The sequence below is a fragment of the Sabethes cyaneus genome, chromosome 3 (genome assembly GCF_943734655.1).
Source record: "Sabethes cyaneus chromosome 3, idSabCyanKW18_F2, whole genome shotgun sequence".
Classification (NCBI taxonomy): domain Eukaryota; kingdom Metazoa; phylum Arthropoda; class Insecta; order Diptera; family Culicidae; genus Sabethes; species Sabethes cyaneus.
Window position 1 is genome coordinate 197082192 of NC_071355.1, and position 60948 is coordinate 197143139.

At 42.0% G+C, this 60948-nt stretch overlaps 5 protein-coding genes across 5 annotated transcripts; 3 read left to right on the forward strand and 2 right to left on the reverse strand.

Annotated features, from left to right (window-relative positions):
* The first annotated feature begins 32986 nt into the window (after positions 1-32986).
* LOC128743401 (gamma-secretase subunit pen-2) lies at positions 32987-33894 on the forward strand. The gene is made up of 3 exons (XM_053839965.1): positions 32987-33195; positions 33253-33357; positions 33700-33894. Exons 1-3 carry the CDS (start codon positions 33135-33137, stop codon positions 33837-33839), a joined length of 306 nt encoding a protein of 101 aa, XP_053695940.1. The 5' UTR covers positions 32987-33134; the 3' UTR covers positions 33840-33894.
* A 1232-nt stretch (positions 33895-35126) lies between these two features.
* LOC128740571 (cilia- and flagella-associated protein 57) lies at positions 35127-39641 on the forward strand. The gene is made up of 8 exons (XM_053836121.1): positions 35127-35305; positions 35360-35443; positions 35968-36878; positions 36946-37481; positions 37542-38009; positions 38073-38310; positions 38370-39448; positions 39507-39641. The coding sequence occupies exons 1-8, from the start codon at positions 35127-35129 to the stop codon at positions 39639-39641; spliced, it is 3630 nt and encodes a 1209-aa protein (XP_053692096.1).
* Positions 39642-39848: 207 nt separating this feature from the next.
* LOC128742969 (glucose-fructose oxidoreductase domain-containing protein 1) lies at positions 39849-41381 on the reverse strand. The gene is made up of 2 exons (XM_053839466.1): positions 40840-41381; positions 39849-40779 (listed from the first exon to the last, which is right to left on the reverse strand). Exons 1-2 carry the CDS (start codon positions 41299-41301, stop codon positions 40060-40062), a joined length of 1182 nt encoding a protein of 393 aa, XP_053695441.1. The 5' UTR covers positions 41302-41381; the 3' UTR covers positions 39849-40059.
* Positions 41382-44424: 3043 nt separating this feature from the next.
* On the forward strand, positions 44425-57149 carry LOC128742438 (transmembrane protein 131 homolog). The gene is made up of 4 exons (XM_053838804.1): positions 44425-44592; positions 44683-46964; positions 47683-50064; positions 54697-57149. Exons 2-4 carry the CDS (start codon positions 44913-44915, stop codon positions 55969-55971), a joined length of 5709 nt encoding a protein of 1902 aa, XP_053694779.1. The 5' UTR covers positions 44425-44592; positions 44683-44912; the 3' UTR covers positions 55972-57149.
* Positions 57150-57189: 40 nt separating this feature from the next.
* On the reverse strand, positions 57190-58286 carry LOC128743003 (ubiquitin-fold modifier-conjugating enzyme 1). Its single transcript, XM_053839504.1, has 4 exons — positions 58075-58286; positions 57884-58015; positions 57656-57823; positions 57190-57587 (listed from the first exon to the last, which is right to left on the reverse strand). The coding sequence occupies exons 1-4, from the start codon at positions 58195-58197 to the stop codon at positions 57501-57503; spliced, it is 510 nt and encodes a 169-aa protein (XP_053695479.1). The 5' UTR covers positions 58198-58286; the 3' UTR covers positions 57190-57500.
* Between the last annotated feature and the right edge of the window lie 2662 nt (positions 58287-60948).

Sequence of the window (60948 nt, forward strand, 5' to 3'; positions counted from 1 at the left end):
CTACATTTTTAATAAATAATCTGAAACAAAAGATGTACTGCAAATTAAAAATATTTTATAACTGTTCAATCCTCTGTGTTCAATCGCTGTGGTGCATTCTACCCCTGTTTTGTATTTTGAAGTTTTTTGCAATTTATGTGAAAAACACCTCCCGAGCAGGAGCAAAGAGCAAAATAATATCAAAATGTGTTATGAAAATCGAATACCTTATATCAAAATTTGGTCTTGTTTTGGCTGACATAGGGTATGTTGCTACATCGTCGTAATTGCCCATTCCCGTCCTATCCAACACAAATTATTAAAAATATCAGCATTTTTATGACACACAATGCAAAACTAGTTATTCCCTAATAATTTACTTTGTTGTCTATCATACGCGATCAATCAAAGTGAGCTGCTTTTTATCATTAAAGAATTTCTCCCAGCCAAATTTACGACGTTTTTTTCGTGCGACGAAGAAGACTCTAATCGTTTTAATTTCCGTCATTCATAAATGAAAATAACTCACGCAAGGCATTGTCGTTATTCTACAGCCAGGAAAACTTGCCTGAGCTGCAGAAATTTTGTAGAATAACATTTGTCATGCCGTGCTACACAAATGCATGCGCGTTAGCTTCGTAAACATTGTTGTGATTTTTAATTCAGACGATGAAAAATTTTGATGGACGGATTTTAAAACGGTTCGACGAATTTTAGCAATAAAATCAGTTGCGTAATTTCAATGATATGCTTTAATAGTCGCTTTTCAGTGATTTCAAAGTTCACGGATCGGAAGGTAAGTATGTTTTAGTCTAATCAGCACAAGAACTTTTGGAGTATTCATTAAATCCGTCCAACAAATGATGAAAATTAGAATGGCTTTACTTATTACGACGGGAATTAGAAAAAAACCCTAGTTGGTAAAATAACAAAAAATAATATCAAAATTTTGCTCCTTTAAGGCCAAAAGAATAACTACTTGTGTTATTTGAATAGCAAAGCAATAATATAACTGTATTCAGAGTTTGGAATAACATATTTTAGTATTATTAAGGTATTGAGTAACAAATGCAGTAGCATATGAGATATTAAAAAATCATTTTATAAAATATTTATAATTTAAAATCTCTAATCAATAAAATAAAATTTTATGAAATATATCGAATGTCATTTTAAGGTCATAATATGATATGATAACAAAATCAGTTATTAAACTCATCTTACAACCACTGCTTTAAATAACTGCTCAATAAGAAAACGTGTTATCAATGTTTCCTCATAGCAATTCAATAACAAAATATAGCATTATGACACAGTTTGATATTGTTTTTATACAACAATGTGAGTTTTATTGTACCCTTATGACGGTCTTCATGACCAATTTTGGTCCATCATAAGAGTGTAATAAAACCCAAATTGTTACTTGGGTAGTTAATGCCGTTTTTGGGATGAATCATCGAGTATGACAGTATATCAATTAGATAGACAGTATTTATTATGAACTCCTTTACCAGTTCGTCGCCGTCAACGGTTACCGTCCATGGGAGACACGCGTTTGATTCCTTTGAGCCACTTCCTTTCATGTATTTGCCCTCGTTTCGATGCCCGCTCGTCGGATCACCCCCTCAAGAGCGATGTTGAACAGCATGCAGGATAAACCGTCACCTTGTCTCAACTCTCGCCGCGTCTCGAAGGAACTCGAGAGTGTTCCAGAGATGCGTACGAAACACATCATCCGATCCAATGTAGCTCTGATCAGTCACGTCAGTTTGTCCGGAAAATCGTGCTCGTGCATTATCTGCCATAGCTTGTCTAGATCGACTGTATCGTATGCTGCTTTGAAATCAATTAAGATGTGATGCGTGGGCACGTTGTACTCCCGACTTTTCTGCAAGATCTGTCAGACAGTAAAAATTTGGTCCGTAGTTGCGCGAGCCCCTATGAAACCCGCCTGATAATTCCCTACGAAGCCTTGTGCTATCCGTGACAACCGGCGTAACAGTATCTGGGAGAGTACCTTGTAGGCGGCGTTTACCAGCGTAATACCACGATAGTTGCAGCAGTCTAGCCGATCACCCTGTTTGTAGATGAGACAAACCACTCCTTGCATCCATTCCTCCGATAGCTTTTCCTCCCAAATCCTCGAAATAACCCAGTGTAGAACCTTCGCTAACGTTTCTCCGCCATGTTTATAAACCTCTGCCGGTAGGTGGTCCTTCCCGGCGGCTTTATTAGTGTTCAGCAGCCCGATTTCTCGTTTGACTTCTGGGAGATCAGGTACTAAGACATTTCTATCTTCCATGAGCGCTCCTAGGTTAATTTCCGTTCCGTCTCCTTCTGCGACTTCGCCATTGAGGTGTTCATCAAAGAACTGCTTCCATCTGTCAACCACCTCGCGCTCGTTTGTGATTAGATTCCCTCCCTCGTCCCTACACATGTCAGGTTTCGGTGTGTAGCCCTTCCGAGTTTGGTTCACCTTCATAAAACTTGCGCATGTCATTAGCTCGGAATAGTTGTTCTAATTCTTCACGATCTCTGTCCTCCTTTTGACGCTTTTTCCTCCTCAGGATCGTGGTCAACTGGTTCCTAGCTTCTAATTCCACTTAATTCTTTGGAATTCTCTCTGCGGTACAAGCTTCGCAGTTGGTCTGGCCGTTGACAAGAAAAATGATCGATTCAAGCAATCGAAGTATGGCTGCGTTAGTGTAAGATAAGATAGGATAAGAGATACGACCACTTGCAATTTTCTGAATAGAACAGTGCTTTTTTATTTCAATTAAGTCTATATACGATTTAATTTAATAAAAATCAGATATGAAATGATTCACTGTTTAACGGATTTTGACAGTTTGGCAGATCGACATGATCATGTCAGCCCTCTCTTCTGTCATTCTGATAAAGCTCTTCATTTTGACCGAGCATTTGACAGCTCTCATATGAGACATCTAGATAGAATTAACAAAAGAGCGAATGTCGCAAATGTAAACAAAACGGGTGAGAGTTAATTTTTGCTGGACCAGCATAGGAAAATCAACCCTCACTCGGTTTGTTTACGCTTGCGACATTCGCCCTTTTGTTAATTCTATGTTCACATGTGCCGTGCGATTACCATGGTGTATCTGTTCAACTGTGTTGTCTAAGGCGAGTTAAAGAGAAAAGTGGTTTGTTTATGAGCTATCGTCTTATCCAAATGTGTTTTTAGTATTTCCACTAATCAAATTAGAAAAAGTCTTCATGGTATGATACAGTAACCTCATATAGTATCAGGATATGCAAAAATGTTTATGCCGCTAAAATACCCAATTTTAGATGGGTCCTTGATGCGACACGAGTCACCTCGGCCCTAAGCTTCGAAGGTAAAATAAAATGAAGAAGAAGCTTGGATTAAATATCAATATTGCATCATTGCAGTCCGAAAATACAAAAAGCGATATTGATATTTGATACAGCACCTGCGAGTATATTTGACAATTTGTATTCTGCACTAACGATGAGTAATTGTATTGGCTTATTGGAAATCGCATTATTGAACCACTCATTTACCATCAGAAAAAGGCAAAAAAGGTTTTTCCACAAAAACTTTCGAGAAAAACGAAATATTTTACATGCTTATGATTACATCCATTTGAAATATTTTGGAAAACATCAAATATCTCTTTACTTAGCTGTGTGATCACTGGCAAATTACCATAATCATGAAATATATTAACCTCCCTATATGTACGAAGAATGCACTAGAATAACGTATCCAGAACGAAGATCGGAAAAGAATGTCACTTGATATAATGACTTCCTTCTTAACACTACCGGTCCATGTTGATCAGGCAACAATCGCGATCGATAGATCGATCGACGATTTGTTGAATCCAGATGTTTAAGCTTGTGTCATTGATGCGTGAGCAACACAAAAGATGCATTAGGCGAAGCCAGAAGTTAGTTGGTGCTGCTGAACAGATGTAGATACATTCATAGTGCTTCGCCGCACCGGTAGATTTAGACCGTTCATGTGCAGTAGACAGTACACGGCAGAAAATCGCTTCCAATAACAGGTTTTCGCGGGTAAGGTGCAAGACTTCCTCCGTACTATTCTGACAGGATAGAATGATCTCCTCCCGTATGCTTGTTCTTCTTGTGATTGTTTCAATTCTGGCCCTGCGTCCTAGTGTACACAATCCTTACTTTTGTTTAACTTGTGCCAACCTCATTACCGCAACGTTCTCGTAGTTTCTTAATTTCATCAAATTATTAATTTATGGTGATTGCGAGTTTACGCAACACTTAGTAAATCTTTATATATATTGTATATACAATATACAGGGGGAAGGGGAATTAACAACAACCTAACCTGTGACAACTTTGCCATATTTATTCGTTCCATGACAAAAGCGGAGGTAAATGTTTAAAATAATCACAAATCTTACTTTTCGAGTTAGAGTTAGAATATGTCTGTGACTTGCTATGTTACAGGTAACAAAATGAGTTATGAAGCGACATATTTTTCCACACTCTTGTGATCGGAAGCATAATTTGAAGGACTGATTCAAGTGTTGGAATGACAAAAATATCCCTTACTGACCAGATTTAAAGATGTTGGGAAAAAAAAATTCAAATGAACCTTTGTGCTCTCATCTCATCACCAGCCGGGGGAGCACAATAAACAGGACGAACAAACGCGCGTAATCCTGTACGGCTGAGAACACGAAGCCGAGAATGCCGCTGTCAGTTACCGTCCAATTTTATGCTCTTTTGGACATCTCACGAGCCGTCGCTGGTTGATGCGATCAAGCCAAACGAAAACTTTGATGGCCGATCAGACGGCGAAGATAAACCGTGGCCGCGCCAACGCGTCGTCCGTTGGCGGAAAAAAGGTTCATCACACGATCTTTATTTGCGGTTCGAAATCCCGCACGGTTCCAAACGCACTCGCAGCGAACCGGGACGAGGCGCTCTGCGCTGGGGGAACACATCAGTACATCGTCTCTTTTCGTGGTTCTTATTTTAATGTATTATATCGCTCTATAAAAAAGTAGTAAAATACGCTCGTATGAAGTTATATGCATATATTTCAAGCTGTCCGTTTTGCAGTGATTCGCACCCAGTGACGTAATTTTATTAGGAATATTTGTTCATGGGTTCGGTTCCCGAGTGGGCACGTGTTGCATTAATTTGTCAATTCTCTAATAGCGTAATCGGTGTTAATCGATTTGTCGTAGAATTTTACAATTATTCCTATGATTTCGTGACAACTCTTAAAGAAACGAAACAACAATTAGCTGATGAAATTCAATTCGGTGCCAAGACCAGCACCCATCCAGGTAATTATGGTATTCAGCGCGGTATGCTTCAAGTTGGAACATCCCACCACTGATTATGGTAACATTTAAGGCGAAGCGGTTTGGCGGCAAGTTCTCAGCGCTGCATTTTGGCATTCCCGGTCAATCAGCAGGGGCTCTAGTTCGGCTCCTTCCAGACCTCGTGTCCGTATCTGCTGTATGACAGTTGCATGCTATGTTTCCACTCGCTTGTCTGTCTGGTCTCGCTTGAGAGGTCCTCCGAGGAGTTTCCGAATATTCAAATCCCGATCATAAGACCCACCTTAGCGGAATCCCGCAGTAGGGAATAAGCGAATCAAAGACCGGCGCGCGGCACTAAAAACGCGACAGAAACGATACATAATCTTTATTAAAATATACATATTAACCGAAGAGGAAATGTGACTGCGGACACCTTTAGCTGCTTATGCTGCTTGTCGATCGCCGATCGAACGTAGCGCGGACGATGCAAGAGGAGCTGATGGTTACACAAATGCCAGAATAAATACATTCGTATCCGGCCTATCGCAGTCTGGCCAATGACTTTGAGCGGCTTAGCTTCGGGCCAGGATTTCGAATGATCGCGCAAAGCCTTCTCATTTCGTAGCGCGAAAATGCTTTCGCAAAACTTTTTTCTCTCAACCGAGCTCGCAACCGTACCGATACAGATTGAACCAGATTGAAGGCTGCGACCGGCCGAAGCAAGATAAAATTCACGAAAACCTTAAAACGCATTTGACCGGATTAAGATTTCGAACATGCAACAGGATTTGAGAGGTTCAAAAAACGATCAAATGCAAATGTAGAAATGTTTCGTACCATGCTAACATTCGGAGCGTGCGTACTTATACCGAGTGACATCACACATCGCGCGTAAACTGTATATTGAGAGCTTCAAACCGTAATAAAATGCGGTATGAAACTTTCGAATATAATCTAACGTTTAGCATGGTTTTTTAGCTTTCATCATTCTTAGTATCCGCGAGTGTGTTTTATTATTCAACGACAGTCTTTATTGAGCAAACAAATGAATTTTGCAGTTTTACCTATTTAAAATTGATATATAACTCAACCTGAAAAAAATACCCGACTAGGTACAATTATTCATCTTTTTGTAAGTTCTACTCCTTAAAAATTTAACAAATTTATTTCTATTATGTTTACTATCCTCGATTCACTTTACGGAGTTTTAAAGTTTTAAAGTATAAGCACTGTGCTGATTTTAATAATAGAACATTTTGGAATCATTGCAACAGAATAATTTGATGGAACTTTGATGTAAGTCTAACTTTTTTTATATCAGCGCCCAAGTTTCAAATATTGGTACTTAAACTTTACTTTCTTCGGCACATCCTCAAATTTATTCGGGGAAATGAACCGATCTGTGCAATTGTCGGACACTGCATCGATGCTGAATAATTTTTCGTCGGAATAGGGTGACGGATCCATATTTCGCCACCTTTATCCAAAAAATTTACATGAAACGAAACAGATCAAGGTTCTATAAGTTAATAAGGTTCTATTTGATAACATGAAAATATTATACTCCGGACATTTCTTTTACAGATTCAGTCATCATGTTCATACTAAATTGAGTATTTTTCTCATTATATTGATTATTTAAATGTGCATTCTGAGCCCCAATTTCGCCACCTAGTTGCCAAATTTCGCCAGCCCCTGGACCCTAATTTCGCCACTTAAAAAAAATCTAATTTAAATAGATTATAATGTTAAATTTATAAATGAATTCTTTATATTCCTAATAAATCCAGTTGTTAAATATATTTTACTTCGTTTTCAAGTGATTATTCATAAAACGTTTTTGAAAACCAATAAAATCACAAATAAACCAATGAAAAGCACAAAAATTGGAGAAATATGTTTTCATATTGATTAAAATTCACTCATAAAGTAACTTGATTTTCTCTGCCTCTGGTAAATATATGCGAATCGAAATTCCGGTCAAATACCAATTGTAGCATATAGGCCACAGGAAACTCTATGCAAAGCGACGGCATTTTATTGAAACCATTAACCGTTATGTGTTAGACAAAAAAAACACCTTTAAGTGCTCGACAAGGGTACCCGGGTACCCACAAATTGAAACGCTTGTAACTTTGGCAATATTTGACCGATTTGGACCATCTTACCACCTAAAGATTTAGGAACTTATCCACTTTCAGTGGGGTTGCAACAGAACCGGAAGTGGTTCATCTGGTTCCCGGAAATCCGGTATTCCGAGAGTGTGTTCCGGAATTAAGGCACTTTTTAAGATTTTTGATGTAATCATAGTAATATGGGTATCCAAAATTCCTCAAATGACTCCGAAAGGTCATTTTTCATAGTTTTAAAACCGTATAATGATTTATCCTCGGAATGGCCATTCTAGAACAAGTTCCCGTGGGACCTCCTGTGGCCACAGAACTGTTTGGCTTGCAACACTGGCAATTTGGGTATCTATATTCATGAAATTTCTCCGGAAGGCCGTTTCTCATTGTTTTGACTCTATCTGATGATTTTGCCCCGGCATGGCCATTCCGGAACATATTCCAGTGGGGCTTCACAGTGGTCCAAAACCACATAAACGTGCGCATTACAGTTTTGAGTGGGAAAACTTGATTTTAGGTTTATGAAGGCTTTGGAAGAGTTTCTTTAAATTAAAAGTTCTATCGTTTTGTGGAATTCAAATTTTGATTAATCCCCCTAAAAGTGAAATAAAAATTTTATTTCCTTCAGTTTCAATATAACACATTTACGGGTTCTGCAAGGTTTTAGAGCATATTATTACAAGAATTTTTCCAGAAGACAGTAACCTTCTATCTCTTTAGCGAAGATAGAAAAATCCTTTTCAGCACTTTTTAGCTTTAGTTCCGGAACACATCCTCGGAATACCGGATTTCCGGAAACCAGATGAACCACTTCCGGTTCTGTTGTAACCCTACTGGAAGTGGAAAAGTTTCTGAATCTTTAGGTGGTAAGTTGGTCCAAATCGGTCATATATTGCCAAAGTTACAAGCATTTCAATTTGTGGGTACCCGGGTACCCTTGTCGAGCACTTAAAGGGTAAAAAATTTCGAAGCTCCCCCTTTCCTCCCCCGTAAGTGCTACATGAAAACTTATTTTATAAAAAGTTGTAATTTAGAGAGTTCTGAGATGTCACGGAGTTTCAGTATCCTGGGTCGAAGAAAACTTTAAAATTTCTTACTTTGAAATCTGAAAAGGTACCCGGGTACCCTGTCGAACACATAACGGTTAAAAAGAATTCAAAATATTTTCTTCTGTTTTATTTCCGTTGTTTAAATCACCGTCCGATTATAATTTATGGTTTTGTTGATGTTTTTCGGTGAATAAATAACTCGTTTATGCTTTATGCGTCACGCGTTTCAGCCTACTATATATATTTCAGCCATCTACGGACGCAAAAAGAACGTCTAAACACTATGAGCTTCTCGTACAAATTACGCGTAACGCATAAAGCATAAACGAGTTATTTATTCACCGAAAAATATCAACAAAATGCTCAATTGTTGTTTTCTTCTGTATTAACCCTTCTAAGGTCTACGTCATTTACAGCATCGCAAAATCCACTAAAAAGGTCGTAAATTTTTTATCCTTCAATATTTTTTCACTAATTTTTTCTGGAAATAAACAAACTACAACATTATGGTTATGGTTTCTCTACTTCATCTTTTTGGATCTCTACCCTGATATTCGAATGGCGACATCTTGTCCTTGACAACACTTATGAAGTGTTGGGAAATGGTAAGATCTTTTGATTTTTGATCTTTCCCAGGTAACCAATAAGCATTAAAATAAGCAGTAAATCAGCCGTTTATTAGCATCCCTGGCGTTTTATACTGCAGGATGTTGTTTATCAGCTTTTCGACTGCATAACTGTTGTAAATTGGCATCCACAATTCTATTTAAATTCTTCTTGTTGGTAACTAGCTGGACATAAGCATTGTCAGCACTATAAGAGGGCTAGCAGTAAAGTAGCCGCATATTTTGCCAAAATAGCATTTAAGTAGCATTTAAGGCAGCTTAAATGCTTATTGGCTTGCTTTTAAATTGCATTGGAAATGCTTATTGGTTACCTGGGTTTAATACCTTTACTCACTATTTCTTCTTGATGAACACCTCCATGGCGAAGTTGCAGAAGGAGGCGAAACGGAAGTTAACCTAGAAGTATCCATGGAAGATATCAACGTCCCAGCAACTGACCTCCAAGAAGTCAATCGAAAAATCGGGCTTTTGAGGACCAACAAAGCCACTGGTAAGAACCGCCTAGCGGGTAAGGAAATGTTGGAAGTATCACATCTTTATGGATTTCAAGGCAGCTTACGATACAGTCGATCGAAACCAGCTACGCCAGATAAAACATGAACACGGTTTTCCGGATAAACTGACGTGACAAATGAGAGAGACGTGAGAGCTACATTGGATAGAATGACGTGTTTCGTGCGCATCTCGGGGACACTCTAGGGTCCCGACGCGGCGCGGATTGAGCTAAGGTGACGGCTTATTCTGCATGCTGGTCAACATCGCTCTTGAGGGGCGATCCGACGAGCGGGCATCGAAACGGGAGGCACGACTTTCACCAAGGGTAACCAACTTCTGGACTTGGCAGATGACTTTGATATTATAGCCAGGAACTTCGTGACGGCGCACAGTGGTCCGAAAATCAAAATAGTTGGCAGAAACCCCATTTTGCAAGTATTTTGAATTGATCAAATAACTCAAAAGTGTTCTTCTACATACCCATATGAGCTTAAATCTTCGTTTTGGTTGTCCGTTTCTTAGTTTTCTAAAAGCTATAGCCTTCTGAACTTGTTGAATAACATTAAGGTCGGTGAAATCTTTTCAAAAACACGTATGGTTGTTTCTTATAGGTATGTAGCAAACGTTGCACAAATATCATAAACAATGACATATTTAGTTGAAAGACATCTATTTCAATATTTTTGAGAAGGTTACACTTATTTAAAATATTATTGGTTCACCGAATCTGGCTTGATTATGACAAAAATGAGGACGAATATCTAAACTCTTTCGAATTGACAGTCGTAACTTATGGAACCCGTCGAGTTCCGCTGCCATATTACTTTTAGTGTGCAGGTATACTTGTAAGGAACCGATTAAACCTAAATTTGGCTGCAACTTTCTGCAATTAAGAAAGTAAAGACAAATCTTAGAGAGGATGTACGAATTCATGTACGCAAATTTGAATTTAACGAATAATCCTTGCAATGCATTGCAATGGTTTCAATATATGATAGTAGGCATTGATTATTCCAGGATATCGTGGAAAATGAAAGCGACAAGCATTAATATAGTTCAATAAATTGATTATGAAGTATACTTCAAAGAAAGCATCGAAGCGCAAAACAACAATTTAGTTTGTTTCGGGAATATCGAAACAGAATGACGCGCTTCTAAGGCACATCTGATGCAAAGGTTCATTTCAACAGGATTTACAGGAGACATAGCACTCCCATTACATCTTATTATTAGGCTTGCATTTTAGATTGAAGGCCCCTTTACGATAAGGATATACAAGGTCTAAAACTAATGTTTAATTCAAAAATTATTCAAAAGAATTCAAAATGTGACACAACATCGAAACAAATCATGGAACTGTAATTATCGTTCACTGTATGTTACATTACATTAATGTAGGCTCCAGTCTAAGTTCGTAGCTATTATCAATATATCTAATACAATAAATAAAATATGAAAAAAGAATTTCACACTTTTCAGTGGAAGAAAATAGAAGTCTTTCTGGTTTTTCTGCTTTTTTATGTTGTTTATTTGTTTTTTCATTAGTCAGACCGATACGTATTTCGCCTACGACTTGCCGGCTTCATCAGTGTCTGTTTTGAATATGAACTTTATTTGTATTTCTTTATTTGAAAACTTATTTAATAATAAATAGCTTGTCTATAAAACCATTCGGGTGCAATTAGAATGCTGAATCAAATGTACTGAGAAAATCGAATGAATCGCATCGAATCGCAGAAATGTGAAAAAATCTTTCAATAAAAAAAGTACCTAAGCAATTATTGGATAACAATCCAATTAAATGAAAATGCAATGTTATCCAACCTTTAAGTGCCTTATAAGGCAACTGAGAGTTATCAAATCAATTCAACCATTACTGAAAAACTTAACCAATAATTAATTTTATATTATGGTAATAACGTGTATTAAAGAGTTAACCTATAATTTAAGGGTTAAGCACTAGTTGAATTATATCACATAGATCTCCTGAGTATATCTACCAACTTCGCAGAAGTCACCTACACTCTAGGAGACCGTTTTGACATTTCTGCCAGCTTTTTGGACTTTCGGACCACTGTGCGGCGGCGGAAATCTCCGCCAGACTGAAAGCGTAGTTTAGGAGGACTGGGCTAAAAATAAATGCGTCGAAGACCAAATATATGAAAGGAAGAAGCGCAAAGGAAACAAACGCGCGCCTCTCACGGACAGTAACAGTTGACGGCAACAAACTGGATGTGATAGATGAATTCGTGTATTTGGGATCGCTGGTGACCGCGGACAACATCACTCGTAGGGAACTCCAGTGACGCATTCTAGCGCGAAATCGGGCCTACTTTGCCCTTCGCAAAACACTACGATGAAGAAGCATATGCCACCGTACGAAGCTGATAATGTAGGAAACCCTTATCAGATCGAGACCGGTAGTTCTTTATGGACTTGAATCTGTGACGCTGCTCACGGAGGATATACAAGCCCTGGCCGTGTCCGAGTGGAAGGTGCTGCGGCGATATTTGGTGGAGCACAAACTGAAAGCGGAGAGTGGCGAAGGCGTTTGAATCACGAGATATGGACACTACTCGAAGTGATGCTCATCTGGCGAAAGGCTACTGTTGCAACACGACACTCCCCTGTTAAAGGAGGCTGACTGACAGACCCCTGGCCTGACGTTTGCAAGGTGAGCAGGCTGACAGACCCTTGGTACGGTCAATATCATCAACATCATGTATGGAGGGAGGAAAGAATGTTAACAAAGTGATCGGGAAATTAAAGCATCATTGCACAAATTAAAAATAGATTAGAATAAAAAATTTAGTGTATAGAAAAGAATAGTTTAGAGAGAACAGATTATAAAGATACAGTTTCAGATACGGTAAATTAGACCTGCAAGTAAAATGATAAAAATTATGGTGAAACAATAATTATAAACTTATACTTACCTGCAGAAAGCGATACCTGTAAAAGTGAGGTTAGTTAGACGGAGATTACTTACCTGTTAAATGAATTTGAAACGACCGGGAAAGTTCCTGTAAAAGAAGAATGAAGCGAGCTAAAGAGCTCGTGCTGAAAAATCCTATCGTTTGATACCCCATTCGCCATATTATCGAAGAGAATTCCAAATGACCACTTTTGAGTTCCGGTAGAACCGATGCCGGATGCTCCGAAGTGTGGGGCGTAACCCAGCGCTCTACAAGATAGTGTAAAAGTCATTATTAGTGACCACAAATAAAATGGATAACTTTTGCGCAGTCAATTGAGCAGATTTCTTATTTTATTTCATCTGCTACTTATGGCGTCAAAAAAAATCCCACCGCGATCTGGAATATCTTCAGGAAAATGTAACCATAATTTACCAGCATATTTTTCTATTAAAGGCCAATCTAATGTGGTTCTTTTATGACTAGTTGCGTAAAAATCTATTACAAATCAGTGGAGAAAGAGCCAAGGTGGAGCTGAAAGTACCTTCATTTTTGATGTCGGGGTCGTAAAGGTTAATGTAAGTCTCGTCGTCCTCGGTATAGGGTTGTTGATATTATATCGATATTTGATACTATCGATTTTTCGCCTCCAAAATATCGATGTTTGAGGCCGATATTGAGCTGACCGATATTATCAATATTTTGATATTTACGGTCGATGTCGGCCACGATATTGTCCTTACCCTTTTTAACAAAACGCGCTGCAATATTTTTTGACAGCTTGAAATCGTCGCAGGCAAAACCCAGCTAGCACCAACTCGTATATCAATGTACGAAAACTATCGTAAATATCTCCTTACAAACTCGAAATCGTAACTAAAGCTGGATAAAGTGGCATCAAGTTGATTTTTTGTCGTATATAATGATAATGACTGACATACATACGATTTTCAGCACATCGTATCGTAGAGTAGTACGGAGCGACTCGCGCTTAATCGGATATTATCGTAGATAAATACTTATATAGTCGTAACGCTCAAAATTATTCGTAATCACGTATATCGTCTCCAAAATAGTACGGGTATGCCAATTTTGCGCATGAAATACGATTTATTTAGCATGTATATCTGTACGTAATGCTGATTTTTACCTTATTTATACATATGAGAATGCTAGCTGGGAAGTGGCTGAGTGAGTTAAACGAATATATCTTGTTTGGCTAGCAAATAAGCGGTTGGTTTACTTTACAAAATAAATGAAATTTGCACTTGTGACGATGTCGTCCGCGACAGTTATAATTTATCGCGTAACGCATGGTTTTAATTTTTTTTAGCAAAGCGTATTTTTTTTTAATGAATATCACTGTTTTGCTGATATTTTTCACCCGATTTATGACCTACCCGTCAGTTTGTTCGAGGGGATCAATGTAGTGCATGTAGAGTTTAATGTGATGACACATTATAGGTGCTGCATGAAGAGTTAAATGTTACGAGATAAAAGTGCAGTTCTCGTTAACGAGTTTTGATGCCTTTGGCTGCCAAAAGTTTGGCACACTTATTCATTGGATTACAACGAAAACGTGTGCATTCTGCATAAAGATCATAGAAATAAAACCTCACTATTTCGAGCGATTACGCAGTTTTAAAAAATCGTGGTTTTCGAAATATCGATGTCGATGGCCTAAATATCGATGTCAATATCGAAGAGCGTTCAAATATCGATATAACTGATATAACTCTCGGACTTGTCAACCACTCTTAGTACTTACAGTTTCCTGAAGCGGGTTTTAGCCACCGTGTTTTGTTTGTCGTTCCGGTTCGGTGCCTTCCGAAATTTGACAGCGTGGGGGTTGGCATGTTTCTGCACAAAATAGTACAAAAGTATCAGCCAACGGACACTTAAACATACTGAAATTACTCGGGTCTCTTTGAAGGACTTCACCAAAGCAAAGCAGAGCCTATGTGCTACATTCCGTTATCGAAACTTGACCTTCTGTTTTATACGACACACTTCGCAGCCAGCTGTTAGAGTGCAGGACAATTGCAGGGCAAGTTGCTACGATCCTATTGACTCTAACAGCCTCTCCCAGTCGAGATTCGAACATACGACGACTGGCTTACTAGGCCAGCGTCATACCTCGAAGCCAACTGGGAGGCTGAAGGACTTCACCATCCCCTTGAAAAAGCAAAGCCGTGGGATTTAATGTCCTTCATAAGACTTGACCCTACTTTATCGACAGACTACGCTGCTATTAGAGTACCGGACAGTTACGGGGCTAGTGCAAAATCGTGACTGACTGAATGACTGACTGACTGACTGCTAGACTCTATCTAGCAGCACCGCCTTGCCGAGATTCGTACATACGATTGGCTTGTTAGACCAGCATCGTACCTCGAAACCAACTAAGCGATTCACCATTCCCTACACCGTTAAATGATGGATTCCCAGGTGTGTTCCAATTTATCCGAGGGACGCAGTCTAATTTACCTCGAAATCTATTTGAGATGTTTCTGATCTTTCTGATCTATTGAACTTACATATTTTTGATGAACTAAAGAAATTGGAAAATTTGCAGTGTGACAAATTGTTCTTTCTATTGAAAAGAGTCGAAAAGATCGATTATTTTATTCAAATGGATCAGCGTGAAGACACTGATTGCAACCTTACTTGAATACACGGATAAGTCGGTACAAAAACCAGCTTTGCTTTCCCATTTCGAAGAAAACAAATGATGAAATGTAAACACATAACTACAATGTTGCAGGTCAACCGAGGGTAGAACAAAATGTAAGTTATGGGAAATGCCTCTCTCGTGTTTATTCAGACGGACTTGCGTTGGAATTGCAGCAATCGTATATGTGTATACCCACATATACGAGTTGGCATGTAATTCAAACATGTTCACTATATAGAAATTAAACTGCAATTCAATGGAGCATAATTCCGGACGGCATTCCCCGCATCCAGTACAACAAACATTGCCACAAGCCATTACTTTAAAAAACACCAATGATTGAAAAAATATTGTTGATTGGAATATAATTACACATTCCTCAACTTGATCCTAATTGTTTACAACCCAAACTACTGCTGTATAAAATTGGGGTGCCGCTTGCGACGACGGCGTTAGCCGATCACGCTTTGTCGGCCCGAAGGAAGGTGCGGTCGGTCTACCAAGAACAACAAAGCGCAATTTTATTACAACAATGTTGTAAACTGTGGCAGGTATTTATTTTTCTTTTTATACTCACGTGCATTCTCGACCGACGAGGTGGTATTGACTGGTTTAGTCATTAATCTCGGCATGGTGGTGGCTGTGGGGTGGCGTGGCGGTTGAGCAAGGATCGCAGTACCATGTAGCTACATATCGAAAACCGGCCAAACAATTTCGATTTCCCTTGTGTACTTTGTTTGTTCGACTCTTGATCACCAATCGATCGACGTTTGTCCTATTGGCAGATTTTTTATTTGCAGCCAGCTGGTTAAAATGCCGATACTGTGTTAATTGACGCTGGAATATTTGTCATCTGGGTTAACGTGGATTAAGCCAATAAATTTAATCTGAATAGTTGATAATTCAAAAATGTTGGTTTCACTTTACTCAAAACACTACGAAACAAATTGAGTGAGAGTGTCGGTTTTGATGTTCTCTTCTGATACATCGTTGATATATTTTGCAATGGCAACATCAACCGATACCAGTAGAAAAACCACTCATCATCGATGTAATGCGTGGCTTTTTCCGCTTCGAACAACCATTCGGTCATATCGTGATCCGATTGCAGTGCTTTTTTTTTGTCTCGTCCCTGTCATTAGACCCTTTATGGAATCTGCTCCACAGAAGCAGTTGTAGCTGACCACTGTTCAGTACACAAGGGTAGGTACAACCGCACGGATTGCGGCAAAGAATTGCGCACGTAGCTCTACAGATTGCGCCAGTACGATACCGTGGCCTAATGAGACAATTTTGAAGTCGTTTGTTCACACCATTTTTGCACTGTCACGAACGCCGCGCGGGGCTGGCGGAGGATCTGTTTCCTTTTTAGTCCCGACCGACCGGAACGATTCATTGCATTGTGTGTTTGTAGTTTTCTGTTTTTTTGTCCGGTTAAACGGAAAACATCCTGTGGCTCTGTGAGGCTCTGATATTCCGGTCAAGATATGAACTCTCGGAGTATGAAATATTGATCTATAGACCTCACAAAGGCAATTTTCGCTTTCTCACGGCAAACTTTTCGCTTTTTTCCTTAGTAGCTGTTCCTATACTAGAGACTATTGTAATCGCCTATCAAACCACCGCAGCACTGGCTGGCTGGCTGCGTCAATACGGCGAGGAATCCATCGATCTGACAGAGATTAAACTCGCCAATGACCGACCGCCGTTTCCTATATAATAAGCCATTTAGCGAAACGTGATACGTGTAACGACTTTTCTTGCGTGTGTGACAACTTTGACGCCTTGGTGGCGGATGTCGAAGTCAACAAGGTGGGATCTGAGAATTGTTAGCTTATGCTTGACTCTGTTGCTAGACCGCGTCGTTTACATTCCAGCCGTGTTTGTAATAAAGGAAGAGTTATTTCGGTATGAGAAAACAAATCGACTCTTCACGCATAATCGCCACTTTCCAGGCGGCACGGGTTAGTGTGTTAGAAGCGAACACAATAGCCTAACCAGTAAGCCCCATCAGAAATGCCATTTGTGGCCGTTTTGTCTCTTCTTATGGATCTGTAGACGATGCAAGGAAGACAACGGACGAAATCTCAAATCGTTCCTCCATCAGCCGTCATAAAACGAAATCGTCCGACTACTTGGCAAGGTTCTAGACGAAACACTGTGAGAGCACTGTCTAATGTGTGTATGACAAATAGTTATCATTAACGATATGGTAATGAAGCCATTAAGATTAATGTATCGGAAAATCGTTATCGGATTAGGCTCCGGGGTGCAGCATACTGGCGACTGCTATTGGCTGGCGTGGAAGTCAAACCATGTTACATATCTAAACTTTCGGAAGGTTTTGGGATGCGCCAGCCTTGTTCTGTTCGATTGGTAGAGTTATGAGCTTCACGGGAATATAACGGTAACAGACAGCTAATGATGGTTTGACGATTGAACTTCTGCTGTTTCGGGAGTTTTTCTAAATTGAGTTTCTGTTCATGTTTGTATATTTCCATTGGATTATTTAGCTTTATCTGAAAGCAGAAAAATGCACTTTTTAGTTACAGTCATAGGTTATAGAGCCCGTTATCGATCTACGATTACAACCGTTTTATGTCCCAAGGGCAATCATGGATGTGGCCAATATGTAGTTCTAACAATACGGCGTAACTTGCCATACAACAAGCGAATCAATAGATCAATTGTGAAGTGAGTCTCTGCAACAAAAACTTTTTATTCAAAAAAGAAAACTGCCTGTTTTTTTAAGAATAAAAGAAAGGCAAATCTGTTAAAAAACTACCATTTACATTAACCGCCATTAAGAAATAAAAAAAAAGGCACGGAGAACTTCCACATCAAAATGTGATTATCGACTTTGCCGCCTCCGAGAACATGGCCGTACGTAACACCTTCCTCCAGCATAGACTCCTACACAAGTACATCTTGAGGTCACCAAATTAGACAGAATCATAGACATTTTGATCGACTGTCGGCACTTCTCAGACATCCTTGACGCCCGAGCCTATCGAAACGCTAACGTTGAGTCAGACCACTACCTAGTGATGTCTAAGATGAGCCGAACAGAGAGTTTTGTCTGTTGTTAACAACATTCGGTACCGATACCAGCCTCGGTTAAATCTAGCGTGGCTCAAACAACCAGAAGTCGTCGTAAACTACGAGCACTCACTGGAAGCTGCGCTGCCGGAAGAAAACAAGCTGGACGAAACCCCTTCTTGTTCTTCTTCTTCAGTATAGAGCCGGGGTGGCTCGTGCTGTTTCAAGCACTCGTCTGCATTCAATTCGGTCTTGGGCCCCTCGTCGCCAATTTCCTAGTCGTCTCAGAAGTCGCAAATCGCTTTCGACCTGGTCGAGCCATCGTGCACGTTGGGCCCCCTGTTCCTGGTGCCGGAGGGGTTGTTGAAGAGGACTATTTTCGTCGCACTGTCGTCCGGCATCCTTACGACGTGTCCGGCCCACCGTAGCCTGCTAACTTTCGCTAGATGTACGATGTGAGTCTCCCCAAGCAGTGCCTGTAGCTCGTGATTCATATGCCTCCGCCACTCACCGCTTTCAGTTTGTACTCCGCCAAATATCGTCCGCAGCACTTTCCGCTCGAACACGGCAAGGGCGCGTATGTCCTCCGTGGACAGCGTCACGGTTTCAAGTCCATAAATAACTGCCGGTCTAATAAGAGCTTTGTACATTGTTAGCTTCGTGAGGCGGTGTATGATTCTTGATCGTCGCGTTTTACGAAGGGCAAAGTAGAAACGATTTCCCGCTAGGATGCGCCGCTGGATCTCCTTACTTGTGTTGTTGTCCGCGGTCACCAGCGATCCCAAATACACGAACTCCTCTACCACTTCTAGTTCGTCGCCGTCAACGGTTACCGTCCGTGGGAGGCGCGTGTTTGTTTCCTTTGAGCCTCTTCCTTTCATGTATTTGGTCTTCGACGCATTTATTTTCAGCCCAACTCTCCTAGACCCCGCTTTCAGTCTGGCGTAGATTGCCTTCGCCGTCGCAAAGTTCCTGGCTATGATATCGAAGTCATGATGCCCGCTCGTCGGATCACCCCCTCAAGAGCGATGTTGAACAGCTTACAGAATAGGTCGTCATCTCATCTCTATCCGCGCCGCGTCTCGGAGGAACTCGAGAATATCCCAGAGATGCGAACGAAACACATAACTCGATCCAATGTAGCTCTGATCAGTCGCGTCAGTTTGTCCGGAAAACCGTATTCGCCATAGCTTGTCTAGATCGACTGTATCGTATGCTGCTTTGAAATCAATTAAGATGGCGTGGGCACGTTGTACTCCCGACATTTTTGCAAGATCTGTCGGATAGTAAAAATTTGGTCCGTAATTGCGCGAGCCCCCATGAAACCCGCTTGATAATTCCCTACGAAATCTTGTGCTATCGGTGACAACCGACGTAACAGGATCTGGGAGAGTACCTTGTAGGCGGCGTTTACCAGCGTAATACCGCGATAGTTGCAGCAGTCTAGCCGATCACCCTTTTTGAAGATGGGACAAACCACTCCTTCCATCCATTCCTCCAGTAGCTTTTGCTCCTTTATTGGTCTTCAGCAGCCCGATTTCTCGTTTGACTTCTTGGAGATCAGGTGCTAGGCCATTACTATCTTCCATGGGCGCTCCTAGGTTAATTTCCGTTTCGCCTCCTTCTGCGACTTCGCCATTGAGGTGTTCATCGAAGAACTGCTTCCATCTGTCGACCATCTCGCGCTCGTTTGTGATTAGATTCCCTTCCTCGTCCCTACACATGTCAGGTTTTGGTATGTAGCCCTTCCGAGTTTGGTTCACCTTCTCATAAAATTTGCACGACTCATTAGCTCGGAATAGTTGTTCTAATTCTTCACGATCTCTGTCCTCCTTTGGCCCTCCTCAGGTCGTGGTCAACTGGTTCTTAGCTCGTCGGTATTTGGCTAGGTTCTCTCTAGTGGCAATACTTAGATAATTTTTCCAAGCAGTTGTTTTCCCCTCCACCGCTTGTTGGCATTCCCCATCAAGCCAATCATTTTGTGTACTCCGAGGCTCAATACCTAGTGCCGATGGCCGAGCGTATTCTGCCCCAACCGTCTTCGAGGTTTGAAGCACCTAACCCCTCGAAAAAAGGAAGTGCCGCATTCAGTATTCGCGCGTAGTGCTCGGCAGCTTGCGGGTTATCTAGCTGCCTGATGTTCAGCCGAGAAGGGCGGCCTTGACGTGTCCGGTAGATGTGGTAGATGAACTCGTGTATCTAGGCTCACTGGTTACCGCAGACAACGACACCAGCAACGAAATACAAAGACGCATAATGGCAGGAAATCGGGCCTTCTTTGGACTCCATAGGACGCTGTGATCGAACAAAATTCGCCACCGCACGAAGTTAACAATCTACAAGACGCTGATTAGACCGGTAGTCCTTTACGGCAGTGAGACATGGACTATGCTCGTGGCGGACCAACGCGCCCTTAGTGTTTTCGAACGGAAGGTGTTGCGCACCATCTACGGCGGAGTGCAGATGGAAGACGGAACGTGGAGAAGGCGAATGAACCATGAATTGCATCAGCTGCTTAGGGAACCACCCATCCCTCACACCGCAAAAATCGGTCGCCTGCGATGGGGTGGGCATATCGTGAGGATGTCGGACGACTGCCCGGTTAAAAAAGTTCTCAATAACGATCCGACTGGAACGAGACTGCGGGGCGCGCAGCGAGCAAGATGGATCGATCAAGTGGAATGCGACCTGCGGACCCTACGTAGACTACGTGGCTGGCGAATTGCGGCCATGGACCGAGTGGAATAAAGACGACTTCTTCATACAGCAGAGGAAACCACGGCCTGCAGCTGATTAAGTAAGTAAGTATCCTGCGATCAATTCTTGGCGGCATATTAGACGAAGGAGTGTGACGCAGGCGCATGAATCATGAAATATACCAAGTATTCAAAGATGCGGATATTGTGAAGCGATTAAAATACGGTAGGCTACAATGGGCTGGCCACGTAGCAAGGATGCCGGATGAGAGACCAGCGAAAACAATATTTAGCAGAGAACCCGACAGAGGCCGACGACTTCGAGACAGACCTCGCATCCGTTGGATGAGCGCTGTTGACGAGGATGTTAGAACAGCGGGTATTTTAGGGGCAACTGGAGAGCGACAGCCCAAAACCGAGTAATGTGGAGTCTTTCTGGACACAAAATTGACGTTTAACTTGCATCATGAGCTAATTGTCTCTAAAGTATCTTCGCAGCTTGGATTCATCTTTAATATTGGACGAAATTTTGAGGATCCTTACAGTTCACATTTATTTCGCCCGCTGTTGGAGAATTATTGAATTGATACGGTTCCCTAAGTAGCTAACTTGGAACATACGGATTGAGCACGTGGAAAGAAGATTCACCCGACTTGCTTTGCGACATCTTTCATGGCATCATCCGGATAACTTGCCTCCTTAAGGGTCATCCCCTCTCAAGAGATCATATCTGTTGTAATCGACCACCTCCGATTTCAACCAAATTTGGTATAATTGCCTGCTCTGACCCCACATTTAATTTCTCAAACTTTTGTATGGATTGAACAATCCCCCTTCCGACCTTCGGACATAGCGTGTGCCATGATCTCAATTTAAAGTGTCTGTTAGAACAACCATCAAGGGAATATTATTGTTTCTACAGGTTAGAAAATAGTTGCCTAAATATATCCTGAGCGTCTATGATCAACATTCTAGTGGATAATATCTACAGGATCAGTTACCACTCATGTTAAAGAGTAATCATCGAGTTCTTGCGATTCACCGTTCAACAATTTTGCCCGACTTTTATTTCAATCACCGAATACTTGTTTTCGAAAGTTATTAGCTGCACGATAGTTTATTTAAATTTCACTATAGAGCAGACCACGCGCAAGGAAAGTAAGCATACAAAATCCTCCAAGCCATTTTGTTTGTTTGACTAGAGGACACATTGATCGGAGATTATGACTTCCGATAGTACAGCCCCGCCGCCGCCCCGCTTTCGTATATATACAAAAGGAGCATATTTAACGGGGCCACGTCTTGACAATGCCTCCGAATGTCTCTCAAACGACGACGTTGGACACACGGCGGCGGCAAACGGAAAAACCAAGCCCAAATTTGCATAAACCCATCGAGTGATGTGAAAAGATCGATCTGTTGACCATGCGGGCAATCGTGGCGGTCGGGTATGACGGTTTCCGACCGAGTGACTGATTACTGCGCTGCCGCGTACGCTGCCTTCCTAATGGCTGCAGCGGACATTTATTCCTATGTTATACATCACAATTTCAAGCGTAAACCAATAACCTACAAATGTCCAGCTTGAATTTGAATCTACACTGAGCTATCGTGTGGTGGCTTTCTTGGACCTTTTCTGTGCACAGCAAAATGGGACATTACATTCCCATAATCAACTTAAATTGAAAAGCGGATCCGGCAGATTGTTATCACGAAACTAATAAAACATACGATTGATGGCGACATCAATCAGACAAGCATGGCTGTAAAGAGAAAGAAGCACGACAAATTGTTAACTAGTTGTGTGCTTCATTACAGCTCCAGTGAGACACTAAATAGAGGATTCATTTGAAAGCCAATAATAACACCCTTAATCAGCTTTATAACCTTTCAAACTTTTATTAAATTTTTGCCAATTAGTTAGGAGATAGCAGAAATGAAATGGTGTAGTTGTCAATATAACCTAATGGTTCCCATGGTTCAAACAATTGAAATGCATAAGAATTAATTTAAATCTAATGAGGTTCTAAAGAGACGTGCCGTCCAGAATAAAAGATTAATCACACTGAGAATTTAATCAACAATCGGTATGATCAAAGCGGTACCCAGTAGAGTAGTAGTCAAGAAAGTGGGCTCCAAATTATTTCCTGAGCAGCTGCATTAGATCACCGTGTCCAGAACGACATGTCCATAAAATGTGTTCACACAATGAGCAGCGCAACAGTTTGAATTGGAATATAATGATGACATCAAACTATTTTGCGGGCCCTCTTTATGCTGTTCGGGGAATTTTCCAAATCATCCTATAAACTCAGTCGAGCTTATAATCAATGGACCACTGATGGTGCGGTACGATTTTGGCCACACCTGTTTTTCAGATCCCAGGCGGTAAAGTTTGTCCCATAAGAAAACGAAATTGGAAAAATGAGGATCATAATAAGACATGAACACTGTCAGAGCCCATCTCAAATATATATATAAGCAGTTCTATAAAAAATGAACATTTTTTGACATTTTTCTTTTTCCTTTGAACTGCTGTTGCTGGGACGTTCGGTTCGCATGGAGGCTAAAGTTTCGATTGATCAGTAAAGCAAAAAGAAACTATCTTTAATACCGATTCCTTGCCGGCTATAAACGGCTACAAAAATCCAATAAATATGAATCAATACGATTTCCATCCTCACCCTTCCGTGGGCTGATCTTTGGCTTCCACGAGGTGGATTGACTGATGCTAAGCAATAGAGAACTAAGCCGGTATGGAATGGCCATCACGGCGAAGAAAAGGCCAAAATATGGGGCCATCGAACCGCTTTTGAACACGATCGGACGCAAGCACGGGCATCTTCAACGACGACGACAACGACGCGGCGACATAAAAACTAACAAAATTTGAGAAAGCGCACACGACTAGAACCACGCTAGACACCATTAGATAATGATACAAGGAAAGTATCGTTTTACTTAACGGCACCGTGTGACCTCTCCGCTTTCCGCCATTTGCCAGCATGGACAGTTTGGAACCACCTACTGACCAGCGCATCAAAGCAGTAATAACAATAATCATTATAATATATTTTACCCGCATCTGCTAGCTACTCTTGAGCAAAACCAGGTAAACTCACAAAGCGGAAAGCTCAAAGCCGATCCACGAAGCGGAAAACGGTTCGATTAACTTTACACGCAAGATTCATACCGTATAACACCGATCCAATGCCGGATGGCACTAAATAAGTGTTACGATAAAATTGGTATCATCATTTTCAATTCATGTGCTGATGCCTGCTCTGGTAGCCAGTATGATACCGACCTGTTGTCATACTTTCGAACACCTCCTACTGGGAAGGCACCTACCCCGCGCGTCGGTTTTATCGTTTTATGTCTGTGACTGTGAAAAAATATAGATAATATCCTTAGAGTATGGGTCTTTTGGGTCAATTAGCTATTTAGAGAGTGTAGATAGTACTGCGAGTATTAGAATCAAAAATCACATTTATGCTTATAGCTAAACTAATAGTAGTAAATTGTCAAGGAAGATCCCAAATTTACGCACAATATTGCTCCCATTCATTAATCAAACTGATAACGCAAATAACGTAAAATGCATCCCTATTTACTGCTGGGGGCGACTTTTGCTGTATCGATAATTCCTCCCCACTGTACTCGGTACTGGGCTATTCGTCGCCAATTCGTTGGGCGTTTCGACACACGCAAGTCGGCTTCAGCCTGGTCGATCCATCTAGATCCTTGAGCCCCACTATTCATGGTGTTGGTGGGGTACTTGAAGAGAACGGATTTCACTGCACAGTCGTCCGGTAACTTTGCGACGTGGTCGACTCACCACAGTCTGCCAACTTTCGCCAGGTGAACGATGGGGATCTCTTCAAGCAATGCCTGCAGCTTGTGGTTCATACGCCTTCGGCTCTCTCCACTTTCCGTTTGTACTCCACCAAATGTGATCCGTAATACCACAGAGAACAGACATCCATTCAGGAACAAATTTTTCGGTAATTCTTGGATAAAATATTAAATTAAAATCGCCTAATATGCTAGCGTCACCACCACTATAGTTTCCCAACTAAATGATTCTTTTGATTTGCACACTGACAACCTTTGGCTCCTCTGGCGCTAGTATATATGGACAATAAGCGTTACGCTAGCGCCAGAAGATAGCTGTTGTGAGTTTAGTGTAGAATTTTCTGCGCCTTCAGCGACATCATCACTATAGTTTCCCAACTAATTTGACATAAGTTTTATCCAAGTGAGGACCTTTCGCTTGGATGTCTGTTCTCTGTGGTAATACCTTTCGTTTGAACACGGCAAATGCTCGTATCCAAAGGAACAAGTTTTATTGTATTCTTGTGATGGTATTTATGACATATTTTAGTCACAAAAATTACCGTAACAAAACCCCTCAATGTTACCTGGTATAGGTATCTTTCGTAAGCAAAATTCAAGTCCGTTGAGAACTACCTATCTAATTAGCGTTTCGTACATCGTCAGCTTTGTATGGCGGAGTATGCTCCTTAATCAAAGCGTGTTGCTGAGAGAAAAGTAGCTCGACTTCCAGCTTGAATGCATCGTTGAATTGTTAGTAAACGGCTGGGTTATACGATGTCTTGCGCACTGGGCATAAAATAGACCCTGCAGTGGTCTTTAGATTTTTATCCAGCAACTCCTATCCATACCTCCTCGTGGTACCAGCCGGTGAAGGCCCTAACCCAGCGAGGTTATGGTGCCGATCAAAGTCGCATTCGACTTTGTACGACGGGATTAAGACGGGAGCGGGAACTCTTATCCCTACCTCCACACGGTGCCGGCTGGGACGCAACTGGGCCTGGGCGGGAGTGCCGTGGGCACTACGAGATCGGTTCCAGGAAGATCCTAATTATGGTATACTGGACGGACGGGAAAAACGATTTTTCCGGACGGACGGGAAAAACGATTGGATTTGACGCTATAGGGCTGACGGCTGTACTATTCTACTACCTTATGTAAGAAAGGGTGGTACCTTCTCGAAACGGTGAGTAGGCTAATAGTACAGCTGCCTTCCGTCCCTGGCCTCTAGGTACGTTCAAAGCTCATCACTCACGTCAAAGTGCGGTGGTGTAGGCTCAGATGATACATTCCTGATTAACGCCGATCGGATGCTGACATCCCTACCCCCATGAAGGGTAGAGGAAGTGTCCCTAGCCATGGCCTTCCTGCTTGCATAGATCACCATGGGATCGTTAAGGCGACTACACAATACGAGCGGAGCGTAAACCGCCTAGGCCGAAGCCGAGCGAGCTGAGGCAGGTCCATAAGGTCGACGCCTTAGTAGTAAAGCTGACAGGTAAACTGTCGTACACAGACCTACTTCGCAAGGTTAGGGCGGACCCCAAGCTGCAGGAGCTTGGGGCCAACGTGGTGAAGACCCGCCGAACCCAGGCCGGGGATAAGAGCTTCGAGCTCAAAAAGGACCCAACGAACCAGAGCTCAAACTGCAGGGAACTGGTTGAGCAGTCCCTGGGCGAAGCGTGCCAGGTCAAGGCACTGTCGCAGCGTATTCTTGTCGAGTGTAAAAACCTCGACGAGAGTACGACGGCAGTTGACCTGAAGGATGCTCTGCGAGATCAGCTTAATCTTGCTGTGGCACCCGCAGACATCCGGTTGCGGTTGCGGAAGGCATACGGCGATATGCAAACCGCAACCAAAAACGTACCAGAGACCTTCGCCAACAAAATGTTGGCCTCTGGCAAAATTAAGGTAGGCTGGTCAGTCTGTACACTTGCGTCCAAACAGCGTATTGAACACTGTTTCAGGTGTATGGGCTTCGGCCACCGGGCGGGCAAGTGTAAGGCCCCCGATCGGTCCAAGCTATGCAGGCGGTGCGATGAAGATAGGCACTTTGCCAAGGGCTGTAGTAAACCCCCCAAGTGCTTGCTCTGCACAGCCGAAGCGGGAAATAAGCACGCCACATATGGCCCACTGTGTACAGCTTATAGGAGGCCTTTGCAATGATAATGGTGCAGGTTATACAGTTTAACCTGAACGACTGTGATACGGCACAGCAGTTGCTTTGGCAAACGGCAGCCAAAACGGGTGTGCGATATTGCCATTATCGTGGATCCCACCGGGTCTCTCGGGGCGGCGCTTACTGGGTAAGGTCGATAAGGGTCGGATCGCAGCGATAGCTGTCATGGGTAGATACCCCATCCAGGAGGTGGTTTCGTCCGACCAAGAAGGGCTCATGATTGCTGTGGTCGATGGCGTCTGCGTCTGTAGCTGCTACGCTCCACCTAGGTGGTCGCCCGAACAGTTTAACCGGATGCTAGACGTGCTTACCGACGAGCTCACGGGCCGCAAGCCGGTTGTCGTTGGAGGAGACTTCAATGCTTGGACTGTCGAATGGGGTTGCAGGTGCACTACGCGAGAAATCCTGTTTTAAGGAAAGGAGCTATGCCGCGATGCGGACTCGAACCCCTGGGGTGATGCATACCAAGTGGTGATTAAAAAGATGACGGGTGCATCCGCTCCGCAGGAAACCTGCCCCCAAAATCTGAAAGTCATCGTGGAAGGGCTCTTCCCGCAACACGATCCAGTTTGATGGCCTCCGACGCCGTACGGTCAATCGAATGATGTCCTCATTCCGGTCACGAATGAGGAACTCATCGTAGTTGCCAGGGGTTTAAAAACGAAGAAAGCACCCAGTCCTGACGGGATTCGGAACGAGGCACTCAAAGCGGCGATCCAAGCATATCCCGATATGTTTATAGAGACGCTCCAGAACTGCCTAGAGATATGCGAATTTCCAGACAAATGGAAAGTCCAAAGATTAGTACTGCTGCCGAAGTCGGGGAAATCCCTCGTCGCACAGGCCAATTTGCCTATTGGACACGTTAGGCAAATTGCTAGAGCGGGTGATCCTAAACAGTGTGAAGTACCTGGGTGTTATGACTAACAACAGCCTGAACTTCACCAGCCATGTGGATTATGCTTGTGATAAAGCGTCAACAGCGGTTATGCACTGTTTTTTGTCACACCGTGTTATTGTTTTCTTAACGCTGTTTGTGAACTTTAAAGCGACGTACGATTCAGTTAAACCAAATGAGCTGTGGCAGATAATGCTAGAACATGGTTTTCCGACGAAACTAGTTACACTGTTTGGTGCGACGCTGGACGGATCCAAATCACGCATTAAAATAGCGGGTGAGATCTCAGTTGCTTTCGTGACGTTGGATGGACTGAAGCAAGGGGATGCACTCTCTAACCTGCCATTCAACATTGCCTTGGAAAGTGCATTACGAATACGAAGGGCAAGCGTGGAATGGAACTATCATCACGAAATCTCACATGCTTCTTGGTTTTGCGGAAGCCGTCGATATCATCGGAATCAGCTATAAGGCAGTGGACGAGGCCTTCGGGCCTTTTAAAAGGGAAGCGGCGAGACTGGGACTTACCATTAACACCGCCAAAACGAAGTACATGGTTGCTGGTAGAGAACGTGGGAGCCCAAGTGGTGTTGGTGCCGCGGTGAAGTTAGATGGGGAACGATATGAAGTAGTAGAGGAATTTATATACCTTGGTACAATCCAGACATGTGACAACGATTTAAACCGCGAAGTGAAACGACGAGTTGCAGTCGCGAATCGGGCTTTCTAGGGATTACGTAGCCAGCTGAAGTCCAGTAGTTTGCAAATTCGCACAAAACTGGCGCTCTACAGAACACTAATCCTCCCGGTGGCGCTTTACGGACACGAATCATGGACGCTAAAGGAAGCTGATCGGCGAGTGCTTGGGGTTTTTGAGCGTAAAATTCTGCGATCTATACTTGGTGGCAAAATGGAATATGGAGTGTGCCGCAGACGCATGAATCACGAGATGTACCAAGTATACAAATATGCTGATATAGTGAAGGTAGTGCAATGTGGCAGGCTGCGGAGGGCTGGACACGTGGCCAGAATGCCAGATGAAAGAGTAGCCAAAACTATTTTCAACAGAGAACCAGGAAGAGGCCGTAGACTCCAAGGCAGACCCCGCACCCGATGGGTGTGTGTTGTCGAAGACGATACACGTTCAGCTGGTGTTCGTGGGGATTGCAGAACGGCAGCCCAGGACCGACGGTACTGGAGGATCATAATTCGTTCGGCGCAGGATCGGTAACGAACCGTTGCCACTAAAGTAAAGTAAAGTAAGTATTATCAGTGAAGTCATCAGTGAAGACACTTGCGGTCGAATAATCTGAACCTCCGTACAAAGTGCACATACATTGTACAAACCGCTAATTAGACCAGTTGTCCTCTACGTATATGAAACGTGGACGCTGGCAGAAGAGAACTCGCAGCGAGCACTCAGAAATTTCGAACGGCGGATGCAAAGAATCATCTTGGACTAGGGTGGCGTGCCCAGAGAACGGTGCATGAAAGCGAAGAATGGACCACGAAATCGTGCGTCTGTACGTGGTTAAAGCTGGACGGATACGTTGGGCACTACATGTTGCTATAATACCGGACAACTATCCTGCAAAAATGGTTTTCGCATCGACTCCAGAAGGAACAAGACGAAGAGGGACACAGCGAGCGAGGTGGCAAAACCAGGTGGAGCGAGATCTGGCGATCACTGGATGCCCGCGGACTGGAGATCAGTGGGCATGAACCGAAATAGATAGAGGAATTACGTTATGCAGGCCTTGTCATAAGACGTAAGGCCAACGTAGTAAGTAAGTGATATTCGGCCTAGTGACCTTCGACCGAATAATCTGTAATAACTTTCGAAAATGTGGCTCATTATAGGCGAAAATTTTCTAGGGAATGGTAGGTTCTAGGAAATGGCTTTCTGTCATCAAATTATTTTAAGAGAAATTAAACATCATTTAAGCATTATATCTACGTGAAATACTTAATATACACTAAACAAGTAGAGACACTGGTATACAAGGTGAATTCTCTTACACAAAAAATACTGCCAAACTAGATACGAATTTTTGATAATCCTACAAAATGAGCATTCATTAACTTTTCGTCGGTAAACCCAATTTAAGAAGCCGCTTTTGTACCCAAAACAGAGGCTCTGGTCAGAATTGGATTCATTGCATTCTTCTTGCCAATCTGAATACAGAGAATGTATTTTCATGCACAGAATTTTTGTTTCAAACAAAAAAAAATGCTTTTGAAATTTATATAACCAATGACGACTTATATAACATACAACCACTCATTTCTCCTTAAGCCAAACTACGCAGTTTTTCATTACTAGGTACTAGAAAAAATGCCAAATGCCGGAAGTTAAATTTCACGATTCACGGCATACATGGCCCTTTATGTATATCTCATGTTAAAGTTATTTAATTTTGTTAACATTTATCGTCAGCCCAGAAAAAAAATTGTAAAATTGCATATAGGTAAATTATGTATATAACTATTAAAAAAATATGAGACGTCATTCATTCTGTAAATTTCAAAAGTAGTTTTTTGTTTTTTGTTTTTTGTTTTTTGTTCATGAAAATATATCCTACCTGTGTTCAGATTGGCAAGAAGAATACAGCGAATTTATTTAAAAAAACCCGAATTAATCCACCTAGCGGTGGGACCTAGGCTTTCTACTGTAACAATAATTATTTTTTATTTTCTTAGGAACATCTATAATTAAGATGACTATATTTTTAAACATCAGTTCCTTAGTCCTCAAAATCCTTAGTATACAGTAACATAGTAACATTCACAAGAACGAATTATTGCACGCATAATTATATTTTCTTTCCTAGGGTGTGAAATATTTGTCAAAGCGTCATTTAATTTACTTTATCAACATCTTCTTTTTTATATCTAAATGATTTAAACCTATATGTAAACACAAAAGATCTGTAGATGGCCTTAACTTTTGGCGCTTTAGAGCCACATAAGACGTTTGTTTTGAATTGACAATGAGTAATTCTCGCTGAAACAGGGCCACTACTGACACGAGGTCTTCAAATATTGAAACTTTTGCGCTTAATTGGTTGAAAATGGTTGAAAAATAAAACTTACACTTTTGACACCGCGAAATAGTGGACCCTCGTTCCCCAAGGGGCCTACAGTTTCAAAAATAGTTGAATTTTCAGCAAACCTTGAGATCTATACCATGTGATCTTATATATAAAAATGGAAGTGGAAAAGTTCGACCGCGCATCACTTGAGAACGGAGCGCCCGATTTGAGCCGTCTTTTCTTTATTGTGTTCGTTTCCACCACCGCTATGTTTTTACGGCGAGAAAAGTTGAAAAATTTACTCGGAAGATAGGAAAACTCGAAAAATTAGTTTTCCATATAAAACCCGCAACGCATTGTATGCGCCATGTCGTTGGCTGCTATGATCATCGTACGATTTTTTGCAGCACCGTTGTCGTCTTCAAGCAAACACGTGGTTACCTTTACTGGAATCGCCACATCTAACAATGCTATTAAACATTTTGGGGGTTTACAATTTCAGAAAATAACCAATCAATAGGTCCAACTTAATAATCAACCTAAACTCAAGCCTAAAGCGTCAGCAATAAAATTCGTTAATTTCATTCATTCGTTCATTCATTTATCAAATTTATGAAACAAACACGAATCATTTTTATTCCTTTTTACATCGGATGCGTAGCTAGAAGATCCAGTGCAGGTTAACAAAAGGTTTAAGCACTAAATTCACTAAATTGCCACTTCCCAATCGTCAAATGAAGAATACATTTTACATATGTTAACGGATTACGAGCATATTCGGTTTAACTGAATATCAAGCTAATAAATCAACAGTAAGAGCATATGATTTAGAATTTTTAAAAAAATTGTGAACGAAGCAACTATTATACATCGTATTTAAGGGATCAGTCCCGGCGTAGTGGTTAGCATTCACGCCTTTCACGCCGAGGACCCAGGTTTAAATCCCAACTCCGCAGAAGTCACAAATGACCCAAGCTGGTTAAAGTGACTATAATCAAAACAAAAAACAAAGGAACAATACAGCGATCAATTGATTTTGTGGTTTATTATTCCACATTATTTAGTTTGTTTTGAGAATTGAGAATAACAGTTATCGAGATTCAGCAATGCAATTCCTTTGGGAAATTGTTATCAATAGATTTATGAATAAAAAAAATAAAAATCTGATGACTGTTGATATTGAATACATATCAGAATATAAAATTGGCCCTTAAATTTTCGAGCAATTCCAAAGTTGCAGCAGACGATATTAGCCGTCGTACCAAATTTTACAACAAATATATTAACATCCAGTATTACTATTTTTAACCAGCAGAGTTTATAAAACAAGACTCAATGCAACTACCACAAACACGACTGTTGATATTGCGGGGATTGGCAAACCAACTTTTACACCGATATGCATTTCTTACTAATGACTTAATACAGTTGTTAAATTTAGACATTCTCTGAAATCCCAGCGTTTAATAAACCAAACGCAGAACTCCTTAGACAACGGCAAAACTTGACTTATACCTAGAAAATATCCCTTTTTCTAAAACGCAGCAGGAGTTCATCTGAAGTTTACATATCGTATATTTAGCCCAAATTGTGGCAGTACGAAGTTTGCCGGGTCTTCTAGTATTTCATAAATTTGCCATGAAACGACTAACAAATGAGGTTGGGAAACAATATCGTTTTTCAGCGCATGCCTTTTTCGATAGACATGCGCAAAATTGGTTTGAAACTGTTTCCGAAATTCAATCAAAAAGTAAATTCAAAAGCTCATTTCCCCATGCACCCTAACACTTGTAAATGTGCGACATCTTTCGGAATCGGTGCTAACTTACACGAAAGAAGAATAACGTTCACCAACGACTCTGGAAGAAGGTATTTGCATTTTCGGGTTTTTGTGATCGATCAGAATTCATTTATTTACGGTATCGTTATTATCATCTTCTGCAATCAAATTGAGAGGCAGAAAACTCAATTTTAACGATTTTAACACCTAATATATATGAAGAAATTGAACGTCACAACCGATTATTGTTGGTGAATGGTTCGAGTACACACTAGCGTTACGTTCATTACGAAGCAAAGATCCACTCTGCTCCGCTGATTGGCTGATTCGCACGGATGACAAGACAACAGGAACAACCAGATTATTGATGTTTATATCGCGAGTCGGTGCAATCGTTTCTATATAAAGTGTGAAAGATTGTAAATAACTTTAGAACTACAAGTTAAGCACACATATTTGGTAGAGGAATAGATAAGCTTAATTAACTATACCTTAGAAATATAAAAAAAATAGTCAAAATGGACTTGTCGAGAGTCCCCAATGAACGTAAATTGTATTTGTGCAAATGGTATTTCAAAGGTAAGGTATTAATAATCCAACACAAAATAGAAAATTTACAGCATTTCTATCTTCCAGTCGGATTTGCACTGCTTCCTTTCGTGTGGGCCATCAATACCTGTTGGTTTTTCAGTGAAGCTTTCCGGAAGCCAGCCTATGATGAGCAAAAGGAAATCAAGAAATGTAAGTTAAGGAGCTAAACTGCATCATATACGAGGCTCTCGTTAATTGGATCATCATTGTGAATAATGAAATAGACTTGATCAATGTCTACTATACTTTTAAGTAATGTCTATTGTAAAACCTTGAATGTTGATTTGGAAAATGAACAAAATTTCATTTTCCAATGACAAAAAAACCACAAAATATATGAGTCGTAAAGCCAGCCTCTTATATGTGCCCTGTTTCATTAATTGCTATTTAATAAGCTAATAGGCTATTCAACTAATGATAATTACAGCTTTTTATTATTCACGTATTTGTTACATATATTAACCGCAATAAAAATAATTACTTTTGTTTCAGATGTTATACTGTCGGCAATAGGATCGTTCATCTGGCTGGTCGTAATTGCAACCTGGGTAGCTACGTTTCAGCTGAAACGTACAGACTGGGGCGACTTTGCAGACAGTATTAGCTTTATCATTCCGTTAGGACGAGCTTAAATAAGAACAAATTATGCTAACTTTTGTAATATTTAAATGATAAATTATACCTATGCTTTATCGAAAACAACAATTTCATTGTACCTAGCGCATGAACACCTGCAAAAAGTACTGCCCATAAATGAAAAATTGGCTAATATGCCATTTTTTCCAAAATTGAGATCATAATATCACATGATAGCATACACTCCAACCAATGTTCCTACGGAAGCCGATTGTAAAAAAATGTATTTTTGGAGGCACAGGACGTGAAACAATTTTGGCTAATATCCAAAATAAATGAGAAGTTGGCTAATATCCATAATGATTTCAAACCGCATGCGCAGCAACCGATGTGTTCTTATTTCGCATTTTTCCATCACACATTAAAACTGATCATGTGGTGTGGTGGTTTCATACGTATGGTTAGCAATCTCAAGGTTTTTGGATCGAATCTTGTTATTTTTTCACATTTTATCTTTTTTTTACAATCAAGACAGCAGGCAGCTTCCATTAATGACGGCACGGAGTAGCTGCTTCTTCCTTCTGGCTTCAAGCGCTTGAAGCACACGCTTCGTTGGCAACTTGCCCGGGGTGCACGGATTACTTGTTTCGTCGTCCATTTCGTCTTCACCTGTGCTTCTTTATTGTTTTAGGTAGTTTCAAGCCATTTTGTAGACTCACTAACACGAGATAATTCACAACGTATGGACGTTAGCCAAATTTGCTCCCGAATTGTAAACTCTACTTGTGTTTATAAATGAAAAACTGGCTACTGCGTTAAAAACGTCCGGCGGAGGGAATTTGGCCACATCTATCGCTGTTGGAACTCAACGGTGTGGCTTCGGTGTGTATGAGGGGTAATATGCACATTAAACAGGTTGCCATTACCGCGTAAAACATCTTTTACAGACAAAAGTAATAAAATTGCATTTTTCTCATGTTCATGTCGGTGGCATATTAGCCAATTTGTCATTTATGGGCAGAGTAGGCGACTATCGATCGACCGTTTCCAAGTTCACTTGCCCCTGTCAATTATAATTATTTGCGAAATCCACCTGTTGCATTGTGTGATTCAACCAACCATTTCCGAATAGTCAGCCGGGTGGTGCATCGGAACGCAAAAGCCACCTCCGAGTAGTGGAATTCGTTGCCAAGGAATCCTACCCAGGCGCCAGCATTGTTTATACGGATGGCCTGATTTCAGTTTGCCAGCGGGAACGTAATCGATCGGTTCAGTTCAGTGAAAAAGTTGCATTTTGCATTGAAGCGAAATTGTGATTCTATGAGAACTTAATTACTGTAATTATGGAGCTCGAAAAGGATTCCCGAGGTAAAGCAATATCTATCGTACCCAGGAATGTCTTTGGACTGCGTACCGACATTTTTGGCAATGTGCATTTTACAACGAAACAGGAAATCATTTATCCCGTGGCCGGAGTGCTTGCAATTCATGATTTTACAACAAATAAGCAGAAATTTTTGAGGTTCCCATAATAACTGGATTTAAAATCATAAGGGTAACAACGAGCTTATTTTAGGTTTCCGGAAAACTATCATCCCGAACGAATTGTCATAAGTCCAGATAGGAAATATATCGCCGTTTCCGAGAAAAGTGCTGACAAGTAAGTGACACAACACGCCACAATAAATTGAAATAAGTCACAATGGTTTTAAGCAAATTAAAGATTGTTCCCAATTTTCCTAGAAGCATTTAACTTCTCGAATAATTATTAGTCATTCACATACAAGACAACTTCTAATGAAAGCAAAAACGAAAGATTTATTTTGAACCATTTTTTTGTGATGTCCTGGTTTTATACGAGAAAAAAACTTTTTGAACGCTCGTAACCGTTAGTTGGATCGAATTGATGGAGGCTCCTTGTTGTTTTAGTCTATTTTCAGAATAGAGTAAAGTGAAAAACTATTTGAATCTGCAAGGAGCTATCAATCTCTTCGAAATCAATAAATTTGCAGTACTGGGTTTAGCTCTGTTGAAAACACTACCTACTGCAATATCTCAACTGAAGGCTAAAAATATTGAATTCATAATCGTCCAGATATTTAAGTTTTAATTGAAAAACCTTCGTTAAGGCTGGTTAATGAGCTGACAATTAAAGTATATATTCTTTTGTTATCTAAATTAAAGCAAATCGTTGATCAACATTTACGAAATTTCCACTTTGAAAAAACGAAAGACGCTTCAGCTGCCACCGGACTGCCCGAACACGCAAATCGGCAACATATGCTTCACGCACGATTCGCGCGGAATTGCTGTTTTGTCGGTCGAACCAGACACATTCCTGTCGATCTTTTCGTTCGACAAAAATGAATCCCTGATCATAGGCCGCGCGTCGAACTCCAGCCAGCAAGGCCAGGCTAACTACCTGTCCTGCAATCCAAGCGATGCAACGATTGTTGCCGTTGGAGGCTACTACATGTTGAAGATCATGAACAAAACGGACAAAGGCTTTGGGCAGATTGGAACCATCAAAGGCGATCAATTGCTGGTGACGTCAATCGCATGGCTAACATCAGATGCACTCGCCGCTGGGACAGCGGAAACAGAACTGATCATTGTGGAGTCCGGAGAACTAAAGCTAAAGCTGCGGGCAGATGAGGTGGAAAGTATTGATCTTGCAACGGATGTGGAAGGAGATCTTTCACCACCTCCGGATGATGGCACTGGTCCCCAAAAAGACCGCAGCGATGTGCTGTGTCTAACGCAGTTTGATCAAGGCTTCCTTTATTCGATCCACAACGCAGTTCATGTTTTTGAGAAATCATCAGCATATACATTCACCAAGAAATCGATCATTAGAATACCGATCACCCTGTACGATAAGGAGTCGTACAAAATTCTGAACGTCGCTGTGAATGCTGAACAGGATACCATCATTGTAGCCACGCAGCATTCACAGATTTACATCGGGATGCTTTTTGTACCGGAAACCTTGAAAGTTAGCGAACTGGTATTCCGCCATTTAGGAGAACCATTACACGTTAGTGGAATCGTCGGGTTATCTGTCTGCTCCTGGAAACCGATCATTATGACGGCTTGTAAGTCCAAAAATTCAAATACTTTAGCCAAATGATATTAATTGGAGTTCCTCTTTATATTTTACAGCAAAAGATCTTACGGTACGCCTTTGGAACTATCAAAGTATGAAAGTGGAGCTGGTGAAAAAGTACTTAATCGAAATTGGTGTAATAGCCCTTCACCCTTCAGGGTTTTTCGCAGCCGTCGGCTTTATTGATCTCCTTCGGTTGGTGCAAATTCAGTTGGATGATTTGAAAGTAACGAAAGTATTCAATTTTCCGAGCTGTACGCAGCTAAAATTTTCCAACCAAGGCCATCTGCTCGCGGCTGCTCATGGAAAGCTCATTAATTTGATTAGTATCTTCACGTTTGAAATCATACAAACACTTAAAGGTCACAATGGAAAGATTCTGAGCTTATCGTGGAGCTCGGATGATGCGATCCTCGCATCCGGAGGAGACGATGGGGCAATCTACAAGTGGAATGTAGTCACCGGAGAGCGAGTGGAAGAGATCGTTCAAAAAGGAATCCATTACCGATCACTAGCTCTAACCAGTGATGCCAATTCAGTTTATGCCATCACCAATACAGGTCTCATACGAGAAATGTGTAAATCAGACATTGTAGGTGTTTGAATAATCACGGTTAATTGGGTCTTAGAACTAACAAGTTACCTCTTTCAGAATCGGGAATTCAAAATCCCTGAGTTGACTCCACTTACCGATATTGCTATGTCACGATCGGATGTGATTATGTTCGTAGGAACGGAGAAGGGGCACCTCTACAATGTAGATGGCAGCGGAAACTGCACCAACTTTCGGTTCTTTAACACCAGTATCACAAAAACGTGCCTCACGTACAACGACAGTACGCTGATTACGGCAGCAGCCGATGGAACACTGATCATTTGGACTATCCTCAACTGCGAAGGCAAAACGGCCCCACATGCCCCGGAGCTTGGACTTTACTCGGATATTCTCATTGCGCGACAGGATCTGGTGGACAAGAACGACGCGATCGCAACGCTTGAGATGCGTATTCAGCAGCAAATCATGGAGTTTCAGTACAAAATGAAGCAAGGTGACGCCTTTCATTCGGAGCAAATGCGAGACATACACCGGGACTACTGTTCAGCTATTGAAGAGCTAAAGGTATATAGTTTTTTTCATATTTGAAGTTCAGTTGAAATGTTTCGAATCCCCTTTGACTTGTAGAAAAAGAACGAAGAAATGGAAATGGCACACGTAGAAGAATGTAACCTGATGACAGCCGGTATTGCCCAGGCCAAGGAAGAACACCAAAAAGAGATGATGGATTTTGAAGCTCAGTTCCACGAGAAAATCATAATGGAATACGAGAAACTAACGAATTTGAAGCAACGTATGGATCAAATGCGGGAGGACTATGAAATAAAACTGCGAAGATCAGCTGGTTGTCTGCAGGACACAATCGGTAAGCACTAACATATTAATTTTTGCTACTTCACTTCAAATAAAATTATGAATTCACAGAAACGTTAGAAGCAGAGCAGAAGAAACAACTGAACGATAAGCAAGAAATTATTAACGGATTGCTAAAGGAAATGGAACGTAGAAGGCTTGAGTTCGACGAGTACTGCAAGCAAGTGGACGTAGATAACGATCGCCACAACGTAGAACTTAAGTTAAACTACGAGAAAAAGTTGCTCGAAGAAGAAGAGAACTGCATGAAATGGAGAGGCGAGGCTGGCGTATTAAAAAAAAAGTTTTCGACTCTCAATCGAGAAGCGGAAAACTATCGTAAGGAAATTGAAACGTTGCAGTATCAACACGGAAGGTTCCAGCAAGCTATTAAGCAGCATCAACGGGATATCGAAGATCTGAAGGGGGAGCTCAGTGAACGGGACGCAGTAATTAGGGATCGGGAAAAGAAATTGCACGACATGAACAGAAAGAATGGTGAGCTGGAGAAGTATAAGCAAGTACAGACGCACAAAATCAATGAACTGAAAAATCAGATCGAGCCGAAAGAAAGAGAAATCAAGGAGAAAAAGGAAGTCATTAGTGAAATGGAGGAGAAATTGGAGGAACTGCAGCAGAGCAACAAACAGTCAGCGTTACAACTGCAGGAGCTGCGCGATAAATACTACGGAGCTGATTTGGAGCTGAAGAAGGAACGAAATCGTTTCCGCAGTGCCAAGAATCAGTATCAGCAAGTGTGCAGAGAAATCTACAACGTCGCAGGTTTAATTCAGAAACCAGATGAGTTAAAACGTGGAATCAAAGACCTTTGTCATCGCTACTCGGATGATAAGGAGCTGCAGAAATCGTTGGCACTAGACGAAGATGTCCAAAACGAGTTTCTCAGACAAAGAGAACATCTGGAGAAACTCACTAAAGGAGGCAAGCACAAGAGTCACGAGAAAAGAGACACGGGTGAGATTATGAAACTTATAAAAGAAAATATGGAGCTTCTAGCAGAATTGAATAAACTTCGCGAGCTATTGAACGAGAAACAACGAGCGTGCACTAGAATGGAGGCACTGCTTGGCTTATCCAGCAAAGCTATATCCCCGAGAGAAGCTAAGCTGAAACTGGAAAAAGCTGTGGCCGTATGTATTAATCGGCAAAGATGTTTTGAACTAAATTTATATTGAACTTTTTTTTCAGGATAAAGACGAATTGGAAAGCAGGCATAAAGAGCAAACCGACAAACTGCAGGATATCGTCAAAACGCTGTCTAACGAAAATCAAAATCTGCGATCTGAGATCGTTGCTCTGAATAAGAGAACTATTAATCGATAAACTGATTACTTTTTTGTTTTAAATATTGGTGAAAATAAACTAATGTATTAAATTATATTGCCTTCTAGTTTGACCTTGAGATATGTAACAAAACAGTTGACGTATGTGCTGCGAAGATAAAATTACCGTCATTCGGAGTCCAAAAATTTTCTTTCATTTTTTAACAACTTGACGTTCAATGTTTTTATAAGTTGTATATTTCGGCAATGTTAGCATATATTGTATATGTATAGCAAAATAACGTATTAAATCAGTAAAAGCAAACGCAGGTATAAGCTTAATTGTAGCACGGAAACAAGCAACAATGTTATAAACATAAAACAAGCGTCTAAAATGCATTATACGGAACATTCGGCACAGTAATAATAATAATAATGATAAAGGTACAAAAAGTCCTTACATAAACTGTATTCCCAGTTCAATGCAGCGCCGAGGCAGATGTCATTCTAGCGGCCGATATGAACTTTTGATTGGTCGGTGATTCGGTGCAGATTTGCACCTTAGCCCAGCATCTTTCCTCGCTGGACTTTCGGATGGCGTCTAGCACCGCCTGCACGTAAAGCCCATCCTCAAAGCTGGCCGCAGCCTGGACAGGCTCTTTAATCCACCCCGTCGATTCCTTGGTAGGATGAAAAGCGTCTCGCAAGGCACCGACCATTTTGCAAAGCCCCTTCACGTACGGTCGAGGCAATGTAGTTTCCGAAGTAGAAAATTGTAAATCCTGTACGTCCACGTAGAGCATTTCTTCTTTAATAGTTCCGGGTTCGCCTCCGGCTCGATGACCCACAAGATCACCTCCTCGGACAGTGAGATGACCTTCTCCTCCGTAAACTGCCACTTCCTGATGGAAGGCATTATTTGAAATGTGACAATTGATGTTAACCGTCACCAATGTGCTATTTTCCAGCTCCATCTGGAAAGTGCAAAAATCAGGCGCAGTAATCTGCCTAATACCGTTTATCTGTCCCATATGCTTAACATAGGTTCGAACAACTCCGTGCACCTTCACTGCCTTCCGCTCCGTAAGAAACTTTACCAAGTCGATTACATGGCTACCGACCAAATTTAAAACGCCTCCACCCATCGTTTCATCACACAACCAATCAAATTTATTATGAAACAAAGAACTCATTCTGACCTAAAAATATGGCAAAAAATTTCCTGCATTTATTAACATTTACCAAGAAAGCTAACAAACCTTAACATCAATCAACGACAACTCCTCCGGGGAACCTAGGTAGCCCTCCTGGATAGCTTTCTTCATGTGCCCTATGGCTGGCAAGAATCGCAACGAATGATTTACAATGGATATCAACGACGGATAATACTGGCAAGCGCGGACCATTTTCAGGGCGTCCGCCTGGAACAAACTCATCGGTTTATCACAGACAACATGCTTTCCGATTCCAAGTGCTTTGACTGAGATTTGAGAATGTAGGTAGGGTGGACAAGTGATGAACACCAGGTCGACATCCTTGCGCAGCAGGACATCGTCAATTTTGCCAGTGTAGAAGGGAATCTGCAGTTCCAAGGCAGCTTCTTCTGCCTCTTTCAGAGTTCGGCCCCAAATAGCAGCAATGCAGAATCCTTTATCTCGAAGAATCGGTACCAGTACTTTGGTGATTTCACCAGTACCAAACATTCCGATGCCCGGAAGCATGATTCCGACGGTCTGCAGCAAACTTTTGTACTGCCAAATGCACAAATTATTTTCTTAAACTTGCAGGTAGTATAACGGGAATACACTACAACATTTTTTCGCCTACGCTACGACCAAAACAAACATTGCAATGCATTAAAGAACTGTCAAAACGACCAAAACAAAAAAAAAATCGAAAAGGACAAGGCAAAAAGACTCCAACGAGAGATTAGGTCAACCTCAACATAAACCCGAGATAGAGAACCTGCTGTAACCAGAGCTGCCATAAATACCGTGGACCCCCCTTCGTTTGACCGTTTTTAATCTGAACACTTTTTAATTTGAACCCCGTTGGTTTGCACGACGTGCAAATTAAAAATGGTTCAAACGTCATTCTCAACATGACATCATTTGTTTATGCAGACAATGCACATAAACACGATTTGTTTGTACTGACCTAGCGTGTTTAATCGGTTACACATTTCGTTTTCCTAACGATTAAAGCGGGGTACGCTGCTGAAAAGTAATGGGTAAAAAGATAGGACAAGAAATGCTCAAGAAATTGATTTCTTTTACGATTTCTTAAGCAGTACGCACCTCATAAGAAATATTATTTCACGTCCAGATGACGTTGGTTTACACGCAAGTGAATTAAATCGTCACTTTTCCGTACGGAATAATATCCGGCGCAATTATTACCACAAGAAAAAATGACAGGTGGTTGCTTGCATTGGAGTTGTCAAAATTTCTTCGGTAAATAACAAGATTTTTTCTTGAGCTGTTTTCTTTTCAGCAGCGTACCCCGCTTAAGATAGAAATCTGATCGGAAAATGCAATATTCGCACTTGCAACTGCCAACTAAAACAAACCACCAAAACAATAACAAAGAGCAGGGCGGCCAGTTCACACAGGTTTCAGCATATTTCGGGTTACCAGTTGTTCAAATTAAAAAGTAACCCCGTTAGTTTGCATGAGAAATCGTTCAAACGAACGGGGGTCCACTGTACAGATACTTGTGCATGCATAAATTCGGGACCCCACCGTTTTCTCCGGAATATGTATTTCATAATTTCTCGATCTAATCTTTTAAATAACATTAATATAGATTCTGAAGTACTTTAAAATTCAGGAACATGAGTAGAGCCAGATATCACAGCAACTGAAATAATTGATGGGTCCCAAATTTATGCATGCACACATATCTGTATTTATGGCAGCTCTGGCTGTAACTAATGGAATAGAGCTTTCCATTTATATGTGTGTTGGTGCTTGAAAATGAGGCAAATAACAACAGTAAACAAAAGAGATACATTCTTTTGTCACCAAGCTGCAAAATGATTTTCGTCTTCCGTTGGCTTAAATACCAGCAAATTTTCAAAATATGTGCTTGAATTTGGAACAGGATGGAAAATTTTACCGAAATATGTGCTCTGCAGTGTGGCAAACGGAGAAACAACTAGTAATCGCTATTTTTCGGTTTGTTCCTCCAGCATCAGCTGTTCCCCAAAATGAGGTAAACATCATGTATATACACGCGTATTTCGTGTTTGCTAGTGTGGGTGCTTGAGCTGTCAGAAAGCTCTATTAAAGAATCCACGGAATCCACCTTTTTATGAGCCATATCCAGCTTTTTACGAGCCATAATATGGCAGACGTCTTCGTAATATTTGAACGACATTTTTGACATTCCATTCTTTCCACAAGTTCCTTTAGTTTTACCGTGAACGTGCGGAAACAAGACGTGCGATGTATTATTGAAATGTCGAACATGCCGTTCAAATATTACGAACACGTCCGTCATTATGGGATGGCTCGTAGAAGCTGGATTGGTGGTTTGTGTGCATCGCGAAAAGATTTCGCCATGGGAAAAAAATTCGCGATGAATACAAACCGCGTATCCAGCTTTTTAGGCGCTATAATGGCGGACGCTATAAATTGTGTTCGTAATATGCGAACAATCTTTTTGACAACTCTGCATACATCAAAACTGGGCACTCTTCTCCTGTACGGCAGTGTTGCTCTTTCTTTCGTTTACGCAAAAGAAGGAGAGCAATAGTTTTGTTTACATTTCGCACAGTTTAGCTCTCCTTCTTTGGCGTAAACGAAAAAAAGAGCACGGTAGTGTTGCAAGAGAAGAGTATCAGATTTGATCACCTCCACGACATTACTATCTTGGTCTACACAGTTTGACAGTACCCCCATTAAGTTGGACCCCTCAGTATTGTACCCCAAACAACAATGGCGTCGCATTGATTTTCTATGGAGTGATTTCCCGCCCAGTATTTTTGACGTTTCAGATTCAGTCACAGAAAAATGGCGACGTGCCGGGGGGTCGGATTTGATGTATGCAGAGTTGTCAAAAAGATAGTTCGCATATTACGAACACAATTTATAGCGGCCACCATTATAGCGCGTAAAAAGCTGGATAAATTTACTTGTACATTGTCTGACAACAGTGCCAACGCAGGCGAGCGGCGTTCTCACGCAGCAACTGTTGTTTGAATCTTGGCTTAAGCGAAAATTTGAAATGATCGTTTTTATTGACGATGGAACGAGGCTCCAGTGTTACGTCTGTTAGTCTGTGGTTTTTAAAGGCCACGTTTTTGGTTTCATGCTCTGTTGATTATTTTTTTTACTAAGATTTCGACTGATTAGTTAGACTTGTGAATTATTTACGGCCTAACACAAAAGCGTATAAGTAGCGAATAATTTTTACATCATGCAGACAATTTTAAAAAATTTATCAATTTTATTAAATAACTTTTTCACATTTTACAGTTACATCTTTTTGCAAAAAAACACCTGACACACGCAGTTATGGCAAAAGTATCGATAAAAATATTTTTATTGCATTGGCATTTTCTCATCAAGTGAACCTATAAAACAGAGATGCCAGATATGCAGACTTTTCTATGAAACGGTTTGTGTTTTGTGCATTTTGAACTCTGTTTCCTGATGGTGTATTTCAAAAATGTTCTGCCGATTTGCATTAAAATCCTATTTTAGCCCTGGAGAAGTTTTTAAAATGCTTGATGCTTGCTGCCTGGAACGGAAATTTTCAATTTAGTCATTGCTATTTTCGAGGTAACGTAGAAAACTGTTGCAAAATTTCTGGCATCTCTGAGCAGAACTTGCGATAAGACACGGACGGACGATTTTTTACTCCTGAACAAGTGACAGTGAAAAAATAGGGGAATCGTTTTGGGGCACGTTAAAGTGTCTAAAATTTGCATCATATCATAAAGTACTGCTTAAAGTTTCGGTCGGAAGTTTTTGCTGCTCCATTGGAAACCTTTGGAAGTGAAAGCAAAGGTAAGAAAATTGCGTTGGTCTCCTCCAGACTGTCGCGTGTTTGGAGGACTTCTTCGTGACGTTTTTTTTTTCTTCCTTTTGTCACTACAGCACATCGCTTGCAGCACACAATAGTAGCAGCAGTAGTACAAATTGAATAGCGAAGGATACTTTACGTGGGAAAATTAGAAAAAAAGAATTGAATAAGTGATCCACGCAATTCAGTGCAAGACAGAGAAAGAAAAATGAAACTAGTGTTAGTTTGACGGCGAAACTAGGGCGCACTAAGTATTTTGAGACAGGACAGTATCAGAAAGGGAGCAGCAAGAAAAAAAGCAAACATGGCCAACCGAAGGCAATCGGTCCGCATTTTCAGTCTGTTGTTGATCTTAATACAACTGGAAGAACAGGTTCGGTCACAGCCATCGGCCGATCAGCAGCAGCATCAGAGTGAACAGCTCGCTTTTGGCGCACAGGAGATGTTCTCGCCTGCGTCGCAAACACTAATGGACGAAATGTTCCAACAAAGTGATGGAGCTGTACGGGGAGCAATCAGCTCAGCAGTAGCAGGAGAGAAAACGAGTCCGGAACTGGTCGGAAACTTGATCTTTCAACCTAGTTTACTGGATTTCGTCGAACGTTCTATTGGCGATCCGCACAATCAGGTGGTGATCCTGATAAATAAACACAAAAACCGTAGTGTATTTCTAGGGTCAATCTCTGGAAGTACACCCGTTTTCTACAGTTCATACTTTAAAGATATGGTGATTCCGCCGGAGGGTAATACTACGTTTAACGTAGTGTTTTTACCTAGACGGCTCGGGGCCGCAACCGGATCAATCGAGATTCATACGTCTTTTGGCTTGTTGCAATATCAAGTTAAAGGCATCGGCAGAGAATGCCCGTATCGACTGAGGCCACTTGTAAATTTGGTGGCCCCGTTGAACGCTACAATTACGCCGGAAATTACCATGTATAATCCACATGACGTTCCGCTACAGATTATGGAAATCTACAGCAGCGGAGGAAACTTTCAACTCGAACTGCCCAGTGGAGCACAGGAAGGTCCTCAGGCCATGTGGGAAATACCTCCACATAGCACGCGGAGTGTAATTCGGGTCAGATTCCATGGTAAAGCGGCCGGCAATTACACGGCTTACGTTAGAATCAAAATCTCCGGCGGAAACCATGAGCCATCACTGGTAGACAAGATGCTTGTGGTACCAATTGAAGTTGAAATCTATAAAGAGACTGGGATCTACTCCAAAGTACCTTTTATTAAATTTGACACCGGTCGGACAACCGGTAACATCTCACAAATGCACCTCAATCTGACCAATTCCGGTGATCGAAAAGTGGAAATTCAAGTAATGGGCGTCTATACCACTTCTGCGGAGGCTGCGGCTGCTTTTAAATTTTATGTATCGAGTGACTTACATCCCACCGCTGAAGTCAGAGTTGATTTGTCAAAAATACATGCTGATGGAGAAGTTAGTGGATTTTTCTATACGGATTATACGTTGAATGATCCTCCGGATGACGTGGTGTATAGCTGTGTTATTTATTTCACTTGCCTAGTTTTAAAACGGAACCTCAAGTACAATGCAGACGCGCTAAAATTTCTCACTTTTGTCGGTGGAAACGCAGAAGAGCAGCACAATTCCCAGCTAGCAGTTCCACGGCCGCTAATGGTGCATAATCAATTTAGTGTGCCATTTAGCATCTCTAATATTTCAGTACCTGAGAATTGTTCGAGCAATTTTCTTATCGAAGGCTTTCGACCGCGTGTTCTTCAGCCAGGACAAGAGGAAACCCTTCTCCGGATATCTCGGATACTGACGGATAATCTAAATCGCTCGATTGCCACCTACATCCGGTTAATGACCAATATGTCAGACTTTGAGTTGCCCGTCTACAGCTATACCGGGAAACTCAAACGTATTTTACCCTTTTCGACGACGGATTCTCGTTTGGCGGCTGACTACGAACAGCTAGATTTGGACGAGCAGGAGCTTGAGTTTGGGATTCTTCCGATCTCGACAATCGGCGAAACGTTGATCGGCTTTTTCAACGCCAATCCGGTGGAGATTCCTATACGCCACTGGAAAGGAACCATAACTTCAGACGGTGCCGAGGGCACTTCAACGATAACCGTAATACTGCGCGGTTGCGGCCCCTATGCTGGCGAAAATCTTCTTTTCTGCCACTCGATTAAACCGAAGCACTGGATGGTTTTTCAGATCAGTGTACAGTCCGGCACGACTGACAGCTATCGGGGTCAGTTCAGTGTGACGACCGATTACGAGGAGATCGTGACCCCTATCAGTTTCACCACCGCAGTCGGAAAGCTGGAGCTGAATCGGGAGTTGCTGAGATTTGATAATTGTTTTCCGGTGAGTGTTTGTTAAATGTTTTCTTCTGTTCTCATGAACTGTTTCGACGATACCACAACAACCGCATCCGCCAAGCATAGTTTCATAGTATAAACTTGATTGCATAGCGGGCAATATTATTTGATGCACGCTTTGTTATTATTTTTATTTACTTTGTGACATGATTGGCTGATTGTACGAGGTGATAAGATTAGTTGGTTTAATTGCTACCACCAGCAGTGTACCTTCTGGTTCAAGATGATTTTGTTTACTTATTTTAGCACGTTGTTATTGGGTTTGGTTCCATTGAATGTAACAATGTTTGCCTTCGGAATCTTTGAAACGACAGAACCGATCTTAACCCTTAAATTCGCACGCTGAAAAAATTCATTTAAAAAGAAAACACTTATCTAAAGGCGGTAAACATAATTTACTTTGGGGATGTTTTTCACTATGTGGTTTTAAAGCAACATTGCGCATTTAAGGGTTAAGCATGCTTTTATTCAAATACAAATTAAAATTACGTTAATTTTTGATGAAAATCTAGATATTTGAATAAAGCGCTTAGCTATGTACAGGGTACTAATTTAGAATTTCCTTGCAAGTTCGGTTAATCCATATGTAACTAATGTTAAAGTGAGTCCGTTTCAAATAAACAAATTTATGCTATTTCAATAATCTTAATTTGCACTACTAATAGTACCTACAACTTAAAAAACTTTCTCTATTTTTCTTACAGGGAAAGCTCTGTTCGCTCAATTTGACGGCCCACTCAACGTTCCTAACGAAAATCCACGTTGAAGGCATCAAAACCGACGTGGATGGAATAGAATTTACCGTCGATAGTCGCCATCCGGTGATACATCCGAACACGGTGACCAACATTGGAAGGTTGCTTTTCGATCCGAAGGTGATCTGCAAGCTGGATTGCTACAGTAGCTTCGATTTGCTCTCGAAGCCCTTTGGTGTCAAGTGGATGGCGACACTGGACAGTTACGAACAGTACAGCCGCCTGGATAGCGAAAAGTTGCTGCAGCAGCTCCGGCTGTACGCCGAGATGAAACGGGCCTGGAAGAGTATAAGGTTCCAGTTGACGACGGATCCCATTAGGAGATTTGAGTTTAACGCAAGCATTGATCTAGTGTGGCCGAAATTGCTCACAGAAAATATTCACTTTCCGACGCTGCAAGTCGAGCAAGAGGCAGTAAAACTCATTACGATCAACAATCCGTCGGATCAAATTTTATTTGTACATCTTGTGCTGCACGACGTGAGTGTTCATGGGAACAACATTAGTGCCCTGCCCCCGGAAATATTGTCCGGGTGTGAAAATTGTAGTCTTAGCGAGGAGAATGTGTTTTCGTTCTTTCTATTTGACTACGATGACATTTATGTTAACTATGTGAAGCCGAAATCTTTTCTAAAGATTGCAGTAAAATTTACATCGAAAACGCCGGGGACGTTCTCGACCATTTTCTACATGCGCAATAATCTAACGCTAATTGACGCTGTTTGGATTCAGGCGAGAGCCGTTGTGCCAGTATTTAAATTCGGTAATAGAAAGCCCGGTTCTGCAACAGCGTTGCAGTTTGAGATTACCGAGAAACACTTGAAGATGTGTTCAAAGTTTCAAGAGCCGGCTACTGAGGATGATAACGAAATAACAATCCAAACGAAGCGGTCTTTCACGGCACGTAACAGCGGAGAAGTTCCGATAGCGGTGTCCGGCATACGTGTGGAGGAAATATTTTGCGAAGGCTTCGGATTCAAAGTGTTGGATTGCGCTCCCTTTGAGCTACAGCCTAATGCGAGCAAAAAGATTGAAATAGCATTCTCCCCGGATTTTACCCTGGCACGGGTGACGCGAACTTTGAACTTCGATACTAATATAAATTTCCCCGTTAATTTTACCCTTCTGGGAACTGTTCCAGCTCATGGGTTAGAATCTTGTAGTTTAAGTTTAAAAAGACCGTGGTTCGAAGGACTGCTCAGAGTTGTTCTAATCTGTGTTTTGTCGTTGGCTTTCATTGGAACATTAATTGCTGCATTTATAGACGCGAATAAGGTGATCAAAGAACACGTACTTAGTATCTCTCGAGATAGAGGACCGATCCAACCTCCACTGGATCTGCGGCAAATTGCTTTGCAAACTTCAGCTGCTGCCATCGAGGATTCCTCGGATAATAAATCAACTGGCAGTCAAAATAGCCAAGCTAGAAAGAGCCAAAATAACAACTCTAAAAAACGAACACCGGCCAAGGAGTCGAATTCGAAATTCTCAAATGGCAACGCTAATAATTACAACAAATCGTGGACTGACTTTACCTCGAAGCTCGGAAAAGGAGTTCACGCAAAGCAAACCAACGACAAACCTTCACCTGAGGCGGATAAACGGTCTCAAAAAAGTCGACGCTCTATTACTCCTCCTAAGGAGGAAACCCAACTTCTAACGCCGGTCTCCAACTGTGCACCAAGCACCAGCATCAGCACCAAAGAACGAAATCGACCACCGGCCGAGGAGGACACCTGCTCAACCGCAACGGAAATTTCGGAAACGTCATCGACAGTGTCCACCGCATCCACAGTGTCCTCTGCGTCGTCATCAGGTACATCCGGTTACAAAGCGACAACATCGTCAGATATTGCTAAATCTCCCCGGACCGCGAACGCATCGACCAATCATCAGCATCACGCTCAGTCAAAAACTCCTACCAGTGACTTGAAACCTGACTTCAATCCAACCAGCCCTAGTCAGAGTCATAGTATTAATCAGCAACAGTCGAAGACTGTTCAGCAGCAACCGCAACAGCCGTTGGTGACTCAAACGCAAAAACTAAACGTTAAAAAAAGCAAAAGCCTGCCTGCCGGCTACGAAGCAGGAGCATCGGCACTCAACTCAGCGAACGGCGGTGGCAACAACAACAACTACTCGCAACAAAAGCACGCAACTTCGGCTACTACTCCAGGTAAAGAATCTAACAACGGTGGTCATGCATTACGCAATAACACCAGCAAGAATCACAGCAACGACAAAGGACCGGGAAAGTCGAATAAGAGTGCGGACAAAAGGGAACACAGCGGCAAGGAAAATGGCAATGCATACGCCGAACACGGTGGCAAGGTAAGCATCAGTTTGTAAATTCAATTACTTACACAGCAGACTCGTTTATTAACCCCTCTAAGGTCTACATCATTATAAGCATTGCAAAATTTTGGGACTTTCCTGAAAATCTTTGTTTTCAAAGCCTGACCTGTTTCTATTCAAAACTCTTCGCAGTCAGCTGTTAGAGTACAGCACAATTGCGGGGCTAATGCTACAATCCTATTGACTCTAGCAGCGTCTTCCAGCTGAGATTCGAATATATGACGACTGGCTTGTTAGACCACCTCAAGGCCATCTGGGAGGCCAAAAGTAGATGATATTTCCGGGAAAAATCGGCGGGTCATGGTGCTTCATAGAGCAACACCGGAACCATATAACACTTGGTCATGATCTGTAGGAACTGTGAAATTCTAAAAGAATTTCAGAGTAGTTCCCAAATAAGCCGGCCTCAGTACCATAGTCCCCGGCATTCCCACCGCAGACGAGCCAATCTTTCCAGTGAACATGAGTCATTCTAGTCGTATGTGGGTGTAGGGTATGGTGCTCCTAAAATTCCAAACCAGGCAAATGTGATAACTTCTATAAATACTCTTCCAATCACGCGTCACTCCGCTCTGGTCCAAAACTGAATCGTTGCTAATTTACTATCAGAATGTGTGTGGATCTAGAACCAAAATCGAGTCGAACTGCGATATAATCGTTTCGGAAATCTGACTTGACGAGAATATTTACTCATCCTAGTCGTCATCGTATAGTGATGAATGGACTATTTCAAGCAGTCGTCTCCATTGAACTCGACCTTGATCCACCAGTGGAAGTCGTATCCATTCCATGTCCTTATTTCTTTTTCCATGCCGAATGTTCCGAGTCGAATTTCCTTGATTGTTGGTAGTGTGTTAGGTAGATTCCCTTACTTGGTCCACGCTACCGAGTCTCGTGATGGGTCTGCCTTGTTCTAAACCATCTAACGTTACAAACGAGTCCAATGTCTCCCCCGCTAATCTGACGCTTGATTTCGATCGAGGGCAGCAGTTTCTCCATGTAACTCGGTTGAGGGCTACCGCTCTCCAATTCCTCGGACACCGGGCATTCTCCGCCAGATCTCGCTCCACCTGGTCTAAACATCTTGCTCGCTGCGCTCCTGGTCGTCTTGTTCCTACCGGATTTGAGGCGAACATCATCTTTGCAGGGTAGTTGTCCGGCATTCTTGCAACATGTCCTGCCCATCGTATCCGTGCAGCTTTAACCACTTTCTGGATACTGGGTTCACCATAGAGCTGTGCGAGTTCATGGTTCATCCTTCGCCTCCAAACTCCGTTCTCCTGTACACCGTCGAAGATCGTTCTTAGCACTCATCGTTCGAAAACTCCGAGCACTCGCAGGTCCTCCTCGAGCATTGTCCATGTTTCGTGCCCGTAGAGCAACCGGTCTAATAAGCGTTTTGTACAAGCTGCGCTCGACCTCAATTGCTTGTGGAGCCCATAGTAAGCACGACTTCCGCTGATAATACGCCTCCGAATCTCACGACTGGTATCATTGTCTGCCGTTACCAGTGAGCCAAGGTAGACAAATTCATCGACTACCTCAAACTCATCGCCGTCGATCAATATACTACTGCCCAAGCGGTGTCGTTCAGCCTCGGTTCCGCTGGCCAGCATGTACTTTGTTTTAGACGTATTTACCTTTAACCCAATCTTTTCTGCTTCGCGCTTTAGTCTGGTGTACTGTTCAGCCACCGCCACAGATGTTCTACCAATAATATCCATGTTATCGGCAAAGCAGACGAATTGATTAGATTTGTTGAATATCGTGCCTCGCGTGTTGATATCCGCTTGGTTCATAACACCTTGTAGAGCTATGTTGAACAGCAGGCATGAAAGACCATCACTTTGACGAAGGATTTGCCGCAGTGTAAATATTTGATCCGTTGTAGACCGACCTTCGACGAAGCCGGCTTGATAAGTTCCCACAAATCTATTCGCAATTGGTGATAAACGGCGGAAAATGATTTGGGACAGCACTTTATAGGCGGCATTGAGAACGGTGATCGCTCGATAGTTCTCACAGTCCAACTTGTCGCCCTTTTTATAGATCGGGCAGATAACCCCATCTTTCCACTCCTCCGGTAGCTGTTCCGTATCCCAAATTCTAACAATTAGTCGGTGTAGACAAACGGCCAGCTTTTCTGGTCCCATTTTAATAAGCTCAGCTCCGATGCCGTCTTTTCCAGCTGACTTGTTGTTCTTTAGCTGCATGATGGCCTCCTTAACTTCGCCTATCGTTGGGGCTGGCACCTCTTCCCAGTTTGTTGCACCGTCGAAATCGCCATGGTTCTCCGCCTGGGCACCATTCAGGTGTTCGTCGAAGTGCTGCTTCCACCTATCGGTCACCTCACGATCGTCCGTCAGAATACTGCCAGTCTTATCCCGACACATTTCGGCTTGATGCACAAAGCCTTTACGGGATCCATTCAGTTTCTGGTAGAACTTTCGCGTTTCCTGAGAACGATGCAGCCGCTCCAACTCTGCATATTCCTGCTCTTCCAGGTAGCGCTTTTTCTCCCGAAAGATTTGGTTTCGCTGCATCTTCTTCTGTTTGTGTCTTTCCACGTTCTGACGTATGGCACTGCGCATCTTGGCCGCCCGCGCAGCGTTCTCCTCATCCATCACCCTCCTACATTCATCGTCAAACCAATCGTTCCGCTGATTCCGGGCCACATGCCCGATGGAGCTCTCCGCTACAGTGCTGATGGCTGTTTTGATAGTGTTCCAACAGTCCTCGAGAGGGGCTTCGTCCAGCTCGTCCTCTTCCGGCAGCGCAGCTTCGAGTGAATGTGCGTAGTTTGCGGCGACGTCTGGCTGCTTCAGCCGCGCGAGATCTAACCGAGGCTGACGTCGGTACCGAATATTGTTCACAACGGAGAGTCTTGGTCGCAACTTAACCATCACTAGGTAGTGGTCCGAGTCAACGTTAGCGCTTCGATAGGATCTGACGTCGATAATGTCTGAGAAGTGCCGACTGTCGATCAAAACGTGGTGGATCTGTGATTCTGTCTGATTTGGTGACCTCCAGGTGTACTTGTAATGGATTCTGTGCTGGAAAAAGGTACTCCGTACGGCCATATTCTTGGAGGTGGCAAAGTCGATAAGTTTTAGGCCCATTTCATTGGTCCGGTGGTGTGCACTGAACCTTCCAATCACCGATTCCTCCTCCTGGTCGACCTGAGCATTGAAATCCCCGATGACGATCTTGATATCATGTTTTTGGGCAGCGGTCGTATTCACTCTCCAACTGCGCGTAGAATTCATCCTTGTCGTCATCGGTACTTTTGACGTGGGGGCTATGCACGTTGATGATGCTTATATTGAAGAATCGGCCCTTGATTCTCAACCTGCACATTCGAGGATTGATTGGCCATCACCCAATCACCCGTTTTCGCATCACGCCCATCACTATGAAAGCTGTACCCAGCTCGTGTGTGTTGCCGCAACTCTGGTAGATGGTATGTCCATCTCTGAACATACGTACCGTAGAACTTTTCCAGTACACCTCCTGCAGCGCTACGACGTCGAACTTGCGGCTCTTCAATACGTCGGAGAGCACTCGAGTGCTCGCTTGGAAGTTGAGAGATCGGCAGTTCCACGTCCCGAGTTTCCAATCCATAGTCCTTTTTCGTCGCGTGGGTCTATTTCGATTGTTTCAGTAAGAATTTATTTGTTCTTCGTTCCGTGCTTTAGTATTTGTAGTGGTAACGGCTTGCAAAGCCTGCTACACCGGAGGGTCAACGAAGCTGAAAAGAGCCCTCCTTTCCTGTCAGCGTACGACCTTGGCTTCCATCGGGGTTGGTTACCCGATCTCCACCAAAGTTGCTCGTATCCCGGCTGGTACCACGAGGAGGTAGGAATAGGAGTTGCTGAATAAGAGGCTATAAACCACTGTAGGGTCTATTTTATGCCTACACGTGCACAAGGCACAGACGGTACGCATTATTCAGCCGTTTATCAGCCAACGAAATTGCTTAAGACCGCTATAAACCTAGACCAAGTTAATACGGCGAATTAATAACACAATTTGCTTTGCTTTTCCCGTGTAAATCTTATGAGAGAGTTTGCTCTAACTCTTTTATTCATACGGTCTGCGTTAGGGAAGTGCGCTAGCAAGATTTCATAGGACCGCGATAACAAATCATACAAAAAATTTCGAAATGGTCGCCAATCACCAGAAGAACTATGATTGTGGCCTGATGAAACTCTTAGTGGGATTACAAACTCTAAGAAACGAATTCGTAGTCCTACGTGAGCTCCTCGTTCGTGCCCCTAGGTACAGATCTTCATACTTTTTATACCACAGATTTTGCAAGCAGCTGTTAGGGTGCAGGACAATGGCAGGGCCAGTTGCTACGATCCTATTGACTCTAGTAGCCTCTCTCAACCGAGATTCGAACATACGACGACTGACTTATTAGACCAGCGTCATACCTCGAAGCCTACTGGGAGGCTTAAACCCACAACGTTTTCTATAAATGATTTTTTTTTTGTAAATAAATAAGTTTCGAAGGATAAAAACAACGTAGAGGGGTTAACAAGAGCTAGAAAAAGAATTCGTCATGTTTTATTTCGACAATAATTATAATTCTTTTCTTTTCCTCAGAATGACTCCTCGCAGCCGAAGAAATTCGGAAAGACACCCGGTCGCGAGCGCAAGTCGAACAATCAAGGCAAAAAGGGTTCGAAAAATCTGCATAAGGCACAGGCTATAACATTCACTTCTGCTGGGACAGGAAAATCTGGTGGCGGATCGGGCAATGGAAATTCGACTGCTTCGAGCTTCTTTCTTCCCAGCAATAACATTTCGACCGGTCCACTGCCTGCACCACCGAATGTTTGGGGTGAGAATCGTGCCCGTTTTAGTGACGTCGTGGCTCAAGCAACGCTAGACAGATCCGGCGGTTCCAAACAATTCGACTCAAGTGGCAGCAGTTTTACATCGTCCAATACATCTGTATGTTCTGTTATATCAATCAAGCAGCAACCACAGCAGCAGGAAGCTCCGAAAGCTGTGGGCAATTTGTTTGGCAAAGCTAAAGACGATTCCTTCGTTGGAATGGAAAAAGAGTTAAATGTTAATGTTGGAACCGGTTTGGCCCCTATCGGAACATCCAAGAAGTCACCTTCTTCAATTACACCAAGATCCTGGGAACCATTCGGAAATGTTGTGAATAGTCGGGCGCCAGCAATGCCGTCTGTAAGTACAACAGATGCAGTGAACTCAGCCAGTTACTTCTCGCAGTCCTTCATCGATTATAATCAGGCCAATAGCAGCGATCAATTCCACTCCGGCGGCAATGTCAGCAATGGCAACCATTCGTTGGCAGATTTTCACTCTCAGCAGTCTGCTTTTGCTGGAATGAATGGCTCACAGGCGGCAGCAAACAATATGATTTCGACCGGCTTGAATCCCATGAACGATTTAAACCCAATGATAGTGGACCGGTCCAATTGGGACGATAAATATCTTTGGCAAATTATGCATAAAGATGAAGACATAAATCCCTCGACAACGGCGCATTGGAATTCCCTCTGGACATCGCCTACAGTATTCACTCAACCCAACAGCAACCCTAACATGCAACAACAGCACCCTTCACAACCATCTTCGATGCAAATGAATTCTCGTTTGACAAACAATTGGCTCAATACGGCTGGAAGCTCCCGTTCGTCACAAATGCCGCTCCGTGCCCCGCCTGGATTTTCTCCTGTCAAGCCCACGCCTAATCAAGCGCTGTTGGCTCAGGCTCACGTCCAGCAGGCACAGCAGGATCATCAAAATAACGCAACCGGTGGAGCAACCTACGATCCATTCCGTCTAAGCTCGATCTGGGCACCGGCCAATACCAATAATGACGCGTGGAACGATAAGGAATAGATTGGTGGAATTTTGAAGCTACGATTGACAGAAAACAGGACCGTATATGTTTCGAGAAAAGAACAAACCAAGAAGTAGTGATTTGGCTGAGTTTTCCTTACTCTTTTACTCTTTGAACTAGTTTTATTGAACCGTAGATACTCAAGCAAGGTTTTCATTTGAAGTAGGATTTATTTTTTTGTCAGTTTATTTTGAACTGTGATTAAACCACACGAGCCTAGTTACTAATCACAATCTGTTCTGTTTTTGCATTGTTTCTAACCGTATTGTTCTAGTTTTGCTCTAGATCATTGATCTACACATTAAATTCACTAATTTTTATTTTTTTCGTTAGTCTCTGTAAGCTTTGAATTTAGTTTTGTTTTTCGCTTCAAATACTCTACGATTATAACAAACAGTAGGTTCTGTAGCAAGCAGAAAGTGAATTAGATCGAGAGCGCCGGCGGAATTTGAAACGAGTATTACAACATAAAATTGGAAGAACTACAATTACAAATGCAGATTTAAACAATATTTAAAGTATCTTTACAGAAAAAGACACAAACTAAAATAATATTTTAATAAACAGTTAAATATAGTAGGGAAAAGACATACGGCTGCAGAAGCAGTTTGCTATTGTAATACCCTACACCAATTCAGAAGCTTCAGAAAAGGCTGGTGACATTGCTACCTATACCACAAACAGCTGTAAAATTTACTAGTTCCACTTTGCCTAGAAGTAAGTTCATGAATTAAGGAAACAATTCAGATTTTAATTCGGCATCCTGTGCTACTGTGCATAATACTGTCGGAACCAAATGAACAAAGTACCTACCATCGAGGTCTACACTTGATCAAATGACTCGTCTTATCTTGTAGGTAAAGTGGTAATAGTACATTCAACGGAAATTCGTCTTCATTGATAAATCGGATTTTAAACGCAGTTCTGTTGTTAAAAATGTGTTAATTTTATACCTTGTATCAAAATGCATGCATTTTTAAGAACAGAATTTTTGGCAGGAAAATCAATGTCAATCAGGACCAATTTGCCTCTAACGGTTGGATTATAAACGAAAAAACTTGGGCACGCTGATGATGAACTACACGCTAACGGACAATTTGCTGATGACGATGATTGGACACACACGTACTAGCGGAAGTGAATAACAGACGCAACAATTGAGAAAATAAACAAGAAATTAAAGCAACATTAAACATTCATTTTTATTTTACGTTCAAATCAAGGGGAGATCAACCTCAGCAATAAGCATTTAGGAACCCGTTTTGAACAAAATCTTTATTCTGAATTCTAATCAGCATGGGTAAAAGCACAAATTAACTAGAATTCAGGATAGAAATAGAATTTGAGTACGTTCAAAACAAAAGTCATCCCTACAGTGAGTGAGTAAATTGAGAAGGTTGTTTCAATTGTCCATATTCGGTAGTCTGTTTTTATACAGTAAAGATACAAGAGAGCGCCTATAAGCTGCCGATAAATTTTACTTAACTGTATTCAACGAAAAAAAAACTTGAAACATACAACACTCAAACTATGCAGACGGTTCCCCTTTCTCTTTGTACGTAACTACGCCTTTCTCTATCAAGTCTGGAATCTCCACGGCCAGCCAGGGTGCGAGCTAAAATACAACAAAAACCCAATTGATTTTCTCCACACATCAGAATAGAATATACAAAGGCCACTTACCCCGAGTGCCATTGCATGAGCAATCCCGAACTTGGGCACATTTCTGGCCCACAGAGGCTTAAAGTGATCCGTCAAACATATCTTTCCACCTCGATACATTTTCGCCGTTTTTCCGTCCAACTCAGGAAGTGCAATTTCCGGCGCCGTCGCCGGGTATGTAACTGGAATCTGCGGGGAAAACACTCATTACCGCCATCAGTTTCTAACATACTACTCAATCTAACTTACGTCAAATTCTACATCAAACTCGTACTTTAGTAGGTTGTGTACGTACCAACACTTGCCAAACCATTTCGTGCCCTCCTTGTTCGATTCCAGTCGAAACCAATCCGAGTCGGAGGATTTATTGTTTTGAACATACTGAAATTTGACCAACCAGTAAGCTGGATATTTCACATTTCAAAGCCATTCGAACCCACCTTGATCAGTGCTTGGTATTCTTCCTTCAATCGCTGCACCCAAACATCCTTGTCCCGTGGTCCAGCCCTCGTTTGCAGCAGTGGAATCCCGCTGAGGGTTTTTCGTGTACCTTCATCTACCATTTTAAGTTAAATTCCTTGAGTAAATATTTCCTAAACTACCGAAATATACAATCTACAAAATTTAATGCAACGTACGAACGAATGAGAATGTTTTGATACTGACAGCTGTTTTCAACGTGTCACGTCAAAATCACGCAAATGCCAAACACAAGGATGGCGTATTTCGTTAGTTCAACTACAGAAATAGGCCGATCGTATAATGAAAGTGACTTCATTTATCTGCCAGGCTGTCCGCGAGTGTCTTTAACATGGGGTTGTTGAAAAACAGCGTTTTTCATTAATTTATTACATTTAGTCAATTCTGAACACATTTTAATATGCAAGGCGGGCGCACAAGTCGGGGCACGGGCAAATGCAAGTTATTTGCTATTCACTCTAAAAATAAACGACAATTTTGGGTTTTTTAAAACCAAATATAATACAATGGTGTAGATATTAACTCGCAGTGTGTGCGTTCGTAGGGGTGTTCGTAACTTCGCTGTCCGCTACTTTTTACCATGTCGATTGTTTTAAAATAAATTTAAAGCCTTTTCTTCCATAAAAATTAAAAAAAGACCATTGTCTGAGAAGCGCTAGTAGAAATCTTATTTTAAATACCACCCACGATTACCCTCAAACGTAAACTTAGCTCGTCCCGTGAAATGATTTATTTGCAACTTACCTCTCTCTAGCATCCTAAACAAATCGTTTTAGACCATTTTGCAGAGCAAGTTTCCTATCTCCTATTGCAAACCGAGCGTTGATATATCGTTTTCAAAACGTTCGTTTTCTTAAAATCCGGATGCGCAACTTGCGCGTATGTGGAAATGAATAGAATTACTTTACCCAACAAACATTTTTGTTGAATAGTAGCTTATTCAACCCCTATACGGCTAATAACAGTGGAATAATCGCTTGAGAAGCTATTGCTCAATAAAAATGTTTGTCGGATAGGTACTTACTTATGTGCCCATGTCCACCGGTCCGGCAAAATAAAGGGATGAAATCAGAGATCTCCACTGCCAAAGGTTACCGGCCATGGATTTTACATGTAACCATGACAAGTTCGTGTCTACAGTCCGGATGTGGTTGGCAAAGCCTCGTCGCCATGAGCCCATGAGTCTGCCTGTTCTACGCTGTTCTTGCGAATTCCAATCGAGTGCTTCTCTGCAGATGTCGTTTGCCCCTTTCCTCAAGGTGCGTCCGGTCCACTTCCACCTACGTTCACGAATTGTTGTTGCTATCGGTCGTTAATGACATTGACGATAGAGTTCCTCATTGTCAGGCTACCAGACACGAATGATATATCGCACGCAGCGGATAATAAATACAACTTTTGCGTTGTCTCCGCTGAGACGCACCACGTTTCAATGGTGTACAACAGTACGGCTTTAACGTTTAAGTTGAAAATTTGGGGTTTCGTATATAGAAGTGATGTGGTTTGTGTGCCAAATGTTTCGCAGACCTGCAAGGGCACCGCTGGCCTTCCTGATCCGTGTGGCTATATTGGTCTTGGTACCACCATCGTACTTGTACTTGCTACTGTGCAGTGAGTGGGATTGTCAGTGTTCACTGTCATAGACTTAGTTTTTGGTACATTGACTGTGAGACCTGCTGCCTGGGAGCTCTCGGAGCATATCGATTCGGCGTTGCGCAAAGAAGACAATGTCGTTGGCTAGGTTGAGGTCATTTAGCAGCTCTATCGTTAGAGGGTTCCAAGGCAATCCTTAATTTGGTCTACAGTCAATTGCTCCCACTAATATATCATCCATAGCGATGAGAAACAGAAGCGGTGATAAAATGCAGCCCTGTCTCACGCCAGCAGTAACCCTTATGGGACCGGACAATACGCCGTTGTGCAATACCTTGCACGAGCACGCCTCCATACGCCAAAGTTCACCCCAGATGTTTTCGTGGTTGAGTCGGTCAAACGTTTTTTAGAAGTTAACAAATACCAGCAGAAGAGAGTTATAGAATTCGTTGATTTGCTTCAATATATTCAATTCAATATTCGAATCGTTATGATATAATCTACGCAAGACCGGCTAGCACGAAAACCAGCTTGCTGCCACTGGAGAGTAGCGTCGTTCTTCTGCTAGATCCGGTTGAGGATTACTCGGAACTTACAGAGCACTTTGAGAGTAATACAGAGAAATGTGATGCCACACCAGCTGCCGCATTCAGTTAGCTTTTCGTTTTTAGGGACTTTCACTAATATGCCCATTTAACGTGTTTTTTGCTTTCAGGACGACGACACTATGCAGGCCCTTGCGACTTGCAAGGTACTGCGTGTACGTTAGATTAAAACTTCTCGGTCGGTGGTTTCTACAGTAGGTGGAGGAAGAGGCACAATTTGTGTCTAAAAATAGCCCAACCCACGTCGTTATGGTTAATGAAGGGGGTTGTGCAGACTTCTTTTATCCAGCGCCTCTGTGGTTCAAAGGTACACGGGTACCAGCGAGCCACACGCCCTGGCAGGTGTTGTGGGTTCAAATCCGGTTATAATCTCTGATTACAGCTTGGTTCGACCCATGCACCTTCCAGCATTGGACAAAAGATAGGAGTCACAACGACAACTTGTTAAGCATAGCTACCTATTATCCCCCCCACCCCCTTCCTTTCCACTCTTTCCCCTCCATTCCCTAAAAGATCCTTCTTCATTACTTTCCCTTACCGTCCCTTCATCAATTGTAGAATCATCGTTTCAAAAAAAAAAAATATTAATATAGTTTTTGTAGTGAAATTAATATATGCCTGACCGCATTTCAAGGT

What these genes read in the sequence shown, in the direction of transcription:
- LOC128743401 (XM_053839965.1), top strand. Translation starts at nt 33,135, where the DNA reads ATGGACTTGTCGAGAGTCCCCAATGAACGTAAATTGTATTTGTGCAAA. An exon ending in GTGCAAATGGTATTTCAAAG is followed by an intron (nt 33,196 to 33,252) that starts GTAAGGTATTAA and finishes TCTATCTTCCAG; the next exon opens with TCGGATTTGCACTGCTTCCT. An exon ending in GCAAAAGGAAATCAAGAAAT is followed by an intron (nt 33,358 to 33,699) that starts GTAAGTTAAGGA and finishes CTTTTGTTTCAG; the next exon opens with ATGTTATACTGTCGGCAATA.
- LOC128742438 (XM_053838804.1), top strand. Translation starts at nt 44,913, where the DNA reads ATGGCCAACCGAAGGCAATCGGTCCGCATTTTCAGTCTGTTGTTGATC. An exon ending in GATTTGATAATTGTTTTCCG is followed by an intron (nt 46,965 to 47,682) that starts GTGAGTGTTTGT and finishes TTTTTCTTACAG; the next exon opens with GGAAAGCTCTGTTCGCTCAA. An exon ending in ACGCCGAACACGGTGGCAAG is followed by an intron (nt 50,065 to 54,696) that starts GTAAGCATCAGT and finishes TCTTTTCCTCAG; the next exon opens with AATGACTCCTCGCAGCCGAA.
- LOC128740571 (XM_053836121.1), top strand. Translation starts at nt 35,127, where the DNA reads ATGGAGCTCGAAAAGGATTCCCGAGGTAAAGCAATATCTATCGTACCC. An exon ending in AAATGTGTAAATCAGACATT is followed by an intron (nt 37,482 to 37,541) that starts GTAGGTGTTTGA and finishes TACCTCTTTCAG; the next exon opens with AATCGGGAATTCAAAATCCC. An exon ending in CAGCTATTGAAGAGCTAAAG is followed by an intron (nt 38,010 to 38,072) that starts GTATATAGTTTT and finishes TTTGACTTGTAG; the next exon opens with AAAAAGAACGAAGAAATGGA.
- LOC128742969 (XM_053839466.1), bottom strand. Translation starts at nt 41,301, where the DNA reads ATGCTTCCGGGCATCGGAATGTTTGGTACTGGTGAAATCACCAAAGTA. An exon ending in TGTCGTTGATTGATGTTAAG is followed by an intron (nt 40,780 to 40,839) that starts GTTTGTTAGCTT and finishes CCATATTTTTAG; the next exon opens with GTCAGAATGAGTTCTTTGTT.
- LOC128743003 (XM_053839504.1), bottom strand. Translation starts at nt 58,197, where the DNA reads ATGGTAGATGAAGGTACACGAAAAACCCTCAGCGGGATTCCACTGCTG. An exon ending in AATACCAAGCACTGATCAAG is followed by an intron (nt 58,016 to 58,074) that starts GTGGGTTCGAAT and finishes GTCAAATTTCAG; the next exon opens with TATGTTCAAAACAATAAATC. An exon ending in CTCATGCAATGGCACTCGGG is followed by an intron (nt 57,588 to 57,655) that starts GTAAGTGGCCTT and finishes GTTGTATTTTAG; the next exon opens with CTCGCACCCTGGCTGGCCGT.